This window comes from Hibiscus syriacus, unplaced genomic scaffold (genome assembly GCF_006381635.1).
Source record: "Hibiscus syriacus cultivar Baekdansim isolate YM2019G1 unplaced genomic scaffold, ASM638163v2 tig00110482_pilon, whole genome shotgun sequence".
In the NCBI taxonomy this organism is placed as follows: domain Eukaryota; kingdom Viridiplantae; phylum Streptophyta; class Magnoliopsida; order Malvales; family Malvaceae; genus Hibiscus; species Hibiscus syriacus.
This window is the reverse complement of record NW_024062758.1, coordinates 1482222-1554310: the sequence shown is the minus strand read 5'-3', so window position 1 is coordinate 1554310 and position 72089 is coordinate 1482222. Positions and strand designations below refer to the sequence as shown.

Sequence of the window (72089 nt, the reverse complement as noted above, 5' to 3'; positions counted from 1 at the left end):
AAAATTGAAAGAAGTTGCACATCAATTTAGAGTGGTTCGACTTTCTCAACCAAAGTCTACGTCCACTACCTTAGCTATCCACACTAAGGATTTTCCAACAAATTCACTAATTTGTTCTTTCTTTTGAGGCCAAAGAGACAACCTTACAACTCCCTCAAGAATATACCCCAATTCTTGAGAACACTCTTTCTCAAAGAGAAAATTACAAATTCGCAAACTTAATGAAAAACCTCACAAGGCAAATGTGTTTGCACAATTCTAGAACAAGATAAGAATACTCAAAGATAATTACAATCGAGCACAAATTGTGTTCTTGAAAGCAAAATGAATATTGAAAGGAAATTTGGCTTGAATTGCACAAACTTGATGTTTGATGCTTTCTCTCTTGTTTCTCTATGATTTCTTCTTTCTTGTTATTGATCAATGACTTCATAACTTGTTTAAATACTCCTTCAAATGATTCTGAACGTTGGGGATGGTTAGTGGAGTCAATATAGCCGTTTAAGTGTGAAAATAATTAATAAAATCAGTTGGGAGCGTTTGTGCATCGATGCATACCCATGGTGCATCGGTTAAATTCAAATATTTTGACCGTTGAACCCTTAGTGCATCGGTGCACTAAGAGTGCATCGATGCATGAAATGAATTCGATGTTTCAAAATAGCCAGAGTGCATCGATGCATCAAATGCATCAATGCATGGTATGTGCATCGATGCATAAAATGAATTCGATGTTCAATTTATTCCATGGTGCATAGATGCATGGATTGGTGCATCGGTGCATCACTTTGAAAAATTGATTTTAGGCTTGATTTTGGTTCAAATTTGTTGAAAATATTTTGATATTTCGATATAACAAATTAAGTTAAATGAATTTTAAGATTTTCCAAAAAGATTTTCTAAGTATATTCGATATAATTATTCGAATATCAAAATATTACTCCAAATCTTTCAAATGTTATTTTTAATCCTTACTCAAGTGTAAAATTAATTTTTAATCTTAAAATAATTTCAAAACGATTTTACAAAATATTTCGAACCATCTCAAAGCCAAAAATTCCAGATTGCTCAGAGGGAACCGATTCCCCCTGAATGGTTTGGCTCCGAGAATTCCAGTTTGCTCGGAGGGAACCGATTCCCCCTAGGGGGTACCGATTCCCCCCTGTGTAACGGTCGAAATATTTGAATTTTACACTTAGGGAACCAATTCCCCCCACGCTCCAAACTGTTTTATTAATTTATTTCACACTAAAACGGCTATATTATCTTCATTAATGATCCCCAACGTTCAGAAGTGATTCAAGGTGTATTTAAGCAAGCTTAGAAGCCATTGATCAAGAACAAGAAACATCAAGCAACTAGAATCAAGAGAGAATCAAAGAGAGAGCATCAAACCTCAAGTTTGAGCATTTCAAGCCTATTTTTCATTCAATATTCATTTTGCTTTCAAGAACACTTATTGTGCTCAATTGTATTCATTTTTTAGTGTTCTTTTCTTTGTTCTAGAATTGTGCAAACAATCTACCTTATGAGGATTTCCTTGTAAGTTTGCAAAATTTGTATTGTTCTCTTTGGGAGAGAGTGTTCTCAAGAATTTGGGGTATAATTCTTGAGGGTTTGTAAGGTTACTCTTTGTCCTCAAAAGAAAGACAAATTAGTGAATTTGTGGAAAATCCTTAGTGTGGATAGCTAAGGTAGTGGACGTAGACTTTGGTTGAGAAAGTCGAACCACTCAAAATCGTTGTGCAATTATTTTCAATTTTCTGCAAAAGCTTCCACCAAAATTTTTATTGCCAATTCACCCCCTCTTGGCTGATTCCGTCAATCGATTAACTCAACAATTGGCATAAGAGCCTAACTCATTTGAAGGTTTAATCGCCTCTTGAGTCGATTCGGGAAGAGTTACATCGATAATCAAAGTCATCAATGGCCTCTACTTCAAACTTCGACTTCGGTCTCGATTTGATGCCCGTCAACAAGCCTCCTTTCTTCAATGGAGCTAATTATGCCTATTGGAAAAATAGGATGATGTACATCATTCAAGCAAGTGACATGGGAGCATGGAATATCGTAGAAGAATGATACTTCAAGCCTCTCACTCATCCAAGATTATGGAGTGAAGGAGAGACAAAAATATTCCAGCTCAACTTCAAAGCCATCCATATCATATTTTGTGCTCTTGGACCAGATGAATACGGAAGATTTTCATCTTGTACAACCGCCAAAGAAATATTGGACAAACTTCAAGTAACTCATGAAGGTACCGATGAGGTAAAGAAATATAAAATTAGTATTTTAACGCATAGCTATAAAAATTTCATGATGAAACCAAATGAAGATATCAAAGCTATGACGGATAGATTTTCAACGATTGTAAATGGTCTCAAATCATATGGAGAGATCATTTCAAATGAAAAGCTTGTGAGGAAGTTAGTCTACTCTCTCCTAAAATCGTGGCAATCAAAGAAGACAGCAATCATCGAGTCTAAGGATCTAACATCCTTAACTCTTGAAGAGCTAATCGGTTCACTCCTCACTCATGAAATGATGCTTGAAGATGAGGTGGACCTTGATAAGATTGAAGAGACACCAAAGGAGAAGGAGAAGAAGAAAAACATTAGAGTTGCTCTCAAATCCACAAAAAATAAGAGTGATTCGGATGAAGATGACGAGGAAATGGCATTGTTTGCCAAACGGTTCAGAAAAATGATGACACCTTACCAAGGAAGAAAATTCAAACGAAACGAAGTCCTCAAAAATGAACCAAAAGAGAAGGACCCGATCATTTGCTATGAATGCAAAAAGCCGGGGCATGTCAAATATGATTGCCTACAATTGAAGAGAAATGGTCAATCAAAGAATAAGCACAAGGCTCATGTGGCTACATGGAGCGATGTAGAAGGTTCCGATGAAGAGGAACAAGAAGTAGCAAACTTGTGCTTAATGGCATTCGGGGAAGATTCTAAGGTAACCTCTAACTCATATGATTTTGATGATTTATCCTATGATGAGCTATTAGAGGAATATAATGGGTTGGCTTTGGATTATGAGAAATTGTTTTTAAAATATAAAAATGATGTTTCAAAATTGAAAAATGAAAATAAACTCATATCCAAAACCAACAACGATCTTGAAAGTAAAATCAAAGATTTGCAAATCAAACTAGAATAGTTTGAAAAGAAAAATTTAGATTTGCAAAATTAATTTCAAAGGTCAATTATGAGAAAATTGATGATCTTAAAGTTTCTTTTGATAAAGTTGGAACAAAATGTTTTGAAAGTGGAGAAAATTCAAAATCCAACTTTGTTAGAAAAAGTTTTAAAAACTACAATCATAGAGGTCCCCAAAGAACCTCTAATGGAAAATCGTTAAAAGTATATGGGTTCCTAAGGAGCTCATTACTACTAAAGATAAGGATATCCTACACAAATGGATACCTAAGGGGACTAGGATTTTGGAAACTAATGAATATGGACCCAAAAGAATTTGGGTACCAAAAATTAGAAATTAATCTATGTTTGTAGGAAAAGGAGCATTGCTACAAGGTACGGGAAAAAAATCCAAATTCATGATACCTTGATAGTGGATGCTCAAGACACATGACCGGAGACAAAAACCGATTCATTGAGCTTAATGCCAAAAATGGAGGAGAAGTGACTTTTGGTGATGATTTAAAAGGTCACATTGAAGGTATTGGTACTATTGGTAATACCTCTTCCATACAAATTAAGAATGTTTTATATGTGAATGGATTAAAGCAATCTATGAGTATTAGTCTTTTGTGATAAGGGATTCAATGTCATGTTTGATATTAATAGTTGTAAAGTCATTGACATTGCATCTAATCGGATTATGCTTGTTGGTCATAGAATAGGAAACATATACATGGTGCATTTAGATTCTATTGATATGACTAATTTGTGCCTATTTACTAAGGATGAACATGATAGTTGGTTATGGCATAGGAGACTAGGACATGCTAGTATGAGTGTTTTGCAACGGCTAATTCAAGGTGATTTAGTTCGAGAGTTGCCTAAGCTTAAATTTGATAATGATAAAATCTATGATGCTTGTGCTAAAGGAAAACAAAAGCGAGTTTCTTTTAAATCTATTAATGACGTATCAACTAGTATAGTATTACAATTGATCCATATAGATCTTTTTGGGCCAACTAGGACTATTAGCTTGGGTGGAAAACAATATGCATTTGTCTTGGTAGATGACTATTCTAGATATACTTGGGTTCTATTCTTAAGTACTAAAGATGATGCATTAGAAAAATTCATCACATTTTCAAAAGTAATCTAAAACGATAAAGGTTACTCTATAACTAGTGTTAAGAGTGATCATGGCACTGAATTTGAAAATCTTGGATTTACTGAGTTTTGTAATTCTAATGGTATTAGTCACAATTTTTCAGCACCTATAACCCCTCAACAAAATAGAGTTGTTGAGAGGAAAAATTGAACTTTAGAAGAAATTGCTAGAACCATGCTTTGTGAAAATAATTTGCCAAAATATTTTTGGGCGGAAGCCACAAATACCGCTTGTTATGTTGTAAATCGAGTAATGATTAGGCCTATTTTAAAGAAAACTCCATATGAAATTTTCAAAAATAAAAAGCCTAACATTAGCTATTTTCATCATTTTGGATGTAAATGTTTTATTTTAAACAACGGTAAAGAAAACCTTGGCAAATTTGATGCTAAAAGTGATGAAGAAATTTTTCTAGGTTATTCCTTAAATTCTAAAGCTTATCGAGTATTTAATAAAAGAACTTTAGTTGTAGAAGAGTCTATACATGTTGTTTTCGATGATAATCCCCTTCCGAGGAAGGATTCTTGTGTGAATGATGATGTATGTATTATAAATACAAATGAAGTTAGACATGACGTTGAAGAACCATCATCAAAGGAAGAAACAAAAGATGAGGTAACTCATGATCCTCTTGAGAATCCAACCATTGAAGAAAGGGAAGTATCTTATCCAAGAGAGTACAACTATGTCAAGGATGGTGAGATTATAGGTGATCCATCCAAAGGGGTAACAACTCGATCTTCTCTTAGAAATATTTGTAATTATGTTGCATTTATTTCATGCATAGAGCCTAAGAATATTAAAGAAGCATTAAAAGATGAACATTAGATTATGGCTATGCAAGAAGAATTAAATCAATTTGAGAGAAGTAAAGTATGGACATTAGTTGAAAGGCCTAGTAATAAATCTACTGTAGGTACTAGATGGGTATTTAGGAATAAGCTTGATGAGAGTGGTAATATAGTGAGAAACAAGGCTAGACTTGTTGCTCAAGGGTATACTCAAGAAGAGGGCATAGACTATGATGAAACATACGCTCCCGTAGCTAGGATGGAAGCAATTAGAATGTTACTAGCATTTGCATGTTTTCATGAATTTAAATTATATTAAATGGATGTTAAAAGTGCATTTTTAAATGGTTTTATAAAAAGAAGAAGTGTATGTGGAACAACCTCCAGGTTTTGAAGATTCAAAATTTTCGGATCATGTTCTTAAATTGACAAAAGCACTTTATGGTTTAAAACAAGCTCCAAGAGCTTGGTATGAAAGATTGTCAATTTTTTTAATTGAAAAAGGTTTTTCAAAAGGGAAGGTTGGCACTACATTGTTTTTAAAGCATAAAGGTAAAGATTTATTAGTAGTTCAAATTTATGTTGATGATATAATATTTGGTTCTACTAATGATGTTCTTTGCCAAGAATTTTCCAAGCTAATGCAAAGTGAATTCGAAATAAGCATGATAGGGGAGCTCTCATTTTTTCTTGGGACTCCAAATCAAGCAAAGAAAAGATGGCATATTTATCAATCAAGCTAAGTACGTCAAAGATATGCTCAAGAAGTTTGGACTGGAAAATGGCAAACCTCATGACACTCCAATGAGCTCTTCAACAAAGCTTGACTTAGATGAAGGAGGTAAATGTGTAGATGTTAAATTATATAGGTCAATGATTGGATCTCTACTTTATCTAACTGCAAGTAGACCGGACATTATGTTTAGTGTTTGCTTATGTGCTAGATTTCAATCATGCCCTAAGGAATCACATTTACTAGCTGTTAAGAGAATATTTAGATACCTTAAGAACACTCATAGTTTAGGACTTTGGTATCCTAGAGACTCTAGCTTTAGCTTGCATGCTTTTTCTGATGTGGATTATGGAGGATGCAAATTAGATAGGAAAAGCACCTCTGGTACTTGCCAATTCCTTGGAAATATGATGATTTCTTGGTTTTCAAAGAAACAAAATTGTGTTGCATTATCTACCACTGAAGTCGAATACATTTCAGCTAGTAGTTGTTGTGCACAAGTTTTATGGATGAAACAACAACTTTTTGATTATGGAATTGAAGTTGGTACCATTCCTATCAAGTGTGACAATACTAGTTCTATTTGTCTCACTAAAAATCCCATCCAACATTCTAGAACTAAGCACATTGAAATAAGACATCACTTCATTAGAGACCATGTCACTAAGGAAGATATAGTTCTAGAATTTGTTGATACTTTGCACCAATTAGCGGATATCTTTACAAAACCTTTAGACAAGGAAAGATTTTGGACACTTAGGAGAGAATTAGGTTTAACCAACCTATCTTCACTTAATGTTTAAAATAATTTTAGTACTTTTAAGACTAAATGAAAAATGCTAATTTTTAATTGCATTCATTGCTATTAGTTAGGGGGAGTTTATGATTCTTGATGAAAAATTAATTTTATGTTCAATATCGTTTAAAGAATAATTTGATTGTTTGAACATGATTAATTTTCAATATATGAGTTGCCAATACCACTAGAGAAAATTAATTTAGCATTTTGTGTGTTTAAAATTGGATTTTAGCATTTTGGTGCAGAGGGAATCGATACCCCCATGAGGGAACCGATTCCCCCTTTAAAGGGGAACCGATTCCCCCTAGGGGAATCGATACCCCCTGGGGTTTTGGATTTATCGGGCAGAACCTCACATTTTTGCTCAAACCCTCTTTTTCTTCTTCCTTCCGCCGTTTCTCCTCTCTAAACTCTCATATCTCCATTTTTGCCTCAAATCATCGGTTTTAATCGGAATTCACTTCAAACATCATCTTCTAAACTTGCTATCATCATTAAAATCGTGCAAACTTCATCTAATCTCACTCAAATCTGAAATCCTTCAAGGTATTTTTCCAAAACTTCTATTTTATCAATTTATGAACATAGAACTAGTTTTAATTAGTTCTAGGTTGAACTTTAGATCGGGCAATGATTGTTTAGTGATTAGAAACTAGGTATTACAACTAATTTCATCAAAAACACAAGAATTTTTCAAAAATTTTGAAATTTTCGAAATATAAAAAAAATGTTTTTCAAATTATTGTGTTTTGATTGAATTATGTTGTTGTTATGAAAACTATACATATATTGTTTCTCAAAATCGTATTTTTCAAAAGTTTTCAAAAAAACTTTTCCCATTAGGATTGATTTAGAGAACCTTGAAATATTGAGGACTTAATTGAGTTTTGGGATTGATTGAATTGTATACATGTGTTTTCTAAATTGCATGTTATCCATTCTATTCTGATTTCCTAAACCATGTCCAATCCTAAACGTGCTAGGTCATCATCTAGTCGCTCACACCGTCAACCAAATCCACCTCCAAATCCTCCTCCTATTCCTGAAAATCCAATTCCTAATCCTAATTCCATTGATCCTAATTTTTCTATTCAAAACTCGTGCTTCAATCATCCTGGTCCTAGAAATCATCGTTTTTGGTATTATCAATATTTCGACTCTTACAAAATTAGAGAAGAACGTATTCCTTCTCGTCAAGCTTGTTAGATATTAATTTTAAATATCTTCTTCTTTTACAAGAGTGGAAATTTGACAAACTCTTTGAACTTGAACCCATTGTCTACCATCAACTTGTTCGTATTTTCTATTCTAATGCCGTTTGTGTTAAAAACCGAACTGAAACTGAAACCATAGGAATTCGTTCCTACCTCCTATGACAATTCTTATATATTGACTCGGCTTACATAGCCAATGCATTCGGATTAGATAATGGTGATATTTTAAATGAAAAACAAATCTTAGGATCTCGTTATAAAAGAAGGGATAGTGCAAGTGTCTTAGACCTTCATGAACGTTTTCTTCATCTAATAATTTCTTGGTGGTTTCGACCATCCAGAGGTCGTTATTCTACTCTTAGAGCCTTGGATCTTTGGTGGTTACATTGTTTCGAAAACAATATTAAAATAAACCTACCTCAGATCATTTTTGCTGAAATTGTTGAAACCGTAAATCTTGTTCCTAACAAGAAACTCTGTTCATCTCTAGTTTACGGTTGCATTTTGAGTAATCTATTTTCTAAAGCCGGGCTTAGAGTAGGTCTAGATGCCTCCTTTCCTCTAAAGAAACAAATTAATCTTCTTTCTTTAACAAGAGCGGGATGGATAAAGGATAAGGAAACCGGTGAATGGGCTCGATCGTCTGAAAATACTCCGGGAGCTAGTTCTTCACGAGCTCAACCAGAAGCTGATGACGATACAAGAGCGGGATGGATAAAGGATAAGGAAACCGGTGAATGGGCTCGATCGTCTGAAAATACTCCGGGAGCTAGTTCTTCACGAGCTCAACCAGAAGCTGATGACGATCCCGAGCTTCAACAATTAATGTGAGACATCGATGAAGCCGAAGATGAGCCTGATCAGCCCGAGGAGCAAGCACAACAAATGCATCAAATGGCTCCATATTTTTTCAATCCTTTATGGAGACATTCGATTTCCGATATGCGATCATGGATTCACGCTTTACTTCTATAGAGTCTCATTTATCCACAATGGGAGCTCAATAATTAGAAATTCTTCGGGAGATGCGTGCAAACAATGAAGCAACCAACGCGCGTATTAATGAACTCACTCACAAAATGGCCGCTATGCGAGCTCGTTTTCCTCCTCCCAATCCAGATGTTTGATTCTGTGCTTAGCTTTAAAAACTTTGAACTAAAAGATTATTGTTTTAGCATTTTGATTATTTTGGAATGTTTGAATTTGTGGATTGATTGATTTTGAATTTGTTTGGATTTATGGATGGCGAGAACTTATATATTTGGTGTGGTTAAATTTATTCATTATTGCATTATTTACATCATTTTAGCAATATGACCAATTTTGCCATGTCACATTAAATATGAATATTGATTATGAAACTAATGGCTAACGTTTCTCTTGATTGTGATCTTAGCAGCTTAAACTATATAATCAATTGGCTAAATGATTTCAAAACTTTGTTTAAAATTCTTTACAAATGTCTTTTTGATTTAACAAAAAGGGGGAGAAGTATTAAAGTTTTAAAGAGGAGTAAGTGTTAAAGTAAGGGGGAGTAATTTTCAAAAACGTCAGTTTTTTATTTCAAAATCTTAAAATTACTAAAATGTTTTGTTATATCAAAAAGAGGGAGATTGTTGAAAACATTTTAATATTTCGATATAACAAATTAAGTTAAATGAATTTTAAGATTTTCCAAAAAGTTTTTTTAAGTATATTCGATATAATTATTCGAATATCAAAATATTACTCCAAATCTTTCAAATGTTATTTTTAATCCTTACTCAAGTGTAAAATTAAGTTTTAATCTTAAAAATAATTTCAAAACGATTTTACAAAATATTTTGAACCATCTCAAAGCCAAAAATTCCAGATTGCTCAGAGGGAACCGATTCCCCCTGAATGGTTTGGCTCCGAGAATTCCAGTATGCTCAGAGGGAACCGATTCCCCCCTAGGGGGTACCGATTCCCCCTGTGTAACGGTCGAAATATTTGACTTTTACACTTAGGGAACCGATTCCCCATAGGGGGTACCGATTCCCCCCACGCTCCAAACTGTTTTATTAATTGATTTCACACTAAAACGGCTATATTATCTTTATTAATGATCCCCAACATTCAGAAGTGATTCAAGGTGTATTTAAGCAAGCTTAGAAGCCATTGATTAAGAACAAGAAACATCAAGCAACTAGAATCAAGAGAGAAAGAAAGAATCAAAGTTCAGCATTTCAAGCCTATTTTTCATTCAATATTCATTTTGCTTTCAAGAACACTTATTGTGCTCAATTGTATTTATTTTTTAGTGTTCTTTTCTTTGTTCTAGAATTGTGCAAACAATATACCTTGTGAGGATTTCCTTGTAAGTTTGCAAAATTTGTATTGTTCTCTTTGGGAGAGAGTGTTCTCAAGAATTTGGGTGAGGTTACTTTTTTTGTCCTCAAAAGAAAGATAAATTAGTGGATTTGTGGAAAATCCTTAGTGTGGATAGCTAAGGTAGTGGACGTAGACTTTGGTTGAGAAAGTCGAACCACTCTAAATCGTTGTGCAATTATTTTCAATTTTCTGCAAAAGCTTCCACCAAAATTTTATTGCCAATTCACCCCCTCTTGGCCGATTCCTTCAATCGATTAACTCAACAAAAATACTTTGTGAAAATTGTTTCAAAAATATATTAAGTATAAAACACAATTTTACACATTTAGTAAGGTTTTAAATTGATCTTGAAAGACTTGGAGTAATATTTTGATATTCGATTAATTAAATCGAATATACTTAGAAAATCTTTTGTAAAATCTTAAAATTCATTTATATTTAGTTTGTTATATCGAAACATCAAAAATGTTTTCAACATGATACAAGTACGAAAATTAAAATTCGGAAGGAAGAGATACGTAATTCACCTTGGGATCCTTGAATAACAACAAATCGATAGTACAATCACGAACAATTCAAATCCTTAGCCTCCATGAAAATGTCTTGGTCTCTACTTAATTAACTCGGTTGAGAGCAATTTCTTTTCTCAAAACTGTTTTGAGAAATTTCGTAGACTAACCGACTGTTAGACTGTCATATTCTATTTATAACGTGTCACACTAACCCTTAGGTTTTATTCTGAATTTAATAAAAGAAATATAATTATCATTCTTTTAATATAAATTCATCATTTTTTTGTATAATTAAAATTACACGCATATATATCAAATATATATATTAATATTAATTATACATTTTATTCATGTACAATAAAATTGTACATTTGTAACTCATTTATAAATTGTTCATTTCAACCCTGGGTGTGACCCTGCAGGTTCCTATAACATTAGTAGTAATTATTAGAACCATTCTAATATTACAAACAATGAGTGACATCTAGCAATAAATCATTGTCACCTAAGTTACAAGAAGTCATGATTTGACATAACATCTTCGTGACTAACTCTTTTTATGTATTATATCCTTTTTTCTTTTATATAGAATAGGCACTAGTCCTAGAATAGTCACACTTGTATAGCCCATCTATTATTTCTTGATATATAGAGTAGACTATAACGAATGAATAATTTGTGATATCTCATATTAACTTATTCGGTGTTACTTGTGGAGTATGATACATGTGTAATTAGGGGCATGCAGGTCACATTTATTTTTATACTGAGTCTGAAACTTTTTATGATATGATGTATGAATGAATTTTATTTTTGATATGTGGACGATTTTCTGAACTTGTGTTTATTTATAAATTGTGTTACGGTTTTATATGGTTTAGAGAAAAAAAAAATTCTCGGTATTTTTACTCTGGGTTGCTCTGATGGCCCTAAATATAACACCTCAGATCAAATCAGGTCAGAATCAAAGATCTCATGATTTAGAGTCACTTGGTAGGCCTGGTTCTCGATAGGGTGCTGCAGAAATGAGCTTTTACAAGTGACTGAAACCTCCATGCTCTGATCTCCTCCACGATGACGGTGGAGCTTGCACCATGACCGTCGGTGGACTTGGAAAGTTGAGTGGATATCACTAGTTTCAGCAATGTTGAATACCTCCGGCTCATTGGTGATGAAATATCAAAAACCCGTGGAGAACCCATATTTTATCGACGAGCAATTGATGACCTTTTCACAGTTAACAGTTTTGATTCTCAACAAGTTATTGACAAAATTTTGATCAGAATACGATGACGAACCCTTCGATAGTGGCAGTGTCGATCATTGTTGGTCGAACGACGATTGTTTTAGGGTGGACGACAATTAAGGATAGCTTGGAAAATTAGGGGTTTTGGTTTAATGCACATAGGGGAAATCTTATTTTTTGGGATTTATGATATCTTCTATATAGATTTAAAATATAGATTTATTCATTAAATAACCAACAGTGGCCTAGCCTAGATGGTAGGAGTATGGGTGGCTGTTGGGATCACCAGTACACCCCATGGCGCAATGGAAAAATTATTAGACTATCTTACCAGTGATCCAAGTACGAAAATTCAAATTCGGAAGGAATAGATACGTAATTCACCTTGGGTTCCTTGAATAACAACAAATTGAACAATACAATCACGAACGGTTCAAATCCTTAGCCTCCACGAAAACTTCTCGGCCTCTACTCAATTCACTCGGTTGAGAGCAATTTCTTTTCTCAAAATTGTTTTGAGAAATTTTTTCCAAGAAGACTAACCGGCTGCTAGACCGTCATTTTCTATTTATAACGTGTCGAACTAACCCTTAGGGATTTATTCTGAATTTAATAAAAATAATAATTATCATTCTTTTAATATAAATTCAACATTTTTTTGTATAATTAAAATTACACGCATGTATAACAAATATATATATATATTAATGTTAATTATACATTTTATTCATGTACAATAAAATTATACATGTGTAATTCATTTATAAACTGCTCATTTCAACCCTAGGTGTGACCCTGTAGGTTCTTATAACATTATTATTAATTATTAGAACCATTATAATATTACAAACAATGAGTGACATCTAGCAATATATCATTGTCACCTAAGTTACAAGAAGTCATGATTCAACATAACATCTTCGTGACTAACTCTTTTTATGTATTATATCCTTTTGTCTTTTATATACATAACATTTTTTAATGAATGTAGAAAGGACAAATCCTATCTTGATCATTCACACATCACTACATATATCGTGATATGTTCAATATCAGTCTTTATAGTGCAACCAATTATGAAACATGTTTAACTGTATCAAAACATACAACAATATATGTTGAGATAGTAGTGATCTCAAGTCTGAGGATCATACATATAGTCATCACCATGAGCAGTGTTGTGACTGTCACATAATAATCCAAGACATGTGTTCATAGTGGGTCAATCCAATATGTCGTTCTCTAACAACATATTGATGCATCGATTTTGACATCTCTATGTCATTGACAACTCATTATCATGAATCAACGTGTTAGCCTTAAACATATTATCATTGTACATGCCCATAATATTACTCGACTAAGGACTTTTCAATAATAATCATTTAAGAGTCAAAGGAAAATGGGTAAACTAAGGTCTAAGGTCCCGAATTGTCCAGGAACTTAAAACCTAACATATTATTTCAAACTCTCACAAGTTGGTCCCTACTTTTCTTTCAATTGACTTTCGTATTTTTAATCCTCTAAATAAAATTTTAGGGTGTTACACGATATGAAATAGTCAATCAGTAGATTAAATATCAGTAGTTAAAAATTTTATGTTAATTTGTCTATCTTTGAAAATTTAATTAAATTATATTTATTTAAATAAAAATTAATGTATACTTAAAAATTAAAAATAATGTATAAGGATCTAAACATACGTGAATTAGTAAAATATTGATAAATTTAGATAAAAATTAAAATTATATTTATGTGATATTATTAATTATGTATAGTTTGTGCAATCCATGTATGTAACACAAAATAAAAGAGTGCCACATATAAATGTGTGAAAATTTATACTAATATTAATTATTATATAAATTATAAGTATCTTAAAAGGTTAAGCAATGTTTAAAGTCTTAGTACTCTCTACACAGTGGCAGATCCAAAAATTTATAAATGAGGGTTCAAAATTTTAATTTTCTTTCCGGGGTGCAAATTTTTTTATTTTTTCTATTTTTCTTTAACATATTATATTAAATTTCACTTTTTTTCCTAAATAATAGGGATGCACTTGACCCTTAGGGGGCTTAGTGCATCCGCCCCTATCTCTACATATTAGGATTTTTGACCTTCTACTTTTATTTTGAGGAATTTAATTTCTATTTTTTTACTTAAAAATTTTAAATCTTAAAAAAATGATTAAATTCTTTAAAATAAAATTTTGAGTTTAAATGTATAAAGAATACAATAGCTCATAGCATATTTTAGCGTATCTTAGAAAATGTCCAAAACCTTCTGCATTTTGTCGTTTTCTTGAAAACTATAGTAATAGTCCAGTTTCGGTGTCGTAAAAGAAGGGTAAAAATCTTGTTCCGGGGGGGGGGTTTCAGCTATACCATGTCGGTGTCCTAAAAGCCAAGTCAGTGAGGTAGAATGTGTCAATAATAGGGTACAAGTAGAATGGTAGTAATTACGGTAATTAAGTAAATCTCATTTATTTTGCTACATGAATCGTCTTTCCAAGCATCTTCTCACCATTAATGGTTTTGTCCCAAATATCCCACAATAAATGCCTTCTCTTATTGTTGCTCTTTTCAAACTCTGTAAATTTGGTGTACATGTGGTTTTGCTAAACAAATGAATCATAACCTGTTATATAAATATATATGTACAAGTGATTTTTGTCTTGGTTGCAGTACTTTTCTTAGTTTTCTATCACGCTTTGCAGCTGGTCCAGACAGACAACATACAGATTTATGTACACAGTACACGTGTGTACATACAGAGATGTTCATGTGCTCCTCTCTCATAGCCACTTCGAAGACATAAATATTCCTCACACGTGTGAAGATTTTCTGAATATAGGGAAGACCTAGTTTGCACTTTGCAACTGTATCTTTTAGGGGATATGGCAGGAATAAATCCATAAATAATATTTAAGAATAAAACAAAATCCAAATGTTTTACTTTTCTGAGAGTAAGGAAAAATAGTAAAATCTGAGATGTTAAAAAAAAGATAAGGAGAAGATGGAAGCTATTACGAAATGATCATTACAAATGTAGATCCAAGCTAACATGATCATTAACGTTAGGTTTCGATTCATAAACGTACCGACGACTCTGGGAACTCGAATACCGACGACTCTGGGAACTCGAACCATTGACCACCACCTGCGATGGCTGCTTCAACTCATCGCCAGCGAAAAATGGCAGAGGATGGGTCGATGAACGGGCACAATTGAAATTACACGCGCCACTTTGAACTGTAGAAGCCGGGATTCTCCATAACCCCAGTGGGGTGCCATTGATGAGCTGTGGCTGAGAAAACGAACTGTGGTTCTCATAAAACCTACCGTTGCTGCTATTAACACTACTGTTAATGCTATTGTTCCACGAAGGGTAAGCCGCCATTGAAGGCGATGGAGCTGAGGCTAGCTTATAGTTGAAGAACCCATAAATATTATGAGCATGATCGTGAGATGAAGAACTGCGTTGCAGGGTTAGATGATATCGTTTCGCGTGTTGGCGTTCCCTTCTGTGAGCGTTTTGGTGACCGCCTAATGCTTGGGAAGTGGGGAAGTTTCTGCAACAATAGTGACACTCAAATCTTCTGCTGATACTATTGTTATTATCTTCATTCTCGTTTTCCTTGGTCTTGTCTTTGTTGTTATGAGCTGAGTCTGGCTCTGAATCGGTGACGGTGGCCGAGTCAACACAGTCGCGGCCTCCGAATTCCTTGCCGAACAAACGGATACCCTTTTCTTTAATGGGGGAAGGGCGGATGAAGGGAATCTGAGAGAAGGATTCCACGTTCATGAAATCGTGTGTTTCCTTCTCATTATTCTTCTCCATGAAAGTTTTTTTTTTTTTGAAGAGAATCCGAAATGGGAAGAAAAGAAATAAAAGGAAAGGGAGAGAAATGAAAGTAGCTAAGAGGGGAGGAGGTGGGGCCTATAAAAGAAGGGATTCATCGATGGAGGAATGAAGCAGTCATGGCCATGAAGACGACGGCGATTTTCCAAAAAAATCACCCTTACCTACTAATTTTCCTTGTCAGATACCGTTCAGACTATATTTCTCAATCTAACACCCTTTGCAATAAGGCTCACTCCAAGGACGCGTCTTATGTTGATCTGGCACCACGTGAGGTAAGGCACGCCCCTAAAGCTCGTCTTACTAAACGTGTAAAAAATTCGGGTATTAATTTTGTAAATATTTTTAAAATGATGTCTAATATGTAATTAATTTCTTTTAGGGTGATATTTATGTAAAAACGTTAACTTTATTTATTTTATTTTTTGTATGTGAAAAAAACTTTCTACATTAAAATCTTTAAATATTCTTTTACAAATTATTTTATAACTCGATAAATTTTAATTTTTGTATGAAATTAAATAATACGTATAATCTAATATAGAAAATCTTTGAGGATAAATATTTTAAAATATGAATAATTTTATAAAGGTTTTATAACTATTATTTTTTTTAAATGATGATGATAATAAATATTTTATAATTTAAAAAATTATAAATTTTATATATTTTTAAAAAAAAGTGACTTTATATTCTTTTTGTATTAAATTTTATTCACTTTTAATTCTTTTTTTATTACATTTTTATACTTTTAATTACAATTGATATATTAAATGAATTATTATTTATTTTTTTAAAAATCAATAAAAATGTAATAAAAAAGAATTAAAAGTGAATAAAATTCAATAAAAAAGAATATAAAGCTAAAAAAATATCACCTCTTTATTTAAAATATTCTTTCTAATATTCATTTTAAAAAATATTAAATTCTAATTTTATTAAAAATGAATAAACATTATTAATTTTAAAAGTTTATTTTTATATTTTTATATTTTTAAACAATTAACTTTAGAAGTCAATTGTTTTTCAAAAATATATAAAATTTATAATTCTTTTAAATTATAAAATATTTATTATCACCGTCATCATTTTGAAAAAGAAATACTAGTTATAAAACTTTTATAAAATTTTTCATATTTTAAAATACTTACCCTCAAAGTTTTACTATACTAGATTATATGTATTGTGTAATTTAATGCAAAAATCTTACAAATCATATATCAAATGAATTATTATTCACTTTTTTAAAAAATCAATAAAAAAATTAAAAAAAATTAAAAATGAATAAAATTCAATACAAAAATAATATAAATTCAAATTTTTTCAAAAATATATAAAATTTATAATTTTTTAAATTATAAAATATTTATCATCATCATCATTTTGAAAAGAAATACTAGTTATAAAACTTTTATAAAATTACTCATATTTTAAAATACTTACCCTCAAAGTTTTCCTATGCTAGATTATACATATCGTGTAATTTCATGTAAAAATTAAAATTTGTCGAGTTATAAAATAATTTGTAAAAGAATATTTAAAGATTTTAACGTCGAAAGTTTTTTTTTCACACAAAAAAATAAATAAATAAAGTTGACGTTTTTATGCAAATATCACCATATAAGAAATTAATTACATATTAGACATTATTTTAAAAATATTTACCAAATTAACACCTGAGTATTTTACACGTTTAGCAAGACGAGCTTCAAGGACGCGTCTTACTGCAAAATGTGTTAATCGAAAAATATAGTCCGAACGGTGCTATAATCGAATTTAATTACATAAATTCAAAAAGAATAATATTTTTGACTCCTATCTCATGCGAAAGTTACTTTTATTGTATAAAATATTAGAAATATTAAATATTTTATAAGATTTCAAATAGAATCATTATGCATTTCAAAAAGTTATCCCCATCAATGCCGGAATAAAAATATTATTTATCTAGCAGTCTTATTATTTTCATGAATAGTATGGATGTTTACGTATCCTTATATTGAATATTACCAGGTCTTTTTCCCCCTGTTCTTAATGATTAAGCAATAAGCAAAAAGAATTAATATTTGTATAATTAGTTAGATATCATGTGATCTGGGCATGGAGGCAAGCACACAATACAACAATCTCTCTCAAGGACCAGAGGGGTTTATATGAGTTAGTGTAGCTTCTTTATAGAGGTTGGCTGTTGTATTTCTGCTGTCGTGGTCCTCCATTAGTAAAAATAACAATTTACACCATTTATTGAACAAATACACCTATTATCTATTCATTCTCTTTACTTAAACTAATAGTTTTGATATGTTGTAATATCTAAACTTTTAAGTTTTTTAAAATCATATTTAATGTTAAGTTTTTATTTTATTTTAATACCCGTTGTTAGAAACTTAACGGAATTGATACAACTTGACATTTTTTGGGTAAATTACATCATTCATCCTTTAACTATCTTCTTACTCCTATTTTAATCATTGAAATTTTATTTTTTAGTTTAATTACTTCACTTTCATATTACTCCTAATTTAATCACTCTAATTCAAATTTAACTTTTTATATTTTAATTATATGGTAACAAAATAATAAAAGATATAATTCCATAAAATATTAGTAATAAAATAATAATAAAATATCATGTCATAAAATATTATTAATGATATAAATTAGAGTGATTAAAACATGAGCAATTAGAAAATTGAGAACTTAAATTGAAAATCTTTGAACTTCAATGACCAAAATAGGAGTGAAAAGATAATTAATGGATGCATGATGTAATTTACCCATAAAAATTATCACATGCAAAAGTTTCGTTGAATTTTGAACGATGATATAATAAAATGAAAAAAAAAACAAAATATTAAATATAATTTTAAAAAAATAAAAATTTAAATAATAAAACAGATCAAGTGATTATTTATATAATAAATACATAATTTACCCAAACATATATATCTATCACGTGTGGGTTTGTTTGGCTTTAGGATTTAGCTTTTCTATATACGGAGAGAGAGGGAGAGAGAGGGGGGAGAGAGAGAGAGAGAGGGGGGGGGGGGGGGAGAGGGGGAGAGAGAGAGAGAGGGGGGGAGGGAGGGGGGAGAGAGAGAGAGAGAGGGGGGGGAGGGAGGGGGGAGAGAGAGAGAGAGGGGGGGAGGGAGGGAGGGAGGGGGAGAGAGAGAGCGGGAGGGAGAGAGAGAGAGAGAGAGAGAGAGAGAGAGAGAGAGAGAGAGAGAGATGTTTGGTGCGTGCTGCTGGGTATTTCAATTATTCTCAAGTGCATGCCCTCATCATAATTCTTCCTTCCTACCACCTTTCGTTGCCACATTTAGCTATACATCGTTTTTAAAATGTAATTTAAATCAAGAACCCCTTCATTCATGCAAACACCTTCTTTGCCATTAAAGTCGTAGTCGCAGAGCTTGTGGTTTGGAGGGGGACCCTTCACATTGCTGGTTGGTTGTTTCCGGGAAGGAACTATGTCCTGTGTGGGAGGTGTCTCCACCCAAATATTTTCATCGATCTTTCTATTTTTAGTCTTCATTAATTCTAAATTAATATGCTATTGAAAAATTAATACTTATCAAGTTACTCGTGAATTGTTTATATACCAACATTCATTTTTACTCGTTTTTTAAGTTAAATATATAAATATAAATATAAATATAAATATAAATGAAGTTTATTTATTTATTAATCAAACGGATTTAAATAAATGTTTGTTTAGCTTGTTTATTAGTTTATCATTTTATGTTTTTATAAAAGACACTTAAAGATATAGGTGTTATGTTTAGGGACGGATGCACCAAGCCGCTATAGGGTTCAAATGCATTTCTATTATTTTGAAAAATTAGTTAAATTTAATTTAATGTGTTAAGAAAAAAAATTGCATACCTATTATTTTTAAAGAAAATAAATTAAAATTTTGGATCATATTCTTAAATTTTTGGATTCGTCACTAGTTGTGTTATTTATAATATATTATTAACATTTACATTTTATTATTTTATTACCTAAAAATATTAAATATGTTCATTTACGATCTATTTGTTTATTGTTTGACTTATAGGTAGGAGCGATAATGGTTCTATCAACTTTTATGATCCAATTACATTTTAGGCGACTGATAATTTTGAGACCATTATAATTAAGTCTTCAACATTTCTAAAATTTCTTAGTATAATTATTTTTTAGGATATTGTCAGTTTTAAAATTAATGAAATTAAACATTGACTCCAATTTTATCTGATTTAATTATTTTAAGACATATGAATTTTAAATTTAATGAAATTAAACCCCTCGTCTCTTAATTTTTATGGTTTAATTATTTTAAAGATCTTATTTATTTTAAAGTTAAGCAATTTGTCTCATCATGCTTCAATCTTGACTTCATCATTCATCATGAACATATTTAATTATATGTTTACGAATATATTCGTAGAAATATTTTCTTAATGATTACAAACATGTTCACTTAGTGTTCGTGAACTTGCTAACGAATATGTTCATAGATATTGAATGAACAAGTTCCCAAAGATTAAATGAACGGACACACATAATTTTAAATAAATGAGCACAAACATAATTTTAAAATTCTTAATAAAAAAATCAAACACAAATAGGTTTAAAATTTAACAAACTAAAATAATCAAAGATTTGTTCTTTCAAACTCTATTTATTTACAGTCTTAAGTGCACTCCATTTATATTTAAGGGAACATCTTCATGGTCCCAAAAAATATCACTTAGTTAAAATTTGAATTAACTATTAGAAAACCCTTATCATTTTATTAATGGAATGTTTTATTAACCAAAAGAAATGATCATCCAGTTTAGTTGGTAGAGCACAAGGTTTTTAATCTTGAGGTCGTGGGATCGAGTCCCATGGAGGGCATTTCATAATTTGGAGGTCCCCTACGAAAGCTGCTCTCAACATAATATTGGGAGCAACCTACTATCTTACCTCCCCTTATCCCATTACATATGGGAACAAGGGACAACCATTTTATTAACCAAAAAACCCCATTTTTTTATTTATACTTAATTTGGCCCTTTTAAATAAAATATTTATTTATGTTAAGAGATTACTTAGCAATAAATTAAAGATTAGAGACTTATTTGGACGCAAGTTAAAGATCAAGAACTTACTTGATGCAAACTGAAGTTATTTTTAATAAGAAAGGAAAACAACTGGCTATTACAAAGCTGTGTTATGAGCAACATCTCTATCCATTTATTCCTGCAATTCTACTGGAGCTTCCACATATATTTTAAAATCATCATAACTGTCCCAGGCCATGCTAGCCAATCCATCATCAACACAATTCCCCTCCCTGGGAACATAGCAAAAACGGAGACACCATCCCCGTTGAAACATGGCCTACATGTACGACACCATCGCTGACATATTATGTACCCCTGGCTCCCGACGAAGGACAGCAACCGCTTCCATGTTATCGGTTTCTACTACAAGTTTGTGAATATTCTTTTCCCAAGCCAATTGAAGTCCGATGTAAATGACATATAATTCAGCATCTAGCATCGTACAAAACCCAATACACTTCGAAAACCCTGCAATCCAAGTGCCGAGATGGTTACAAATAACCCCTCCACATGCTGCCCATCCCGTTGAACTCCGCCTCGCCCCATCTGAATTCAATTTGAACTAACTTTCAGGCGGTGCACTCCATCGTATAGTCCTGTCCACCCTGGGAATACAATTAAACACCCTAATTCGATCCGACCCAAAGTCCGAATGATTAGAATGTCACACGGAACCACCTAAGTGGCTAACATTTTTTTTTAAACATTTGACCAAATTAACAATTATACATAATATAAAGTACCCATTATATAATACATTTATGAAATAAAAGTATTTATAAATACGGTAAGCTCCCAACATCTGTCCCCAAAAACACACAAGTATGAAACAGAGTTTACGACTAAACAATAAGAAAGGTCTATGACAGTACATGCCCACAAAATACTCGAGACGTACTCTGATGGAAGATCAAGTCTGGAAATCTTGAATTAACGGCGTGCTCCTCGAGCTGGCACGTAAGGACTTGCACACAAAAAGACATTCCATATGATGAGCTCACAAACTCAATGACACACAAATAACCCTACTATACTACATGCATTCAATATAAAAGTATGTTGCAAGTATGGTCATGAACAATTGTATACACTACTACGACAATCAAGTAAGCATCATGGTGTAGCTCGGGGTCACTTAGCATCATGGAACTCACACCCATGTTTGCTTACTAAGGAACCTTAGGCGAGACTTGAGTCACACAACATCAGCGTCTCCCTGAACCTCGAACAACATATGGGTCGCATAGCATCGGAACTCACTCGGCTAGTCTACTCCTCTATAGTACTCGAGATATGGTCAGGTCACTTAGTATCGACACTCCATCCAACTAGCAATTTAAAGTGCACAACAATGATTTGGATATATCCAGATAATCCCCAATCTATCACACAATCTCCATACAAGTGACTCGGGCGTCCTTGTAGTTCTCAAGCATCATACAAAGACATAAGTCTTATGGGATCTTACTTTATTAAGATATTATGTTATCACACAATTAATTAAGGTGTTCTACTTGTGATTTTATTAGAAGGTTTCCCGCACTAAACCCCTTAGTTCCGCCCCTCTAGTCTCAGCCAGGCTTATGGCCTAAATAGTCACGATGGTACTGATACTCCTCTTTGGGTATTGATACTCCCCTCTTGTAGTATCAATACTTCCCCGAGTATTGGTACCAAATACATTCAATCTTTTGGAAACTATCTCAGTATCATACTCTCCTGAGAGTATCGATACTCTCCCACTTGGGTATCAGTACTCCCTTGAGTATCAATACCAAAAAATTTTTGATGTTTTGAAAAATACTTCGGTATTGATACCCCTTTAGGAAGTATCAATACTCTACCCTCGGTATCAATACTCATGTGAGTACTGATACCAATATTATTTTCGATGTTTCTGATCAAGACCTCGAGTATCGATACTAGGCCCCGAGTATCGATACCACCCGAGCAATATCAATACTCTTTGATGGGGGTATTGATACTCTCCTCATAAACCCTTTTGAATTTTGCTTTTACACGATCGGTAGTATCGATACTGTTATTACAGTATCAGTATCATCTGCCTAGAAAACCCTGTTTCACTTGTCTAAAACTCTATAATTCATTCCTAAAGTGTCCCTAAGGCCCCTAAATAGTGTTTAAAGACTATTTAGTACTTAAGGAATATGAAAGGTCATTACTTTTTGCATGAATAACATCAATTCTCGTTTTCATGTTTAAAACCCCCAAGTGCACACAAATGGCTCATAAACATGCATGAAAACTTCATATGCTAATCTACAAGCAGTAATGAAAGGCTAGAAGTATTGTTACCTTTCACTTAGAGGCTGAAGAAATAACCCAAGGCTCAATCAAGCACCTCTTTCCCTTTGTTTTTACTTTTGGAGCCTTCACCAACTTCTCTCACTAGAATAAACAATGGAATGAGTTACTTAAGGAATATGAAAGGTCATTACTTTTTGCATGAATAACATCAATTCTCGTTTTCATGTTTAAAACCCCCAAGTGCACACAAATGGCTCATAAACATGCATGAAAACTTCATATGCTAATCTACAAGCAGTAATGAAAGGTTAGAAGTATTGTTACCTTTCACTTAGAGGCTGAAGAAATAACCCAAGGCTCAATCAAGCACCTCTTTCCCTTTATTTTTACTTTTGGAGCCTTCACCAACTTCTCTCACTAGAATAAACAATGGAATGAGTTACTAACTCATTTAAAGGCTTAGGGAGGTTATAAATATGTTTCCTAACTCCTAAAAACGAATTAGGAACACTAAGGAACCCTACAATCCAAAACCCCTCTTAAACCCCCACTCATGGTTTTCCATGGCTAAAGTCACATTCCTTTAGATGTTTTCTCAACTTGATATTGATTTAACCCTTTGGTTAGTGGATCCGCGATCTATACTTTGATCTTACAAAATCAATATAGATAACTCTATTTGAGATCAATTGTCTAATGGTATTATGTCAACGACACGTATGACTCAATTTTCCAATACATAAAATTTTGTACTTTAACAATTGTTACTTGGTTGTCACAATATATTCATAGTGTGGGCATATGTTTTGGTCATTCTAAAATATCATCATGAAAGTTCTAAAGTCATTATGCTTCTTCTCCAGATTTGTCTAGAGCTACAAACTTAGATTTCATTGTGGATTAAACAAAATGGTATGAAGTTTGAAAGATGTAAAAAGATGGTGGAATGGAGAAAAAAGTAAAAAAATGAATTAGAAGAGAAATTAAACTAGTATAATATTTAAATGTTGATGATTAATTTTTTTGAATTAAGATTATACTATAATAATTTAATAATATATAAAATATTTATAATTAATTTATAATTATATAAATATTATTAATTATTACATCATTTATTTCTTAACATTAAAAGATAAATCTATTATTTTTATCAAGTCAAATGGTTATTTTATAAGATAATATAAAAAGGTTTCTTATAATTGGGGGAGTATCTATATAGTTTACCCAGAAATCTTGGGCGGTTGCTTCCCGTACGACGACGTAGTACCTCCCCTAATTTTGCGAGATGAAGATTGAAGACCGTTAGGTGTAGTTGAAGAAGTAAACTCGCCTCGTAGATTAAAAACCAACTCTTTAGATTCGGTACACCAAAAAAAAAAAAAAGAGCGGAATTTTGTTCTTTGGATCCGGCGTAATAGAAATGTTGAATTGCTCAGGTAATCAATCTCTTGGATTTGATTTTTATTTTTCAAACTCCTTGTTGTCAATTTAATTGAAAACCCTAATTTTATCAATCAACGAACATTTGTCACTCGATCAATCTTTCCAATTTTTGAAAATTATGATGTGTGGCCTTTTTTTTCCAGAGCTGTGGATATGAAAGAAAAGAAAACACTCTCTCCACTAAGGCGCATTTTAGCTAATTGTACTGCACAGGTTTGTAGATAAGTCCTTAAATTGCTCTGCCGACTTAGTGTTATTACATTTAATTTTGGATTTTTTTTAGCAGTTAGCATTACGATTTAAGTTTATGTATAATGAGTAGTTGAAGCTTAAACTTGAAAACAAACAGAGGCATAATAGCTGAAAGATATTTTTGCTTGAACCTGCTGTTGAAATCTCTTTTCACTTTGCTCATTGTTTAGACTGAAATGTTGTATTAGCAGGCAAAAGAATACGGGGCCTGTGTTGCAGCTAAAATTCCGGAAGTTGAACGTGATATGTGTTTGAAAGAATTTCTTGCACTGAAGACTTGCATGCAGAATACGGTATCTATAGTCTATGATTGCTTAGAAACATTTTTTTATATATTAAAAGAAAGAAGTATACTGTGGTCAGGGATTTAAATAGCGTTCGCGGTCACGTTTTCGGTTGCGTCGCATTTATCACGGTTGCGGATATAATGGATGCTATTGCGGATATCACGATCGTGATTTTTTTTTCAAAGGAGCTGATTTTTTTAATAAAAAACCTGTTTTTTTAAAAAATTAAAATAATGGAATAATAGCGGAATAGCGGTCCGCTATTGCCCGCGACCCGTTAAATTGCGGCCGCGATCCGCCACTATTGGTGAGATCCTGCTTCACACCGTTATTTTCCGCGATAGCGGTTTTGGACACCGCATCGACCGCGATATAACGGCCGTGATACCTCTATTCGGCCGCTATTTGAATCCCTGACTGTGGTAGATAATTGAGTTGCAAGTAACTTCTTCCTTCTTGGAAAAAGTTTGCTGACGTGTTTTTATTAAGTGTGCTAACATTATAGTTTTATACTATTTTTGGTTTTTAGCTCCAGGGAAAGGTGTAACATTTTGAGCTTTGGGATTGAAAGTTGCATGATAAGTTAAATCCGATGAACTTTTCTGTTTATTCTTTGATGCTAGTCTTTAATCTCCGATTCATTCTTTTTTTTACTCTTACTACCTTTTGTGCATTTTATGTGTTATTGTTCTCTAGAAATTTGAGTTTTGAGGTTGAAAATACAACATAACCTTTGAAGAATGACTGGGAAAGCTTCAAGTATGCAAGCCAGTGTTGGTGGTTTAGGTTCTGGTGCTGTGTCACATGTTTTCATACAATATCCCCCTCTTCATTGCAACTTTCCTGGGTCAAGGGGTTTCTATTATGATGATGGAAATAAATTGCTCATCTCTCCTACATATGACCAGGTCTAATAGTTCTGAAGTTAAATAGTGTGGTAGATTTTTTTTGATATTGCTGTTCCATATTTTACATTGCTTTCTGCACAGGTCTTTTCATGGAAAACTGCTCCATTTTCTCCAAATACTGCCCCTAACATTGATTCAATAACCGAAGGGCCTATTTGCTCCATCCGATTTTCTCTAGACGAAAAACTTATAGCAGTCCAACGGTCCAACACTTCTATACAATTTTTGCATAGAGAAACAGGGGAAGCTTTCACTCACAGGTGCAACTCCCAGTCAGAGAGTATACTGGGGTTTTTCTGGACAGATTGTCCATCATGTGATATTGTAGTTGTAAAGACCAGGTAGGGAGAAGCTTCCTTTACTTGCACATTGGATAACGATTTTTTCATTTTGAATATTTTAAACTAATATTTTATGTAAGAATTCAGCTTCAATTCAGATATGATTTTTCTGAAAAAGAATATAATTTCATGTAATAGGAATGTTTCTTTGAAGCTGAATGCTTAGTTTACTCTAACTTTATAGCAATGATACTCTTTCAGGTCATGCAACCAGGTGCAGAAGCTTTAGAACTTTTGTTTCAGTCATGGAACCATGGATTTTCTTTTGCTATTGATGCATGGAACTTTGCTGTCTTTGTTGCATGACCAAAAAAATAAGTGATGAGTATGAAAAGAGAGAGGAAAATGATTATTATTTCAGAAAATATTTGTTGTTAGAAAATTTACCAGTACCTCGAATGAAAAGTTTGAAAGTTATTTTTGGGGAGATACTGCTCTAGCATGGATCCAGATTAAGCAGCATTTCCCATGGCTAAACTAAATCAACAATCTTCCTTATATTTTATACACTTAAATTTCATTTAGCAACTTAACTGGATTGTGCATCCTAACATCAAGTCAACCATCTAGACATGCAGTTACAATTGTCCATGTTGTTGAAAATAATCATCCTTATTTTTGCTTTTTGAGTTACGTTGCATATTCTTATTTATATTTCCCCTTACCATGTTTCTACTTTTATCGGCAGCAAAGGTTTAATGTACTATATTTACTGGAATGGAATTTAATTGCAGTGGGTTGGACTTGTTTGCTTATGATCATCCTTCGAAGTCACTTGCCTTAGTTGAGACAAAGAAAATGGCTGTTAGTTGGTATGTCTATACGCACGAGAGCAGATTGGTACTTCTTGCTTCAGGAATGCAGTGCAAGTCTTTCCATGGATTTCAGGTATGGCTATGAGCTTCACTAACTCAATTTCTAGAATACTCTTAGATCTGCTCAACTTTGGCTGGATAATGCTTGCTCCATGCAAGAAAATAAACTTTGAAATTGATCTTGATGGTAAATGTGAGAAAATGGTAAAAAAAAAACAGAAATTACTCAACTAATAAGTGCACATGACTGTAGTATTCACGTGCCCGACTCCCTTCTGATAGGGAGCCTTTAATGATCAGTACAGATAGATTATGATCCTTTTTACCCCTAATTCCAATTATTTGACAAGTTGCTCTCTCTTATCTTCAGCTTTCATCTGCTGGGATTATTCGATTACCAAAGTTTGAGATGGTAATGGCTAAACCTGAAGTTAACAGTAAGCCTGTCCTTGCTTCTGAAGATGTTTATATCGTCACTGTGTATGGTTCTTTTACCTGTTTTTGCTGGTACACTATGCTTCTTGCTAAATCATATATATGTTTATTATATATGCTTTTTATACTTTTGACAGCTATGGGAGAATATACTGCTTGCAAGTTGATAGAGTTTCAATGGTACTGCATTCATATAGATTTTATAGTGATGCTATTATCCAACAGGTAAGTTTTACTCAAAACTCTTTCTAGTTCCTTTCTGGTACAAGATTCATTCAATTGGTTTTGTGTTGGAATCATAACCTTACTCATTCCATTTGCAGGGCTCATTACCAATTTATTCGAGCAAGGTTGCTGTGAGTGTGGTTGATAATGTGCTACTTGTGCACCATGTAGATGCGAAGGTTGTTATAATCTATGACATATTTTCAGATTCTCGGGCTCCCATATCTGCTCCACTTCCAGTACTGTTCAGGTGCTTTCCAAGATCCTATAATTTTACATCTCAACCCGGCACCAAAGAAAGTGAAAGTTTAGAGGCCTCTGATTCAAATGATAACGAAGCAATTATTTATGGAGATGGCTGGACCTTTTTGGTTCCCGACCTTATTTGTGATATTGCAAATAACTGTTTATGGAAGATCCACTTGGACTTGGAGGTAAGTCTTGTTAGTCATACTTTTTTAATTTGTTGTAGTTAATTCTCGTAATTGTTGTCCCCTTTATCTCCTTGTAGGCAATTTCTGCTAGTTCCTCAGAAGTTCCATCAGTATTAGAATTCTTGCAAAGACGGAAATTGGAAGCCAACAAGGTCAATTCTCAACCGACTTTCTTTCACTTTCCACAATGAAGGGTGGTATAATCATTGACTAGTGTTAATATAAACTGTTCCGATATTTCAGGCTAAACAACTATGTTTGGCAATTACACAAACAATGATTCTAGAATGTAGACCTATCACCATGGTTGCCAAGGCAATGGATGTTTTAGTCACCTCATATGCCCTCTCTCTGAAAAATGGCAGTTATTTCAAGGGAATAAAGACTGAGAGGACCTCCTCGAGTGTGTCAAATGTGAGTGGCTCAGTGCAAATCATAGATGTAAACACTGGCAGAGTCAACAGTGTATCTGTCAGTAGGCCTTCAAATTATTCATCTTCAGAGACAGAGGACAGTTCCAGCTTTGAACCATCAAAAATCAGCTCAAATGATACTCAATTTGATGGTGGAAAAGTGGATACGGGTCCTGAGAGTTCTACCACTCGTAATCCGTTAAATGCTAGTGTTTCTGAACAGCAGGAGTCTCAGCTCACTTCACCTGCAATTTCACCTGATGAGATGTACAGATTTGTCTTTGCTCCTATCGAAGAAGAGATAATTGGAGAGCCTTCTTATCTAGTTTCCATTATTCTAGAACTTTTTCGAAGGTATGGTAATCATTTGAAGTGGGTTAGGACTCTTGTGTGTAACAATTCTAAAGGATTCGTAAAATGGACTTTAATCTTCTTAAGAGCTACTATAGTCATATTCTGGATATATAAACAAGCCTCCCTGTTGTGGATAAACTTGTTGTCTAATCATGTTTTCTTAACCATTTATGTGGTCAATAGAAACATAGATTATTCAATAAATCATGTCCTGGTTACTGTGAGGAAGTCCTTGGCCTACCCTTCAACTGAGCAGCAGATTTTATGTGGCCTTATCTAAAGCCTTTAGAACTTAGAAGTGTATAATATATGTGTGTACATATATGCATCAAATAAACTCTAACAAGATATAGCTACCCTTCCTTTTTAGAGCAGTTATAATGATGCTTTGGGGGAAAAGGAAAAAAATATATAACCGTGTCAAGAGCAGGTAGAAGAATAGTAAATGCATGGTCTCAAATACACAAACTAAGCTAAACCCTTGCTTATTGACCTACATGGTTATGGTATTCGTATGAAAAGGAGGTGGTTTGGTTTGTACTTTTTTATGTGAAATCTTGCGTGTTTGCATTCTGCAGTGCCAATTTGGAAAAGGTCAAAATGCATCCAAATCTGTTCGTGTTAACTATTCAACTATTGGCCCGCAGCGGGGCAACATGCAGAACTTGGTTTGTTTGTCATAAACAAGGTTTACAAGTCTCCTTTTACCTTCGCAATAAGTGTTCCTAGGAAAAGAATGAAAGTATTGATGTTTGAATATAGATTGCAATTTTTTAAGAGTTCAATTTCTTCTGTTTCAGATTATTGAGCCCTCGAAAGAAGTTGCTTTACAGTTGCTAGAATCTGGTCGTCAGAATTTCCAAATTAGGAAACTGGGTTTAGATATGCTGAGACAGCTTTCTTTACATCAGGATTATGTATTGTTACTGGTGCAAGATGGATATTATCTTGAAGCTTTACGTTATGCACGGAAGCATAAGGTAATCGTTCATTAGATGACTGTATCCGAAAATAATTTGGTTAGTTGTTTATGCAAAATGCCAATTTTATGAATCTAGAACTGGGGGTTCTTCATCAGGCCATAGTTATTAAAGTTCTCCAAGATATTTTAGGCTTTCATGACCTGGACAAGCAACCTTGTCTGGTTTCACCAAAATGTTGGTAAATTCGCTTTATGTTTGGTGGTTTTTTTCAGATTTTCCATGCTGTAACTATGCATATTTCTTAACATTAGGTTGTTACCTAATTCTTTACTTGTTTGAAATTGCTGGAAAGATATAGCCATTTGATGGCATTTCCTTGAAATACCCATGTCCTGATTTGACCCTCTAAGGATCCTCCAAATGCATGGAAAACTTAGAAAATCTAACATACCCGTGTTCAGCGCATATGCACATCTAAAGCTCGCACTTGAATCCGAGTATCATAGGGCATTTCATCAAATCATAGTTTAAATTGTTTCAGGTGACTAGCATTCAGCCCTCGTTATTTCTGGAAGCAGCATTTACCTCCAATGACCCCCAACATCTGGCCGCGGTCTTGAGATTCTTTTCAGATTTCATTCCTGGATTCCGCAGCACTTCGGATTTCTTTATGTACTACGGCATTCTGAATGAGATGAACTCTTCTTCAGTCATTGCATGAGAGATGACAAGAGAGTAATTGACAGTCATAATTACAGGTATGCAGTTTGCAGTTTTAAATTATTTTATCACCCTCTAAAGAAAACCATGACACTCGTATGAAATGCAGAACATAAAAAACGAATAGTTGGAAGTAGATTCATGGCAATGGCAAAAGGAAGGGCAAAATAAGTATCATACTTTTCTTCTTTATTTTAATATCTCCATTCATTGTTTTTTTTTTAAATGATAAGCTTCCATAAATTATTAGATTTCTTTTATTTTGTTAACTGTAATAAGTATTGTTAAATGTATGAAAATCTGTTGCTGTTTCATGGGAATTTATTAGAAAAAATGTATGAAAATTCAAGGATGATGCATGATGATGAAGGGGAGCGGTCTGAATTTTCATCATTACAAATGGTTAAATTTTGATTTTCATCTCTATACTATACTCAATTATGGGATTTAGTCCCTGCATTTTGGCTTGGCATGATCCGACATTCCTATCATTATTGTAATTGTTGTTTTCTAGTTCATACCGCCGACACTGTTAAGAATTTTGTTGGTCGATTGGTGTGAATTTTTTTTTTTAGAAAAGAAAATTCTCAAAATTACTTGTGATTGAAAAGGTGAAATTACGAAACCATAAATTTCCATCAAGTTGTTTAAATAATTTAAACTCAAACCTTGTGATTTTGGATTTTATTTTTATGATTCCATATCATTGATTAATGGAATTGTTTTACCCCACTAGTCACTTAAACTAAAGCAGAATATTACTAGTACTGGACCAACTCAATTAGCTAAAAATTAAATCTCTAAATTGTGGATACGGGCAGAAAATCTTATTTTTTTAGGCTTAAAAGTAAAAATAAGTACTTAAATTTTACTCGTTTTTTATTTTAGGTACTTAATTTTTTTTTATCAAATTAGGTATTTAAATTATTGTATTTAATTATTTTAAGTTCTAATATTTTTTTTCAATTAAAAAATAATTTTTGAATAATAAAATGTTGACATGACACGTGAAACTGAGTATATTTTATCAAAAAATATTTTAGAGGGTTAAAGAAAAAATGAAACATAATTTAGGAATTTATTTTAACTAATATAGTTTAGATACTCAAAGTAACTACATATAATAGTTTAATGACTTATTTTGACAAAAAATAATTAATTACTTAAGAAAATGATATAATATAAGTAACTTTGTTTTAGTTTAAGGTGGCGTTTGGTTCGCTGGAATGTTTATGAGGGAATTGGAATCTGTGAAGGAATTGAAATCTGTAGGAATTGGAATCCAATTCCATATTTTGTTTAGTTGGCAGGAAATGGAATTCGAATCCAATTCCATATTCTGTTTGGTTCGCAGACATGTCAGATGAATTTGATTTCAGTAATGTAAAATGACAGAATTGCCCTTCTTGTTTTTTTGCTTTATTTTAGTTTATTTTACAACTTACATGTAGTAATATATTATAAAAAAATAAAAAATATTAAAATTTCATTTTATTGATTGATTATTCATTTCAATAAATTATAAAAATCATGCTAATAAACATTATAAGTTAAAATCATCGCAATCAAAATATGTTAATAAGTTACCAAAAGATAGAACAATATTTCGATACATTTCAATCGGAGTATGTTAATTAGTTACCAAAAAATATACCAAAAACTATTTTTATTCAATATATGAATTAGAAACTCGACCCGACACGACTCAAAATAATAACAAATTATTTTTATTCAATAAAATATTGACTTAATTGAAAAAATTATATATAGGGGTATTATTGTAATTCCTAATATATAAGGTAAAATTATATATTTTTTTGGGGTCGGTCCTGTTTTTTTCACCCTAAACTCGAACCCGACCTGACCCGAATATCACACTTAAAAAAACTCTACTCGACTCGACCCGAATATCACACTTAAAAAACCTGACCCGACCCGAACAAAAGAAAGTTTCATCCGACCCAACCCGAATATATGAATTAGAAATCCGACCCGACCCAAAATAATAAAAAATTATTTTTATTTAATAAAAACAGTGACTTAATCCGACCCGACTCGAATTATATATATTTTCGGGTCAGTCCAGTTTTTTTCACCCTAAACCCGAACCCGACCCGAATATCACACTTAAAAAACCCGACCCGACTCGACCCGAATATCACACTTAAAAAACCCGACCCGAACAAAATAAAATTTCATCCGACCCGACCCGAATATGTGAATTAGAAATCCGACCCGACCCGACCCGAAATAATAAAAAATTATTTTTATTTAATAAAAACAGTTACTTAATCCGACCCGACCCGAATTATATATATTTTCAGGTCGGTCCGGTTTTTTTCACCCTAAACCCGAACCGACCCGACCCGAATATATGAATTAGAAATCCGGCCTGACCCGAAATAATAAAAAATTATTTTTATTTAATAAAAACAGTGACTTAATCCGACCCGAATTATATATATTTTTAGGTCGGTCCGGTTTTTTACCCTAAACCCGAACCCGAACCGACCAAAATAAAGTTTCACCCGACCCGACCCGACCTGAATATATGAATTAGAAACCCGACCCGACCCAATTTTTTACCCTAACCCGAACCCGAACCGACCAAAATAAAGTTTCACCCGACCCGACCCGACCTGAATATATGAATTAGAAACCCGACCCGACCCAAAATAATAAAAAAAATATTTTTATTCAATATATGAATAAGTTACCAAATGATTGATGAGGGTAGTATGGTCAAATTTCAATTCCCCCAACAAGGGAATTCAATTCCCTTGAAAAAACTTGAACCAAACATGGAAAAATGGTGGAATTGGATTTCAATTCCCACCAATTCCAAGGGATTCCATCCAACCAAACGCCACCTAAATTTTTTTTTATTAAAAAACTTTCACTCAATGCCACTTAATTATGAATTTAATAAAGGCAAGTGGTAAAAAACATCAACATGTTATTCAATTAAAATCTTGTTACAAATACATTATTATATCATTAAAATTGAAATATATATCTAATTTAATTTAATATAATAATTTCTAATCTCGAGAATTTATGCACTTAGTTAAATTTTTCATAATTCAAAACAACATAATGAATTGAATATTTAAAATTTAAAATTTTTATTAACTTAGTATTTTTCTCTTACGAAATTGTAAAACCAAGTTTGGTCACCGTATCAAAGTAATAATCAAATAAGTGCATTATGTCATAAAGTAATAATGAATTATTGTTAAAATGTTATTATATAAAAATATAGGATAAATTATGTGTCTAGTATCTAAATTATGAGTTTTGATCCGTTTTAACACCTAAACTTTCAATTTTTCAAAACCATACTTAACATTTTATTTTGTTTCATTTTAATACCAAGTGCAAATATTCTGTTAAGTTTTTATCGACTACATACTAAAATGAAAGAAAAATGAAATGTTAGGTATGATAAAGGAATTATTGTACCAGATCATCACATTGTCTTGTCTAATATTTAATGATATAGAAACTTACGAACCAAGCAACCTCAATAGTAAAGGAATTATTGTTATTCTTTGAGGTGTCAGGGTGTGAACGATTTAATATCATATAATTGAGAGTTATATTTAAACATATATTACCTTGTACTTACTCAAATAAATAAATAAAATATAGAGACATATTTATAATTTAAAAAATGACATTTATTGAAAAAAATCCATACTTAAGCGACCTTGAATGTAGTTTACCCTTAGGAAAAGGATAAGTGGATCAAATGAGAGAGCATTGGAACCCAAAAAGCCGAAACTGAAAACAAGATGGGCTTCCCATTTAGCGCCGACTCCACTCCTTATATTCTCCTCAACCTGTAAACCGCTGGTACTGCTGTGCTCATGCCTCTAGGAAGTTGCTTTGCCTGGTTAGTTTGCTTCTCTTTTATCTTTTCCTTCGCATTTCCCTTCAAAATTTATCAACCATTACAAAATATTTCAAACTTTTCGAAACATTGACATAAAAATAGTTCAGGGTCCTCTGCAAATAACGCTTGTTTTTTCTACAGAAACTTGTATGGATATCATTATTTCATTGAACATTCATAAGAATTACGGGTACCCAGATTTATACAAGTTCAGGGCATAATTGTTTATGCTGAATTATGGGTACCCAGATTTTTTCTGCTTGGATATTATTATTTCATTGAACATTCATAAGAATTACGAGTTTTCGTTTACACTTATTTCTTAGCTATATGATTATGCATTTGGCTTTCCAGTTTTCATTGTAAATCTTCATCTTTTGTAGATTTTGAGTAATTCATATCATATTTGTATCTTATACTTCTGAGTCTATGGTTAAAGCATAAAACATTTACATTTTACTGTTGTTGATGGCAGGAGGGTAGCGTAGTAGGGAATGCTTGATCTTCTTAAAATATACTGAAAATTAGTAAATGATATAATGAACAATAAACTCATACATCTTAAGGTGTATTCTAAAATTGCTTGAATTTGCTCGATTTTGACCGAAATTATCACCATTTTTTAACACACTAGTTTCAATGGGGTCGCTTCAGGTACCTTCCTCTTTATTCCTTCCATCAATTTCTCATAGGTCCTTTCCTAAACTTCAGTCTCGACCTCGACATATTAGTCCTCACTTCTCTCATCGTGATCGATACCTGTTTACCTTTCTTGTCAGCCCATTTTTTCTCATAAGTCACTACTATACAATCACCAGCCATTAGCTGGAGCTGCAAATGCTTCGAGTGAGGGGGTGGTGTCAATTATCAATATTGAAGATTTCAATGAAAAAGATTGGTCATTTCTTGATTCAGATGAGTTAAATTCTGATCAAGCTAAACAGAATATCGAACGCATCACATCCACTGGAAATATATCGGACACTTCTAGGGTTCTAGTTTCGGTCGGTTCGGAAGGATTTGTGGATTATCTAGTTGAATCTTCACCTACCCAATTGTTGCTTGTAGTCCATGATTCTATATTTGTGTTAGCCATGATTAAAGAAAAATATGATGAGGTTAACTGTTGGCAAGGGGAATTGATTTATGTGCCTGAGAAATGGTCGCCATTGGATGTTGTATTTCTTTATTTCCTGCCTGCTGTGCCTTTCGAACTCGATCAGATCTTTGCAGCAATGGCTAAACGTTGTTCATCAGGTAATCCATTTCGATCCACATTTAATTTCTAGCATTTAATCCTTGAAGAGTTTTTACTTTGATCATATACTGTTTGTGCTATAACTATTATATTTTCATGGTTAGAAGGCAATAGCTGTCCGATCTAATAATAGAATGTTGGGTTTGAACTGTTAGTTTTAGTGATCAGAGTTCAGTCATTAACTTGGCAATTGAACTTTTTTTCTTTGTCTACATTAGTCCTTGAACTTGACAAATTTTCCCAACTTTGTCCTTGAAATTGAATTTTTAGTCCCTTTGATGTTATGACACAATTTTAGTGTGTGTCATCACCAAAAAAAAGAGAGATATATTTTTAAAATTTTCAGTTAAAAACGTGGTACAATCTCGTGGTGCCATATCATCGAAAGGACTAAAGATACAAGTGCAAGGACTAAATTAGAAAAGTTCAGTTCCAAGACTGGCCCAAATTTTCTTTTATAAAAAATGCCTCTACAAGGTCGTGCAATTAGAACTCAGAAGTCGACACTTTCGAGATGTTTTGCCATTCGTAAGAATTATCCTAGAACTCTTCAAATACATGGAAAAACAAAATTTAACATGCTGATGCTAGACGTGTATTGGTATCCAAAACCGTTTAAGCCATTGAGTTCATTTGTTGCTTCCTCTGCAATATGAGATTCTGACTGTGGCTTTTGTATAGGTGCAAGAGTGGTGATTAGCTATCCCCTAGGAAGGGAAAAGCTAGAGCAGCAACGGAAACAGTTCCCTGACCTTATAATCGGAAACTTGCCGGAGAAAAAGCCGTTACAGAAAGTTGCAGCTGATCATTCCTTTGAGATTACTGAATTTATAGATGACCCTGGATTTTATCTTGCTGTTTTGAAATTTTCCGAACAGTTAACTTTTTTCTTTTTGGATTTGTGCCTAGAACTATGGTCTTCATTGTTGAATCAAATCTTTGGGGTTTTACAGATTGTGGTTCCCAGGTGAAATTTGAACTCCTCCCCCCCCCCCCCCCAAATGAAAAGAACTTGGTGAAGAAGATCCCATTTTTGTAAACTGTTTCTTCTCCTAGATTGACTGGCTAGTTTTTTATTCATTTACATTTTTAAATTTACCTTTTCACCTCCTAAACATTTAACTAAATTGTACTATTTAAGAGGATATTAGATGTCTAAGCCTATTCGAATCGACAATCTCCACGAGTCTGCAACAATATTGAAGTCAATTGAATTAAAAACCCAATTGGTTAGTTTCTAGATACAACTCTATTTTGTTTCAGATCCAGGTTTAACTGTTTTAGAGGGGTACAATTTGACTTTAGTGGTTAGAACTCAGTACAGTAGATGAATACATGAGTTGATTTGAATTTAGTAAAGAAAAGGTTGAGTTTGACTTGGAATTCGAGGCTCAAAGCTTATTTTGTGCACGAGTGAGCTTCATTTTTAAAGCTTGGTCTTGATTAGATTCAATTAAACTCATTTATTATAACAAATGAGTTGGATTTTTAACTTAAAATTTGATTATTATACTTGAGTTCAAATTATTTCATTCTTTATTAAATATAATAAATCATAAAATTAGATGGGGTTCAATCTATTCGAATGATCATAAGCGTTAAGATGCAAATAACTTCGGTTTGAGCTTGTTCGTACAAATTAAGTTTGATTTTCTTTTGAATAATATAGAGATTATAAGGTATTATCTATTTAGAATTTTTTATCTACATCTACATCCGCATTCGCATACCCTGCAGACAGTAGCTCGAACCCATAGAAAGGAAAACCACAAACAAACTAAAAATAAGATGGGAATCTGAAACAATTTAGAAATGAGAAGAAAATCCAAATGAATTCGGAGAAAGCAAAAGCTTCATTAATGAAAACAATAATACATAAAGCCTCAAACCACCATTTTCATCCTCTACAATATAAAAAGAGTGCAAAACAATGAGAAATTTTGGGTAGCAATCCACTGAAGAAAAACTATAAACTAAAATTGGATTTCCTTTCACCGTAAAAGATTTTTGTATGCTGAATTACAAACGTCCATATTCTGTGAAATAAAGGCAGGGACTGAAATACCAATCAGTCGCCTTTACCTAACTAATTATATTAGAACGAAAACCTTAATTATGCCGTTACTCGCTGCAAACAAACTGCATGTAGTCTCCTTTATATTGCAAGCATGATCATTTTCAACCTGAGATGCTGAAAATTGAGATGAAAGTTCTCCAGCAATCTCGTCTTTCAGAGGGGTGGGATTAGATTTGCATGCTGTTGAAAGAGCCACCGGCATACCGAAATGGAACAAGGAAAAGTTAGTGTCATCCCTGTGTGATTTGGAAGAGACATCGTTTCGACTACCTTCTCCATTTGCTGCTTGTTCTATTGTATGCAACCTGCCAGGAGTAACCTGTTGAAAGTATTGTTAAAAATGGTTTTTAAGTTTGGCAATCAACTTTTAAAAATTGGTTTTCAAGTTTGGCAACCAACTTTTAAAAATTGGTTTTCAAAGTTTGATAAATGTTTCTTTGAAAATTGTTTTCAAAGTTTGGTAAATGTTTCTTTGAAAAATAGTTTTTCAAAGTTTGGTAGATGTTTGTTGAAATATTGTAATGGGATAATCATAATTAGTCACTAGACTTTAGGGTATTTACATGATTAAGTCCTTAAGTTTCAACTATAAATTCTCTAGCTCATTTAGCTTCAAAACCATCCCAAATCCCAAAAATCATTTCTTTCTCCCAATACTAGAGAGTTTTCTTGTGAGTAGTGAGTTTTTGTAAACACCTGTAAATTTTCTCTCTTAGTAAAAGATCTGCAGCAGTCTGGAGACGTAAGCAAATTGGCTGAACTCCGTTATCAATTTCAGGTATTATTTTTCCGCTTTTATTTCGCATTCTCACTAATCTGGTTATCGAGAAATTACTCGTACTCGGTTTATTTCCTAACAACTGGTAATCAGAGCTTTTGGTTGTGAATTTTGTCAATTTTTGCGAGGTTACTATTTATCACTATTCACGTAAATAGTGAATTTCGTGAATAGTAAAAAATTTGTTGGCGATACGAGTTTGTCGACGGAGGTGTTATAATACACGGTGGTTCGCACAAATTGTCAGAAATGATCCAAACGAAACCAGATTCGAGTGGGAGCGATGGCTGCAGACGAAGGGAAGGTGAAAATTGAAAAGTTCGATGGTGCGGACTTTGGCTTTTGGAAGATGCAGATTGAAGATTTTCTGTACCAGAAAAATCTATATCAACCTCTCTCAGGAAAACAACCAGAGGGCATGAAGAATGAAGACTGGGCTCTTCTCGACAGACAAGCCCTCAGAGTTATCCGACTGACGTTGTCCCGAAATGTTGCTTTTAACATAGCAAAGGAAAAGACCACGGCGGGTCTTATGGCGACTCTCTCCAGTATGTATGAGAAGCCATCGACCTCAAACAAAGTTCATTTGATGAGGCGATTATTCAATTTGCGGATGGCGGAAGGGGCATCAGTGGCTCAACACCTAAATGAACTCAATACAATCACAACCCAGTTGAGTTCAGTGGAAATTGAATTCGATGATGAAGTTCGAGCTTTAATTCTCTTATCATCTCTACCAGGCAGTTGGAATGCTACTGTTACAGTAGTCAGCAGCTCGTCGGGAAACAGTAAATTAAAATTCGACGATGTTCGGGATCTGGTATTTAGTGAAGAAATTCGACGAAGAGAATCGGGTGAAGCATCAACCTCCTCAGTCTTACACACGGAGTCTAGAGGGAGAACTTCAGAAAGAAATTCAAACCGAGGTAGATCGAAATCCAGAACGGGAAAATCAAGAATGAGAAAGAAATATTTTACCTGTTATAACTGCGGCAAGAAGGGTCATTTTAAAAGAGATTGTCGAGCACCAAAAAAAATATCGGCGCACAGGATTCTGCCAACGTGATAGAGGAGACAGGTGATGCTATGATTCTAAGCGTCAACAGTCCGATTGAATCATGGATCTTGGATTCAGGGGCATCTTTCCACTCCACCCCATGTCGAGAAATCATGGAGAACTATGTCAGTGGTGATTTTGGGAAGGTTCATCTAGCCGATGATGAAACCTTGAAGATCGTCGAAAAAGGAGACATCCGATTAAAGTTGCCAAACCAGACCACCTGGACGTTGAAAGGAGTGAGACATATTCCTGGCCTCAAAAGAAATTTAATTTCTGTAGGACAACTTGATGCTGAAGGATTTAGCACAACTTTTTCAGGCTGTGAATGGAAGATTACCAAAGGAGCACTTGACATTGCTCGTGGTAAGAAAACTGGTACTCTCTATATAACCTCAAATTTAGAGAATATCATTGCAGTAGCAGATGCTGATGGAAAATCAAACCTATGGCACCAAAGGCTTGGCCATATGAGCGAGAAATGGATGAAGACACTTTTGTCAAAGGGGAAGTTGTTGGATCTAAAGAATGTAGATGTCGGACTATGCGAGGATTGCATCTTTGGCAAACAAAAGAAAGTCAGCTTTGCAAAGATTGGTAAGACACCCAAGGCTGAAAAGCTAGAGTTGGTTCATACTGATGTATGGTGACCATCTCTTGCAGACTCATTATATTATATCACCTTCATCGATGATTCTACAAGTAAGGTGTGGGTTTATTTTCTGAAGAAGAAATCAGAAGTCTTTGATACCTTCAAAAAATGGAAGGTCGTGGTAGAAAATGAGGCTGGTTTGAAAGTCAAGCGGTTGAGGTCTGACAATGGAGGAGAGTACAAAAATAGAAGATTCCGAGATTTCTGCGCAAACAATGGGATCAAGATGGAGAAAACAGTTCCCATGACACCGCAACATAATGGCGTAGCAGAGCGCATGAACAGAACTCTGAATGAACGTGCCAGAAGCATGAGGATACATGCCAGATTGCCCAAATTTCTATGGACTGAAGCTATCAACACTGCAGTTTACTTGATCAACCGTGGGCCCTCAGTTCCTTTGGATAGCAGAATACCAGAGGAAGTTTGGAGCAAGAAAGAAATAAACCTTTCACACATAAGAGTGTTTGGTTGTATTTCTTATGTACACATAGAATCTGCTGAAAGAAGTAAACTTGATGCTAAGTCCAACAAATGTGCCTTTGTTGGTTATGACGGTGATGAGTTCGGTTACCGGTTTTGGGACTACGAAAATCGGAAGATCATTAGAAGCAGAGATGTCATTTTCAATGAGAATGTGATGTACAAAGACATGTCAACCATAGAATCAAGTAGCTCCAATACCAAAGCTGAAACAAAGGAATTTGTTGAGTTCGAGGAGATTTCTGGAAATGATGTTCAGATCAGTCCTGAAGCAGTTCAAGAAGAACCAGTCACACCAAAACTAAGACGCTCCTCCAGAATTCCTAAACCAACCCAACGATATTATCCTTCTTTGCACTACTTGTTGCTGACTGACAATGGTGAACCAGAGTGCTATGATGAAGCAATGCAAGTGGAGGATTCAGTCAAGTGGAAGTCTTCTATGAAAGATGAGATGGACTCGCTTATATCAAATCAAACGTGAGAATTAGCTGAATTACCACCAGGCAAGAAAGCGCTCCACAACAAGTGGATTTATAGGATCAAAGAAGAGCATGATGGGAGCAAACGCTATAAAGCAAGATTGGTTGTCAAAGGTTTTCAACAAAAAGAAGGTATTGACTACAATGAAATTTTCTCTCCAGTCGTAAAACTGTCCACAATCAGACTGGTGTTGAAAATTGTAGCTGCAGAGAATTTACATCTTGAGCAGTTAGATGTAAAGATAGCTTTCCTTCATGGTGATTTGGAGGAAGAAATCTATATGAGGCAGCCAGAAGGCTTCATAGAGGTAGGCAAGAAAAACCTGGTATGCAGGTTGAAGAAGAGCTTGTATGGTTTAAAACAAGCTCCTAGACAATGGTACAAGAAGTTCGATAGCTTCATGAGTAGTAGTGGTTTTACCAGATGCCAAGCATATCATTGCTGCTACATCAAGAGGTTCGACAATAGCTTCATTATTTTATTGTTGTACGTTGATGACATGCTCGTTACAGGCTCAGACATGCAAGAGATTATAAACTTGAAACAAAAATTGTCGAAACAGTTTGCTATGAAGGATATGGGCGCTGCAAAGCAGCTTCTTGGGATGAGGATTAAGAGAGACACAAAGTCGGGGACTTTGATGTTATCACAGGCTAAGTACATCAATAAAGTACTCTCCAGGTTCAACATGCAAGATGCTAAACCAGTAAGTACACCTTTAGGTGTTCATTTTAGACTCTCCAAAGAACAGTCACCAAAGACGGAGGAAGAACGTGCACACATGGTGAAGGTGTCGTATGCCTCAGCAATTGGAAGTCTAATGTATGTCATGGTTTGTACCAGACCAGATATTGCTCATGCAGTGGGAGCTGTTAGCAGGTACATGAATAATCCAGGCAAGGTACACTGGGAAGCAGTCAAATGGATCCTCAGATATCTGCGCGGTACTACAAACAAAGCACTTTGTTTCAAAGGTGGAGATACGATACTGACAGGCTATGTAGATGCTGACTTAGCTGGAAATGTTGACATCAGAAGGAGCACTACAGGGTATGTCTATACTCTAGGAGGTACTGCAGTGAGTTGAGTTTCTCAACTACAGAAGATAGTTGCTCTCTCCACAACTGAAGCAGAATATGTCGCTGTTACAGAAGCCAGCAAGGAGATGGTTTGGCTCCAAAGTTTCTTAGAAGAGTTAGGCAAGAAACAAGAAAACAATGTCTTGTATTGTGATAGTCAAAGTGTTATCCATCTAGCAAAGAATCCATCTTTTCATTCCAGAACGAAGCACATACAATTGCGATATCATTTTATCCGGTCTCTTCTGGAAGATGGGATTTTGAAACTTGAAAAGATTAGTGGAGCTCAAAATCCGGCAGACATGTTGACAAAGACGGTAACCACGGACAAACTGAAGTTGTGTTCAGCTTCAATTGGCATGCTAGACTAACAAGACCAGAAATGCTACTGCATTGATCGAGGTGTGAAGACATATTAAAATCAGTCTTCAAGTGGGAGATTGTTGAAAGTATTGTTAAAAATGGTTTTCAAGTTTGGCAACCAACTTTGAAAATTTGGTTTTCAAAGTTTGGTAAATGTTTCTTTGAAAATGGTTTTCAAAGTTAGGTAAATGTTTCTTTGAAAAATAGTTTTTCAAAGTTTGGTAGATGTTTGTTGAAATATTATAATGGGATAATCATAATTAGTCGCTAGACTTTAGGGTATTTACATGATTAAGTCCTTAAGTTTCAACTATAAATTCTCTATCTCATTTAGCTTCAAAACCATCCCAAATCCCAAAAATCATTTATTTCTCCCAATACTAAATAGTTTTCTTGTGAGTAGTGAGTGTTTTGTAAACACCTGTAAATTTTCTCTCTTAGTAAAAGATCTGCAGCAGTCCGGAGACGTAAGCAAATTGGCTGAACTCCGTTATCAATTTCGGGTATTATTTTTCCGCTTTTATTTTATATTCTCACTAATCTGGTTATAGGAAAATTACTCGTACTCGGTTTATTTCCTAACATAACCCTCCTGTTATTGACTCCGGTGAAAGCTTCTTTTGTTGTAACAGACTTGAGAACCTGAATATGGTCCTCGGCATACAAGCCATTGGCCTTTGAAACTGGCTGATACACTGGAACCGACTAGGATTAAGCAAGGGGTTACCAAAATGCTGCAGGGTGCCATACGACATGCATAAACCTGAGTTCCCATTTACCATAGCCAATAGGGTCAGTATAAATGTAAGGGTTCGGAGGAGGAAATGACATTAATCCATTAGCAGGTGTAGCTGACCAAGGAACAGGATTATTATGGTAGTAACTCATGGTTGAAGGAGCTTGATATACCGGAAACTGTACAGGTTGGTTACGAACTGATGGAAACATGCCTTGATGTTGAGAACCCATAATGGCAGTTGATTTTTCATTATCAGGAATTTCAACGGTTGTCGGTGGATTTCCGGGAACCTTGTTCCCTCCACCATCTGGTGACTGTGCAAACGATGCCTGGCTTTCCAAAGCAACCCCTATATTGACATCCTTTTATCAATTCCTTTCACTTGACACTTGGTGAAACCATTTTGAATGCAAACTTAAGAACCTCTACCATTAGGTGAGTGTCCAAACAATGGCTGGCTTTCCAAAGCAACCCCTCCATTTGCATGCTGTATGCTATCAATCCCTTTGACCTGATGCTCAGAGAAACCATTTTGAATGGAGATTGAAGTATCTTTCCCGTCTGATTGTTGACTGACCTCTTCAGAATCTGATGATGGGATTCTAAATTCCCATAATTAGAAGAGGAGGTATTGCTGTCTCCTTCGCTAAGGCATGAAGAGCGGTTATCAGAACTAGAAGTGCTACTCATCGTAGAATGAGAAATTCCATTCAAGATAGGGTTTCTATAAGCACAAACTCCAACTTCCTTGGATGTTGCATCCAGCGAAGAGCATTTATCCCTGAGTTTCAACATGACAGTCCTCATCTGTTGCAAGAGTGCTTGATTTGTTAACTTTGCTATGCACGTGATTAATTTCACCCAAATTTAAACATGCTTCGCTTGAGCATGTCTCACCAGGTGACTTAACAAAGTTATGATCAGCTCCAGCTCCTTCATTGTAACTAGATGACCTTAGAGTAATATCCGTATCTGAGTTGCTCCGTGGGTAATTTCTCTGGGCTTCTGCTGGCTCCCAAACTTTCTTGGAAAGAAGTGAATCTTGTCCAGAAAGGTTGTTTCTTGCAATAATTTTATTTTTTAGTCTTCCACTTTCTTCGCGTATGTACTCTTGTTGATTATACTTGTTACCACGATAGACTTGCTTGGACTCATCCAATGCAGATTTTGACTTGCTTACGGACTTCATTTCTCGGCCTTCTCTAGTAGCAGAAACATATGGCTCAATCTTGGGTGTTGAGAAAGACAAAACCCTCTAGAATAAAATAAATATTTTTTATTTAGAGAAAGTATCACCTAATCTCATATTGATGGAAATTGATAGATTTTATATAAATCTCATTTGGTATATTATTATTATTATTATCAATTTGATAATTTTAATATGATTAAATTTGAGAGAAATGAAAGTAATTAATATACTAGTGACATTTAAATTTCAACAGAGAATAATTCTTTTTAATTACAAAATAGAGCCCATCGTGTGTAAAAACCGGAAAAGACAATAAGCAAAAGTAGCATGAAAAAAAAAACCAAAACAAAGATTGAAAACTTAGCAGATGAACAAATAACATCAGTTTAATGCACTTCAGGCTCCCCAAAAAATTACATTGCAATCGGTTTTAAGATGATACCACTGAATCTCCAAGAAACGGTATCATCTTCTCCAGTCAAAGTAAAACCCTTGCAGGGAAATATATTTGATCATATTACAAAACATGAAGAAAAGAGCTACTACTACACAAGCCTTTTCTACTGTTTATTACATGGGAAATAACACACACACACACATATATATATATATACATTATGATGGTGGAGGAGGTTCTGCTCCTGCTGGTCTTGCATTTAGAAGAGGCTGAAGAGCTTTGACAACGATTGTCATGTTTGGCCGAAAATCTCCCTCGTACTGGACACACAGTGCTGCAACCGCTGCTAGCTGATGTAATAGCCAAATACAAAACCCCCCAACATGTAAGCATATATCATGGTTGGAAATTAGTGTTTATTATTTATTTATTTATTTTAATTAGATACGCGAGAGAAATACAACCTTGGCGATTGCCTTTGGTGGGTAGTCATTGTTTAGCTTGGGATCCACACATTGTTTGACCTTGTCTTCACTCAATCTTGGAGTTGCCTGAAAAATGAGTTAGATACGCCTTTTAAAGGGACGCAAACTTATGTATGTATTTAAAGGGGAAAATAAGATATACCCAAGTAACTAGACTTTGTTGTCCTTTGGGCATTGTATGATCTACTGGTTTTCTCCCTGTCAAGAGCTCAAGAAGAACAACTCCAAAACTGTATACATCACTTTTCTGTGTTATTTGACCTGTCATAGCATACCTAGAAACGAAACAAAGTTAAAAAAAATTTGACCAAACTCTGTGTTAATTATGTTGAAAAAATGAAAGACATACTCTGGGGCGTGGTAGCCAAAGGTACCTAAGACTCTAGTAGAATGGAGTCGAGCTGCGGTGTCGGAAGATTGATTCGTTAAGTTGAAATCGGCAATTTTGGCCACGAAATCATCGAAAAGGAGCACATTGCTCGATCGCACATCACGATGGACGATCGATGGCTGAACCTTCTCATGCAAATACTCCAGTCCTTTTGCAGCACCGAATGCAATCTTTACCCTTTCGTTCCATGTTAGAGCTGGTCCCGGTTCAGCCCCTTGTACTCCTTTCCTCCCTAATAAATCAAACATAATAAAAATGAATCCTTCTTCTTCAGATGAATGGTGAAACTGAGAATTTAAATTTTACCATGCAATACATCATGTAAAGATCCCTTTGTTGCATGCTGATATACCAAGATTCTGTTGTTATCCTCCAAACAGTACCTCAACATCTCCACGAAATGATCATGTTTAAGCCTAGAAACTATTGATAACTGATAAAAAAAAAATCATAGATTTAAGCGTCAACGAAATATTTGAAGCTGTTTAATTTTTTTTTATAAAAAAAGTCCCGACTAAACCTGTGCTTCGAAGTCAGAATCGGGTTCAGGAGAAGAACCAGTGTCGAGTTTCTTAATAGCTGCAGGCTGACCATCACTTAAAACTCCATAAAAAACTCGGCCATAAGAACCCTCTCCGATCAAAGATTGTTGCCCAAAGTTATCAGTCATCCGGTTTAACTCTTCTAATGGAATGGCTGGTATTTCAATCGGTAGAACTTGTTCAGAACCTGCCCCACTTTTTGTCGTCGGGCCACCCCTTGGCTCTCCTCTTCCTCTTCCACTCGCTGTAAAAATAAAATTAATAAGGACCAAAACCGTAATTTAACCAAAATATAACATTGGGGGCATGCAGGGAGCAATCACCGGCACCACCGTATTGACTAGGCGGAGCTTGATATTGGTTCGGTGGTGGACGGTCGAGCTCCTCCTCCGCACCTCCGCAGCAAGACATAGCTTAGGATGTTAAATTGTTAGCTTTTTTCATGCAGATAACTCTTTTAGATTGAATTCAACGCTGCATGGAAAATTAAAATCATTAGAATCCCAACATTTATAATCTAATCAAAGCATGAGAAACATACCTGGAAAGCTATGATCGAAAAATAAAATGGAAATGGTAATAATAATAATAATCTATGAAAAGCTGAATAGAGAGGGTGGGGGAGGGTAGAGGCTGATGACAGAGAAGAAACGAAACAAATGTAAGGGGGGAAAAAGAAAAGAGAGAGAATTCTTGCAAGGTTGTTTCGTTCTTCTTTTAGGTTAATGCTCCCCCTTTGCTGTTTTTTGGAACACACACGCTTGTTTGTTCATTGTTTTGCGACGAACTCGGCTCTCTTTATACTTTAACCGTTCATCTTTAAACTAACCTAATTCTACGTGGGTTCACGTTTGCATGTCTCTTATTTCAATTCCAATTTTTTCCCCTATTTTTCGTATTTTCTATTTGTAGTCGGCTTTTATCCTAACTTCACAATAAAACTAAAAAGAGAAAAAACTGAAGACTAGGTTTAAATAAATTTTATCATCGTAAAATGAATCTCGTATTGGTTAAATTAATATGTTGAATCAATTGTCAATAACATGTCTAAATGAGAAAAATTGCTAGTAACATGATCAACCCATCTGTGATGACTGTTTCGATGCTAGGAATCAAGAGGTTATGAGCATAATATATAAGTTAGAACAAATTATTAGTAATCTACCCAGAAAATCTGTTTTGACAGCAAGTTTTAAAAATTATTGGAAAAATTGTAATCAGATAAACGCTTACTATGATAATGTCCTTAATTAACGATATGAATGCTGTAATTATATGTTTTATTAAGAATGTCTGAATGATATTGTTACTATTAGTTATTATTTTTGCTGCATTCATATTTAATTATTATTAGACACGAAGCTCACTTAATTGTTTATAAAAATGTAATTTATTGGTATAACTTGGGTCTGCCACACAACTTTTATACCTATTTTAAAATAATCCCTATATGTGTAAACATTTTTCATTAGTTATTATTGAAACATCATATCCGGTGATAAATCTATTATTGGTATGATTATTTTTTGCATGTTTGCAATGTGATCCCTAATTGTTTGGATTGGCTGATAAAACTTGTAGAAGATTAAATTTAGTCCAATTTTGCTTCGATATCAGAGTGCAAAGTCTCCTGTCTGAGCGAACTTCCAGGTCGAGTAGGGACGTTACATTTTTTTCTCGGAAAATTTGCAGGAAAAATCAAGCTGGGTTTGCAAAATAGATGGCAAAAGCCTTTCAAGGATTCAGCAGGAACTCTGCATACAGGGTGCATTGAACTTTAAGCAACCAAATTGCGTCAAATAAACTATGATTTCCTACACTAAGCAAAAGAAAGCCCTAATCGAGGGAGAAAACCGAAAGCTTCATCTGTTTGCAAACGAGACTGGGAAATTTTCGAAAACTGTAGATATAACCTGAATTCTACACGGTTTTCCATCTCATTCTTCTTTCCATATGCGGCCAGTTACCCTCAACTTCAGCTCTTGCCTATCGCCACCAGAGAAAAAGAGAGCTAGATTCCTTTGGATAATAAGTCCATCCTGACTGTCGTGAACTTTCCGATGACTGTCCCGGATGCTCCTGGGAATCCCCTTCCATATTAGCTTATGACCATTGGCACCAACTTCCAAACAATAAATGAACATTTTTGCTTCATTATCGTCACCCATAAAACGTAAAAGGGCCATATATACATGTGCCATCCCGATCTGGAAAGCCTCGAAATGCAAGAAGAATTGTTTTCCGAAACAATTAAACACCTGCACACCATGTTAACATTAAAAAAGTAGAACCAGGATTCACAGAAATTCAGGGTTTAATTTGATATTAAGAACAGTAGATGAACACATTATGACAGATTGCATTGAAAGTTAAAGAGTATGTATAGGAATCGTTTCCAAATCATAAGATTTGCAGTTTGAGAGTAGCATTAACTATAACTTCAATAACCCTAATGTTTATCGCAATTCACAAATAACTATTCCGGGAGCAGCATAGGAACATTGATTGTCATGTATTGTAGGCTGTAGCATAAACTTACAGCAAGCATCCATGTTGCATTATCAACCTCATGTGGTTTCAATTTCACGTATCGATGGTTGAAGGTACACCCATCATGCATGTCGACCTTGTGATCATCCTTGAGATGCGCAACGAGGGTTGGGATGTGACCTATGCATAGGGGCAATGGTAGGGACGAAACCGACAGTGCTGCTCATGCTTAAGCTTGCCGTAATAGGGGAAAATATCATGGCAACCAAGGCTCTGTTATTTACAAGGGAGTTCCAAGGATTCCGCAAATTTCTCCAAAGCTAAACACCTTATATTTCCAATATCATAGTGTCATGACGGACAACAATTGTGCACTCTAATCTTGAGTTCAAACACAAAGTGTGTCCATTTGGGCACTGAAAAAGAAGATTGAACACAAACCTTATAAAATTCAGTAACAGAATATTCTTTTACAAATTTAATGTTAAGAACAAATTTTCTTTACCATAGTCAAAATCCGCATAAAAACTAACGATACTTCACTAAAGACCAAACGAGCCTATGTTTCGACAAAGTTACAAAACATTCACAATTCCTCCCAAACCAATTTACAAGCACAATGATTACATTCCCATCTCCACTCTAACAGTATGTCCATAAACCGTTCTTGTGCTTGACTCTGTACACTTCATGATTACATAACTGAAAAACCTAATCTAATAGGACATAATAGCCAGCTCTTTGCCGCCATTTTCACTCTGGCATACATATCATCACTTATTACCATAGAAGCATATGAAAGCAAAAAACTAATAGGAAAAAGAATGAAAAAAGGTAAAAGAAAATACTATGAGAAAAAAAAACTGGTGAATCGGAGGGTACATCATTTTTTGCATAAAGGACACTCAAGGAGCTCATAAACACCATTGTTTGAATGAACTCCATGTTTGCCAACGAAACCAACAGATCTTTTTGTTGTTGTAGGATTACTCTCGGGTTTTGTTATACCAACATCATAGTCTGCAACAGTGGGAAGAGATTCAATAACTTCTTTGCAAGCACTGCCACCAGGAGCCATTGCTACTCCAAATATATTCACCTATTTTCGAAACACCTCACTCTCTATTCCCCTGTAATAAAGGATATAAACTAGATGTCACCCATAAGAAAGATACTCGAACAAAACATGCCAAAGCGAACATCCAGAAAAAATAAGACAAGCAGAACATAATATGAGAACTCTTTGAAAGCTCTTATAACAAAATACGCTATATAATCAATCAAAATAGAACCCAGGTTACTACAAGCTACCTTTCTTGATAACATGATCATCTAAGAAAGCAACATTCCTAGTTTTTTTTTAATGAAAAGTCTTTCAATTTCAATCAAACATAAAATTGAATCATGCAGAAACAAGAAATATCTCAGGATTGATGAAACAAATAACCACAAAAAAGCAACCAAAATACGAGACGAGAACAGAATAAAAAACAAAACTTCATCCCAACTTACAAGCAAATCCACCGTTATTCAATTGGATTTTACCCTACAAAAACCCAGAAAATGAGGGGAAACATGAAAGAAGACAAGCCCCTCCGGCCCTTTCCAAATTCCAACAATGCTCCCTCTTTTTCGATGCAACGTCGAAACTTGCCCATTTGGATTAATGAAGGCACAACAACAACGAGGCAAAACAACAGCCAAAGCAGTCGCACTTGGAGGGGGCCTTAAGGGTAGTAAGGTATGTCAAGAAGGAACTTGGTCTTGGAATATTGTTGAAGGATTCTGGTGATAATCAAATAAAAACATATTGTGATGCTGATTGGGCAGGATGTCCGATGGCAATGAAGTATATTACTAGGTTTTGTATAAAGCTTGAGGATTCTTTAGTCTTATGAAAATCGAAGAAGCAATGTACTGTATCTATGTCTTCTGCTGAAGCAAAATACCGAAGGATGGCAACAACAATAGCTGAGATCACATGGTTGATAGGCTTATTAACTGAAATTGGTGTAGAAACTGTGAAACCAGTAAAATTGTACTGTGAGAGCAAAACAGCATTACAGATAGCAACGAGAAATAGATTGCCATTCTATTAGGGAGAAGATAAAAAAAGGGGTCATCGAAGCTGAGCATGTGTCAACAGGACGAAAGGGCTAGTAGTGCAGCAACATAGTTATTTACTATCTAAGTTGGGTTAAAAATATTGTTTAGGGCAACCTATGTCAAATACCACTCATCTTTATGTTCGAGATCGAAAATGTCACTGACGTTTCAATTTTACCAATTTTAGCACGGACGTTTATGTTTTACTTCAATTTTGCCACTCCGCTGTTAATCCGTTAACGACACGATGACATGGTATGGATGGTCGTGACGACGATGACATGGATGACTTTTTTAAAGTTATTTAATCCACGTAACATTTGTATTACCTGAGAAAAGTTATGCTTTTGACTCTATAAAGTGGTTTAATGAGATATCATGATTTCAACTGGGAAGTAAGGAGCACAAAAAGAAGGATCCGCCCAAGAAAATGGCAATAGCTCTCATTCTTGCTTGCTCTTCCTTGGCTGCAATTATCTCTTCGTTGTTTTGTTTATGGGTTTATTACAGTAAGAATTCACGCAAATCCACCAGAAATGATGGGAAGAGCTCATGTATATTCTTTTCACCCCATACTGTTTCAGTTTTTCTTCATAGTTCTGAGACTTTGAGAGTTAGGGTTTAGAATTGATGCTTTTTTTCCCTATGTTTCCCCTTCTTTCTGTGGTTTTGGATTTGAAGATGCTGAAAAAGGGGTTGGACTGACACCATTTTTTGGTAAATTCAAGCCTACAATGATAGTTTCTAAGGAAAATAATGCATCATTCATGGATTATAAGGTGGTTGAAAAATCTACAGACAAGTTTCATCAAGGTAATATTCTGGGTGAGGATGGATTTGGGTGTTTTTACAAGGCTCAATTCGATGATGGTTCTTTTGCTACTGTTAAGAAGTTGGACCGTAAAAATCAGGATGCAGAAAAAGAATTTCATGTATTATTAAAAAAATTATCAGCCCTTTTATGTGTTTTCGAAGATTTCATATTCATTTTTTATGTTGAGTTATATTGTATGGAATTGCAGAATGAGGTGGATTTGCTACGTAAATTTAAGCATCCCAACATAATATCATTGTTGGTTTTTAGCAGTGAAAGTGAATCAAGGTTTATTGTTTATGAATTAATGCAGAATAGTTCCTTGGAAACTCAGATACATGGTAAGCACTCTCTCTCCCTCTTCGACTCTCATGAACAACTTAAGAACTCACCAATATAAAAGGATATATGTTAATTATTGTTTCTGGAAAATTTTAAATTACATCTCAGGACTTTCTCAGGGGTCTTCATTAACATGGGATAGAATGATGAAAATTGCTTTGGATACAACAAGGTAAGGCTTTATTTTCATTTTTACTTATTCCTCTTGGTTAATGACGATGGTTTTAAAAAATAACACTTGTTGACCAAAGGATTGGAGTATCTGCATGAACATTGCAACCCACTAGTCATCCATAGAGATCTGAAATCATCAAATATTATTTTGGATTGAAACTTCAACGCGAAGGTAATGATTATGTTGCTTTCCATTTTGGTCTTGTATTATCTATTGGAGCTCACTTTCTTTCCATTTCGTCTCGATACAGCTCTCGGATTTCGGTCTTGTAGTAACTGATGCAGCCCATAACAAAAATAATCTGAAGCTTTCGGGTACTTTAGGTTATGTTGCCCCATAATACCTTTTAGATGGTATATAAGCTAAATCTGAATTATATGGCATGTTGTGCAAATTATCTGAAAGTGTTATCTGGTGTTTTTTGTAGGTAAATTAATAGATAAGAGCGATGTGTATGCATTTGGTGTTGTGCTGCTGGAACTTCTATTGGGAAGAAAGCCTATGGAAAAACTGGCACCAGCTCAGTGCCAATCTATTGTCACAAGGGTACGTATGCCTTGCTCTTACGATGATTCACTTAAAAAAATGAAGGGTTGTTTGTAAATCTGATGCCATATCCATTATTGAACACATGTCATGCCTCAGCTTACTGACAGATCTAAACTCCCAGACATCGTGGATCCTGTAATACGAAATACAATGGATCTAAAACACTTGTATCAGGTTGGTAAGCTATTGTCTTTGTTTATAAAATTGACAGCTACGTCACACAAGTCTGACTGGTTATGGTTAGGTAGGAATGAGTGAGCTTAGAACCCATTTATTCCTTTCACTTAGGAATGTTTTTAATATTTTCATATTAAAACTTTTATAGAAAACATAACAGAAGAATATAATGTAGTTCAATGGTTAAGCATTCCCTTTAATTTCAAGAGGTTTGGGGTTTAAGTCCCTATAGTTGAATAATATTTCAATAGTTTTTTCAAGCAAAACGCCGTCATTTTGTCTTTATTGAGCATCAAAATAGTTGTGTTGAAACAACGTCGTTTTGGTAAGCCGTCCACGTCATCACCGTCATGGCCCATAAATGCCATGTCACTGTGTTGTTAATGGATTAACGGCGGAGTGGTAAAATTGAAGTGAAACATAAACGTCCGTGCTAAAATTGGTAAAATTGAAACGTCAGTGACATTTTCGATCCCGAACATAAAGATAAATGGTATTTGACATAGATTACCCTATTTTTTACCCACCAACTCAAGGGAGACTGTTGAGTTGTAAACTAGTTAGTTAGTTAGTTGCAAGTCTGTTACAATCTATTAGCTAATTAGCTTAGTTTACATGTCATGTATAAATACTTTCTATAATGTTTTGTGAATACATAAGAGAAATGAATAATTTTTTTACATATTTTGTATGCTTTACTCATGTTTAACATATTGTTACGTCAATACTATAGAAATAAATTTAATGTGATCATTTAACTAATTTTTTTCGTCATTTGACTGTTACGGTGTTAACGTGATAGTTCACAATGTTGATGTAACAGTCCACAGTGATTGATAACGTAACGGATAATATGACAGATGGGTCAAATTGGTAACTCAAACATAATAAATGAAGTGTCACATCAATATCATGAATCGTCATATCAATATCGTGAATTATCAAACTAAAATCATAACAATTAAACGATGAAAATCATTAATTAAATGATCACATTAAATTTATTTTATGTGTTTAAAGCTCATATTAAAAAAAATACAATAATCATATTAAATTTTTTTTAAGGTTATAATTACCTCTGATGTATTTTTGGAAAGAAAAAAAGGACGAACTTTATCTAAAAGTTAATCTTGAAAACACTATTGTAAAAAAATATTATTAAAAAATCTCCTCCGATCCCATAACTCGATTTAAAGGTTTTTTTGACCCTCCATATATACACTCTTTATTCTTAAACTACTTTTTATTACCTTTGCTTTAACTTAAAAGAAGTTACTAAATTTTATTTAAAAGATTATAATAATATTATAATTGAAGAGAACGATGTTCTCTCTAAAGAGAGTTAGTAAAATGTATATTGTCGATAATTAAGAAATATTCTAAATAAATATTATTTTATAATAATCTTAAGATTATTAAAAAGACTATAATAATAATATATGCTTTTATATTTTTAATAAAGTTTTAGATTAAATTTAAAAGTTTTGAATCAATTAGAATAGATACTACTCTATATTTATGTTAACTTAATAAACAATTCTTGAACTCGATAATTAATAGTATTAATCAAATTATCAATAATAAGTTGGTTTACTAAAATGTGATATAAGATTCATTAAAAAATTCAAGGGTTCGAATATTGACAATTTCGATTAGAGCAAATTGATTGAGAGGATTGTCCCTAGATTAGGTATATGCAAAACTCGATCTAGAGTAATTAATTAATATATTAAATACCAATAAATAATTTTTAAAATAACATTAATTTAATTAAAAATAAATTCTGATTTTTAATAAATGTATGAATAAAAATATTTTTAAATTTTAATTCTTTTATATATATACTATATATTTTAAAATTTTATTTTAAACTATTACATCATTAAAAAAAACTAACGCATATCACATGTTGAATAATCGATTAAAATTTAGCAATTAATATATATTATTTTAAATTTATAGAGTTGAGATTGTGTTAGAGGATAGTTAATACTAATTTATTTTTCAACATTTATAATAATTCTCAATAGGATTTAAGAAATAAATATGAAAATGGGTGTATTTCTCGAAAAATCACCGGTGATCGGTATATTTACTGATCTAACACCGGTCATATTATATTTCCCGATCTAACACCCGTAGCAGTAAAGCGCGCCCCCTGAACCGCGCTATATGCTGATTTGGCGTCACGTGGGGTATAGCGCGCCCCCTGCACCGCGCTATACGCAGACATGGGTTACACGTGTGTATAGCGCGCCCCCTAATCCGCGCTATACGCCACGTAGGGGTATAGCGCGGATCAGGGGGCGCGCTATACGCCACGTAGGGGTGAATTATATTTAACGCGGTCCCTGGTCCGCGCTATATATTTTATCTGAATAATTACATATAGCGCGGTGCATGTACCGCGCCTTATATGATTATAAATACACTCCTCCGCCAGTTAAATTTCTCACATATCCTCGCATCTCTCCTCTCAACTTATAAATTAATACAATAATTCCGTCAACGAGTAATAATTCTGGCAATCTTCTCATATTTGATTTAGAAGTTCGTGCGATTTTTCGTTATAAGGTAATTTTGTTATAATTTTTTAATTATACTTATTATTTATTATCATTATTTGAAAAATATTATACTAATTATTTTCAATTAATTTTTATGTTTTTAAAATTGAAAAGCGGGAGCATACGTCGAAATAGTTTTGCGGTGCATGTAATAATATAAAATTATATTATTTAAATTATTTACGTTGATGTGTAAAAAATTTATTGTGTTATATTTTCGTTCATTTATAATTTATTTAATCAGGTTTGTTTCAGTTATTTTTTTTTTGCAGATATAATATTGCTGTACTTTTAAACTCAAAGAATGACGCGACTTTCAGCTATTGTTTATTATGATGGTGAAATTCGAGAAGATGAAACTGGCGTTGGTTTCGTATCAAATGAGCATGTTAAAATATCATTCAAGAGAAACATAACTCTTGAGGAGCTGATAACGAAGATTTCGAGGAAGATTCATGTTGGAAGTAGTAGAAGAATGTCGTAGTTGCAGTACAGATTTTCAACATCATTGTTGCCATTAACTTATACAACGTTCGAACTTTCGAACAATGATGATGTTCAAATGATGGTTGAAGCTCAAAGTAATTATTCAGACGCCTCTATTGAGATGTACGCACATTTTGTTCAAGTGCGTACTGTTCGGGGTCAATCATTAAGCTCCCACTATGGGCTGGCTGAATAAGTTGATCAAGTTGACAGCCCGACTATAGTAATGTGTAATGATTTTAATGCCATAATGGGGAGATATTCATCTACAACTCCTTGCGATATGTACTGAGGTGGGTCTACGAACAATCCGTATGGCAACACCGCATCCAGTTCAAGGGGAAGACATTCATCTGCAAATTTCTTTGACCTTAATATGGAGATGTCATCGACGCAACAATCTGTGCAGTTTCCATTTGACACGATGGCTTCAAGCTCCAGGGGGAGGCATTCAATTGCGAACTTTTTCGATCTCAATGTCAATATGCCTTTTAGTTCAAGGGGAAGACATGCAAGTAGTAGGTTCTTCGACCTAAATGTGGAGCGCATGGAGGAACCATCATCTCCACCAGAAGAACCGCTTCGTGAGCCTGGTGCGGATGGTGCTGAGACCGGACTATTCATTCACCCAGAATCACCGCAATTCAACTCCGATGATGATGATGTAGATGAAGTTCCAGGAAATGTGACATAAACTGACCCTCCTGCACACATGTATAAAGCTGATTATGGTGCAATGTACGGGCCAGAATTTGCGGATATGCCTAATCTCGGTGACTATGGATATTACTCATCAATAAATAATGGTGAGCTATCTTTGGGCATAGAGTTTTCAAGCAAAGAAGAAGCGATGATGGCTATAAAAAATTATAATATCTGTAATTCTGTTCAATCCAGAGTCAACTGATCGACGACCGAAAAATATGTATGCTACTGTGCCCGACGCGAAAACGGATGCAATTGGATGGTTCGCGTATCGAAAATGAAGAGGAAAAACAACATTTGGGAACTAACAGTATACAATAGTCCTCACACATGTTGTGCTAAAGGGGTCAACCAAGATCATCCCAACTTGGACTCTGAAATGATATGCCAAGCCATCATGCCTATGGTAAAAATAAGCTCTCATATAGCTGTTGCAGTGTTGATTTCAGCTATACAATCGCAGTATGGGTACACTATCTCCTATAAAAAAGTTTGGTTAGCAAAACAAAATGCCATTGTTAAACTTCATGGCGAATGGGATGCATCTTACAACGAACTTCCAGGTTGGTTTAGGCTGGTGCGGACGTTGAATCCTGGGATAATTGTGGACTTCAAAACCTCCTATGCATACCATAATGATCGAGTTCTTCGCGATCAAAGCCAATTCTACCGGGTTTTTTGGAGTTACCCACAGTGCGTTAATGCTGCCAAATACTGCAAGCCTGTGGTCCAAATCGACGGGACTTTTTTTTATGGAAAATACAAGCAAGTTTTATTATTGGCAGTTGTCCAAGATGGCAATTGCAACATTCTTCCAGTTGCTTTTGCTCTTGTCGAATGAGAAAATAAAGATTCTTGGGCTTTTTTCCTCCAAAATTTACGTGCACATGTTATCACGAGGGAAAACATCTGTGTCATTTCAGATCGCGGAGCTGGGATTAAAGCAGCAATGGAGTCTTTGGGTCCAATGTGGTAACCACCCTTTGTCTAACATAGGTATTGTCTCCAACACATTGCTGCGAACTATCATGGAAGGTACAAGAAGAATGATTAGCGCCAATTAATTGTGCGCATGGGTAAGTGAAAGCAAGTTAGTAAGTTATACATTTTTTGATCATTTTAATTTTGCAAAGAAAGCAAGTTAGTAAGTTATACATTTTTTGATCAGGTTACGAACAACTTCCTCGAACGTTTGAATCAATGCTTCAAGATTTGCGGTGAAGAACGAGGAAGGATACGATTACATCAGCCTCATCGATAAAGAAATATGGACGAACGCATATGATGGTGGATATCAATATAGACACATGACGACCAACTTGGCTGAGGTAATCAATTCAACCTTAAAGGGTGCACGTCACTTACCTGTAGCGGCTTTGGTAAAAACTACATATTTTTGTTTGGGGGCATTTTTTGCAAAGCTCGGGAGACAAGCTCAAACCTGGATGCAAGGCGGTCATGTCTATCACCCTAGATTAGTTGCAGATCTATAGAAAAAAATTGTTGCATCAAACGGAATGTATGTAACAAGCTTCTCTAGAAGGCATGGAATGTTTCGTGTCACAGAGTTGTCGCGACCTCTTCAAGGGATTGAAGCTGTGTCGTTAAGAGTAAATCTAAGAGACAGAACGTGCAACTGCGGGTTTTTTCAAGATCTGAAGTATCTATGCTCTCATGTGATAGCAGCTTGCTCGCATATACGTCAAGACTATCGCCATTTTGTGGATCCCGTATACCTACTATCTGAAGTTTTTAAGGTATACGAATTTGAGTTTCCCCCCATAGGTAATGACAAAGACCCTGATGAGGTTCAAGATTGGCTTCCGATTGTACCAAATTCGAGTTTATTGAGGGAGAGTGGTCATCCAAAATCCAATCAAATTCATTGCGATATGGATATTCGAGAAAGATTTAGACAAGACAGAAGATGTGGGCATTATAGAAACCCAGGACACACTAGAAAAACATGTCCACTTCTGTTGTCATCAAGTAACAATTGATGAGGAAATGATGTATTTGTTTATCAAATAATAATTCTTGTATTTTAATTTGCATTTACTTCAAGTTAATGTCATTCGATAATCTCTGATGAAGATTAAAAAAACGAACACAATCATTAAATTTTATCAAACTAATAACAATTTGGTATTTAAATACAACAAACTTACAATAAGAATTAAATGGTAAATGATAACCAAATTACAATAACTGATATTAAATGGTAATAAACAAAATTAACTGAAATATATTAAAAAATCCAACAAATTTAACAAAATAAAGTAAGTATTAAATGAGAAATAATAAAAAATTACAATTAAACAAAATAAAGTAAATACAAATATAAAAAAAATCTATCGATGCATGAGTCGTGAATGTGTTCCGCAGGGCGGTGGCTGTCGGTATCGAGGAGGATTTCTTCATATCACTGGTTCTGACTCCTCGCTGTCATCATCGTCGTCGTCGTCGTTGTCGTCCTGAGCAGGTACATTAGGTTGATGAGGAGCTGATGACGATGAAGCACCTCCATAAAATAAGGACACTGGAGGTGTATGGCTGACTATCCCACCAGCCTGTGAAAACTGGGAAAAATGGGAAAACTCAGACATCGCTGAGTGTGAAAACTGTACAGGAGGTGTTTGTGCTGCAGCCATGGGTGATCAGGCTGAACCCGCCAAATATCTAACATATGAACCCCAAGTCAGATCTGCAAACATAGACCCATAATAGCCTCCAAGAGGGATCATCTGTGACGGTGGCGGTGGCGGGGTCATAAAATCAGGTGAAGGCGGCGGCGACATCTGGTAATGGAAAGGCGATGACAGCATCATATATGGTTGCGGCATCATAAATGGCTGCGGTGGCTACTGTGAAGGTCCTGCTAGTGTAGCTGAGAATGAACCGGAAGCACCTGCTCTCCGTCCACGAGTTGGGGGACGATGGTGCTGTGTCGGTGAACGTCTCTGTCGACGTCGTGGAAAAGTCTACCCTCGTGCATCCTCGGGAAGTAGAAACGATTTCTCGTTACTATTGAACCACTCATAATAATCCTCAGCATACATCAAGAAGTCAGTAAAAATGGGCTCTCTACGTGGAAGGCGCCGATGTCGATCCTCCCACAACACGACCCACTCATGATGCCTCACCAGCCAATCTGTATCTGTCTTGCCGCTTCTATCTAAGCTATGCAACTCGTCCATATTGCGAGGTGCTTTCGGAATTGGTTGAAAACAACCAAATTGCCGGAGCACGCGATCAGTGGAGTGTCACTCGACGATCGCATAACATATCAGAGGGATCATCGCCATCCAAACATTTGATGGACCCCTCAACTCAGGTGGGATCACCGCCCTCACATCATCAGTAGAATATGGCACACATTCAAACTAAAACAAATAATATATAATTTTTATCAAAATAATAATCTAATTATATAACTATAATCTAAAATTGATTTTTAAACATTAAAATTCATACCTGTGTGTCAGCCTTCTGATCGATTAACACCCTAATTTTTTCTAAATCATCAGGTAGCTCCTGATGATTTTTCCTATCAGTAGACCACCTATTCAAGGAAAAAAATTTATTATACGCTGTATAAAATTATTAATATACAAAATCAGTTTTATAATTACCTCAAAAGTAGTGGAAATACGAATGGGTTCTTCACAACGGGACATAAAAAGGGCAATCGATACCATGCCCAAGACTGCAACAGTAGGAGACATCCGATAGCATTACGCCTGTAGTCAGTGGCTCCACACATCTCTCTGTACAACAAAGCCAAAACTGTCGAGCCCTAACTGAATGATCCGGCGAGACAAAAGTCGCTAAGATGTCGCAACCACATGCAGTGAACTAGGTTGCGCGATTTGTCCGACATCAGCAACTCTCCTATCAACTGCAATATGTATGTCCGTGCATACATCTTAACATCATCCTCAGAGGCATCTGAGCTCAACTCCCAAAAATTGGCATCTAACCAATTTAACGGTATCCTACCTCCGATAAAACTTTATGGGACACGTCCTAGATTATCCCGACACAAAGTAGTCCAAGAACCAGAAGCTATCCCTGATATCACATCTCCATCCACCGGAAGCCCCAGGTGCATAGCAACATCCTCAAGCGTGATCGTGCACTCTCCGCACGGAAGATGGAATGTGTGGGTCTCCGGCCTCCACCGCTCTACTAAGGCAGAAATAAGGTCTGATTCTATCTTACAGTGACCCTGATATCTACCTATGTAACCAAATCCAACCTCTACTAAATACGGCAAGACACGGCTAGGTATCACTAACTTAAGATTCATAATAAAAGGATCTAATACAACGTTCTTCTCTTAAAAATAAATAATTATTAAAATTAATTCTTAATCTAATAATCATGCATTAAATAAATCAATTAATTATTACTAATAATTTAAATTAAATTAAAACGTTAAAATGTTACCGTATCATCAAAGTGTCTAGATATATGATTTTCATCCAAGCGAAGTAGACTGCCTTCCGTTATATATCTGCAAAAGAATTATATTAGTAAAATATTAAATAAAGTAAAATAATTAAATAAATTAAATACATAATATTAAAAATATTATAAAATATACCTTAAACAGATAGAGAATTTGAGAGAATCTGGTGTGATGAAAGTGATTGAGGAAGGGATATTTATAGGGAGGATTGGGGTGTGAACGGGTGAGTAATTAAAGGTATAGCGCAGCCTTTGATCCGCGCTATACCCCTACGTGGCGTATAGCGCGGATCAGGGGCCGCACTATACCCACGTGTAACTCATGTCAGCGTATAGCGCGAGGCAGGGGGCGCGCTTTACTGCTATGGGTGTTAGTTCAGGAAATATAATCTGACCGGTGTTAAATCGATACATATACCGATCACAAATGATTTTTTTTAAGAAAAAACGTCATGAAAATGTTTACCATATTTATTTTTCAACAATTTAAAATATTTGTATAAATTGAGAAGGAAAGTAAAATCTGAAAAATGCAAGTTAACAAGAAAACTGATCCTTTATCTTTAAAATATTTTATTCCTTCCTTATCTTCCTTTGGTTTTCCCGTACAAGTCTAATAAACGATCTCCTACTGTTCAATTTTCCCTCTCCCCAAGCACCATTCTCTCTCCCATTTTCTTTATCTGCAAACTTCCATTCTATATCCGAGTTTTACAACGAGACTCAAAAAAAGGAGTGAAGGCTTTCCTCTTCCATGGTGGAAATCGCAAAGCTCATGTCTATCAATGGGGCAAACATTAAAACAGAGTTTAAGAGTCTGTTTTCAATCATTAAAACGAGAAGAACGGTTGCTTTCTTCTTGTTTGCCTTCGTCGGTTTCACTGTTTTCTTAGCTTTTAGCCCTTCTTCGAACTCTTCTTCTCCTTGGTTTTCGAATTCCGGTGACTCTTATAGATCCCAATTTCCTTCCCTTTTTGATTACTTTTTTCCCAACACTCCATCTTCTTCGTTTGATAACACGTCACAGCAGATACCCGAAACCCGTTCTCCCAGTTCGAATAACACCCATAATTCGTTCTCCCATGCAAATCTTACTAGTACAAGCAATCAGGGTCAAAAGGAAGAAATTCGCGAGGGTAATCGAACTACAATCGTCACTGAGAACGGGGCCGGTTTAGCTAATCAGAGCGAAAATTCCCCGGCGAAATCCGATTCTTACGACAAGATAAGTTCGGAAAACACGAGTTTTCAGCCTCCTAACACGAATACAAACAACACCCAGACTCCATTCCCGCCTACTTCAAGCAATCAGGGTGAAATGGAACAGGTTTCGAAGGCTAATCGGAGCACAGCCATCACTGAAAACTCCACCGTTGTAGCAAATCAGAGCACGATTTCTAGTTCGAGGGCGTCGTCTAATAAAGGGACTGATAATTGGGTCGAGTCATTGATGAATTGCGATTTGTTCGACGGCAAATGGGTGAAGGATAAATCGTATCCGCTCTATAAACCCGGGTCTTGTTCCTTTGTGGATCATCAGTTTAGTTGTTTTGCCAATGGAAGGCGTGATGAAGGTTATCTGAAATGGAAATGGAAGCCTAAAGGGTGCACTTTGCCAAGGTACACAAGTTTTTCATAGTTCTTCTTCACTAATTGATCGACCAAGTAAGGAATATACCTTTTCAGCACATTTGAGTGGATATCATTAGTTAAAAGTCAATCATATTTAGCAAATTTATATTCATGTTTCCATCTTTGAATTAATCATGTAAAGAAAGAATAATTTCATTTATCCATAATCTACACTGTTGACTATTAATTTTAGTTTGGTTGTCATTAAATTGTATGAAAAAAACATTTGGTCAAATTATAAATAATCTTTTAATCAGCCACCCATACGGATTTTTTATTAAAAAAAGTCAAAATCACAAAGCTAAACCTTTTCTTCAAATGATCAGGGATAGAGTAGACTTCCGAGGATCATCTCTGGAAATTTAAATTAATTTTTCTCTTAGAATTTTAAAGATTTATCTCTAATATACAAATAATTATTTTTAAAAGTTAACATGGAAGTCAGAGAGACAATGATTTTTGTTTATCGTTGATGAAGCTAAGAGTATTGATAAGTTTTGTTTTTGAAGAATGAACGGTGGGCACATGCTGGAGATTTTGCGGGCGAAACGAGTGGTTTTTGTTGGCGACTCCTTAAACAGAAACATGTGGGAATCTCTCCTTTGCATCCTACGAGGCGTTGTAAAGAATCCAAAGAATATTTTCGAAGCTCATGGAAGACATTATTTTCGAGGGGAGCCTTCCTACTGTGTCATCTTCAGTGTAGGTTTTATTCATGGTTTATGATAGACATCTGCTAATCTTCGTTCCACATTGTATCTTTGATGAAATTTACGATGATGATGAATAGGATTATAACTGTACTATCGAGTTCTTTGTGTCGCCGTTCTTGGTCCGAGAATGGCAAATGCCAGATGGACATGGAACCAAGAAGGAGACGCTCCGGCTCGATCTCGTCGGAAGATCATCCGATAGATATAAATCTGCAGATATACTCGTATTCAACACCGGGCATTGGTGGACTCATGAGAAAACTTCTAAAGGGTCGGTTTATTTTATTTTATTTTAATTTTTTATATTCCTTTTGTTGCGAATTTCGATGATTATTTTTGGTGTCAAATTGTGTATTGTAGGAAAGATTATTATCAAGAAGGTGATCATGTTTACGATGAATTGAACGTTCTTGAGGCGTTTCGAAAAGCTTTGACGACGTGGGCTAAGTGGGTGGATGCCAATGTGGATCCTTTGAAGACCATGGTGTTCTTCAGGGGATACTCTGCTGTTCATTTCAGGTAAAGGGGAATAAAACTGACATTGGTTTTTCATTGCACATTTCTCCTTCACTTAGGGGTGAACATAGTTTGAACCTTGATGTCCAGTGGGGGGCAGTGGAATTCAGGAGGAGCGTGTGATACCGAGATGGAGCCGATCAGAAACAAAACGCTTCTAAGACCGTATCTACCCAAGATGTTGGTGTTAGAATCGGTGCTGAAAGGGATGAAAACGCATGTCGCATACTTAAACATTACGAGATTGACAGATTTCCGGAAGGACGGTCACCCGTCGATCTACCGGAAACACCGAGGACATCGGATGTCAGACAAGGAAAGAACGGAAAGTATAAAGCACCAAGATTGCAGCCATTGGTGCCTTCCTGGTGTTCCGGATTCATGGAATGAGCTTCTCTATTCTGAGCTCCTCGTAAAGGAAATTAAGATGCGACAACACCAAGGGAAAAACTAAACCATGTTCAACATAAAATTTACATATTAAAGTCACGTATAATCTGTACAGAGTTTCAATTTATTTGGAAATTGTTGACAAATATAATCATAACATTAAACTGGGCAATTTTTTAATTTTATTTTTATCCCTACTCATAAATCACGGACGGGATTTGGATATCGAATATATATATATATATATATATATATATATATATATATATATATATATTTAAAGATATTGTATTTGATCCAACATTTGATAGTTTATAATGCCAATTAAACCACGTTAGAACTTCATGCAACAATTTCAGATTCAGTTACTGTTAATGTGTACGATGGAAATGAACAAGATAATATATGTAATTTTTATAACATTTATATTTAAATCTGTTGATTAGTTTGAATCAATATAAAGTATTATCTGTTCATAAATTCTCAACCGTTTGATAATAAATTCTCATATACCCTCGTATATTTGATGTTGATGCTTGAATTTGAGACCTTAACGATAATCTCTAAATCATGATTATTCTGTTTGTGCTATAATACCTAAATTTAAATACACATAAAACAAATAAATTTTTTATAAATTTTATTATCTACAGTATCAGTTACCATCTTATGTTCCAAAAGTGCAATTGAAAACAGAATAACATAACACAATAAAGGATTTTTCAGTTCTGATAGGGGATGTCCAATAAAACGTCCAATTTTGAAGAATGGGCCTTAATAGGGCAGCTTTGTTTAGATCCCTAAAATGAAGCACCATTGGCCTTTTGACAGGCTATAAGTTTCTTTTATTATTGATCTAGGTTAAATACAATGTAATATATGTTTAAGTCGACAACCTAATTAGCTCAAGGTTGTTGTAAGGTGGGCCTTACAAGTCTCTAGCTACAGTCTTGAGCAACCTAATTAGCTCATAATAAGCTTGCTGTAAGGAGGACCGTATAAGTCTCTAGCTACAGTCCTGAGCAAGGGAGGTGGAGTAGTGAAAAAGGAGTGAAACAGGTAACCACGAGGGAGATCAAGCTTTTCCATACCATCTGCAACCATGTTTTCTTCACGGGGAACCCAGAGGAATTAAGTATACCATCTCCGAGCGTACATGGAATGGATGGCTCGAACGACAGTCAGGGTCGTGTGGCCAGCATTGTGGTCGAGAACCAGCTTAATCGCTTGGTAGCTATCAGACTGAATTTGCATGGCCTCTATTCCAAAGTTCCAAGAAAAATGCAGACCAGTGAGGATGCCCCAAAGCTCAGCAATGGGGGGAGATGAGATGCCAATAAACTTATGGAAGCTTTGGAGCCAAACACCTTCTTTCGTTCGGAGCACTTCACTGACAGTGCCAAGACCAGAGATGGTGTCAATCGACGCGTCAACATTGAGGCATGTTTGAACGTAGACAGGAGGACGCCAAATATGCATCGTTGGTTGACGAAATGCCTGAGTAGCTGGGGATTGGCAGTAGGCTTCGACATGGGTTGCCCAGGAGATGCTACATCGGAGAGTGTCATCGATGGCGAAGCTAGAGTCTTTGAACACAAAGCATATTCTCTTTTTCCAGATCCGCCAAAGAAAAATAGGAGAAAAAACAGCCCAAGAAGAAGCCATACCTAAGTACTTGACTTTGCGCGTTAAGTTTGACGAGATCCAATCCGAGAGAGGAAGCATGAAGAACGATTGAGTAAGGGTGGGGGAAATGACTGAAGCCCACAGGCATCCCTAACCAGAGGGCAATCTCGCAACATATGGAGGCCGATTTCATCATTTGCAGCACAAAAGGGGCATTTTAGAGACGAGGCAAGTCCACGACGGTACCTTTCCAGATTGGTGAGGAGACGACCTTTGAGAGACAACCATAAGAAAACCCTGATTCATTGTGGAACTGGCACCGTCCTAGCATTTTTCCAACTCGAGTCAACGGGGTCTTGTAAGTGCTCAACAATCTCACCGTAAGCAGAGTCAATGTTGAAAAGATGAGAAGGGTGCCATTTCCAAACGCAACAATCTTCATTACTCAGAGAGTCGAGAAAAATGATGCCCAAGATGTGAGGAACAATATTATGAGGGAAAACACGGTGGAGCTTATCGGTATCCCATGACCCAGTTTGGTCAATGAAGTCTAGAAACCTGCTGCTGACGTTGGCATGATTATATGAAAGGTTGTGTAAAGGAACTAGGGAGGGACCCAACAATCGTTCCAAAAGTTGATAGTCATCCCATTGCCCGGAAGTAGTGTTTTGAAAACCGGACCGACCGATTCAACTTATTTAATCGGAAATTGATGTCTAGTCCGATTTAATCTACACTAGTTGAACTGCTATTAGTGAATCGGTCGGAACCGTTGAACCTTTCGAACCGGACCGGCTAAAAACCGGGAAAAAACCGCCAATTTTGTTTTTTTTTTAAATTAAACAAAACGACGTCGTTTGTTAAACGAGCCAAGTCGAACTCGAGTATTGTTGAGCTCGACTCGAACTTGAAAACTTTAAAAGTAAGCTCAACTCGACTCAAACTCACGAGCTAAAAATTATCAAGTTTAACTCGAACTCGAAATATAATATTGAAACTTGAACTCGAAAAGGCTTGAACTAAAAAAAATTAGAAGCTCGATTGAAGCCTAAAATTCGAGCTTGATTGAAGTGAAAGAATAGTTGACTCAATGCTCACCAAAAGGCTCCATGATTTTGATTGCCAAATTACCTCTATTATTTATAGAAGTTATTTGGAATGCTCTTCTATGTTTCTCAGCCATGTGAGATTGTTTTGTTCTCATATTTTTACTCTTTAGACTTTTGGGATGCTCTTCTATGTTTCTTAGCCATGTAGAATTATTTTTTAAAAAAACATTAAACCAAACAATATCATTTTGTTATAATTTTTTTAGCACCAAATTTATTTTTTAATTATAGTTATATAATTATATTTATTATTTAATATGTTTTACCTTAAATATTATGTTGGAGTTAATTTGAATCATTTTGTTTCACTTGATTTTATAGTTTTTAACTTATATATGTTATGACTTCCTTTGAATATGACTTGTGACATAAAAAATTATTTTTATTAAATATTTTTGGTAATTTTATTTAATTTTTTAAATAATTATGACATCGTCCGGTTCTTCCGACCGGTCGACCGGTTGAACCAGTGAACCGGTAGCATGGCCGGTTCGCTAACCGGCCCGGTTCTGAAAACCATGCTTGGCAGCCAACAAAGATTCACGCGAAAGTTATCCCAGGTCTGCGATAAGGCTCGCTAAAGGGGAGAGCAACAAGGTCTAAAGATATAATTCGGGCAAAGATCTCCATGAGATACTTTTGGCGAATCGCACGGATCCATAGGGCATAAGGTCTGGTAATCAAGACATAACCAAGCTTCCACAAGAATGTGGTATTGTGATCATATGAACAGTGAATATGAAGACCACCTCTACTAAGCGGTTGACAGAGGGCATCCTAATTAACAAAAGAGTGTTTCCTGGCCGGAGGGGTTTGTTGCGGAAGACGGCTATCGGATAGAGAAAAATCAGATAGAGCAAAATCGCAACTAATAATTTGAGAAAATAAAAATAAAGATAAAAGAGACACAAAATTTACGTGGCAAACCCCTAAATAATATAGGGTAAAAACTACGGGCAACAGTAGAAGAATTTCACTATGAGAAAATAGGAATTATAATTTCTCTCGATCTACCAAGGAGAAAACAATGATAATTCTCTCTTGATAAAAAGGACAAAACAACTCTCAAGAAAGTCTGTTAATTCTCTAGTATTGGAAGAAAGCTAAAATGCTTTGGGATGGTTTTGAAGCTAAATGAGCTAGGGTATTTATAGTTGAAGCTTAAGAACTAATCTTATAAATATCCTAAAGTACAATGACTAAATTGTGTAATTTACCCTTTAGCAAAATTCAACAAATGATGCTAATTTTCGGTGCCATTAATTTTGCACCGAAAGCACCCATTTGCACCAAAGTGGCCAGCCACTTTTGCTGACTTTTCAACAATCTTCCACTTGAAGATTTGATTGGAACAATCATATATTCACACTATTCTTTCTACCTTGTACCATCATGTTGCTTACGTTTCTGACAGGCCACAAGAGGATCGACACCAAGTAAATTTATCAGCGTTGATCGCTTTCGTCATGAAATCTGCTATGTTGTCTTTGGTATGGATCTTCTGCATATCTACTGTCCCTTCTTCCACCTTTTCACGAATGAAATGGTATTGAACTCGTATGTGTTTTGTCCTTGAATGAAATACTGGATTCCTTGCTAGATGCAAGGCGCTTTGACTATTACAAAACAGAGAGACATACTCTTGATTGTGCCCAAGCTCCTCCAATAGCATCTTCAACCAAATTGCTTCTTTACTGGCTTGTGTAGCTGCTACATATTCTGCTTCTGTTGTGGATGTAGCCACAACTTACTGTAATTTTGAAACCCAGCTTACAGCTCCACCAGTGACTTTGAACACATATCTTGTAGTAGATTTGTTTTTATCCAAATCCCCTGCATAGTCAGACTCTACATACCCATGATTAGTAAATTTGATCATCCGTAACATAATGCAATATTTGAGGTCCCTTTGATGTATATCAGGATCCTCTTTACTGTATTCCAATGCTCTTTGCCTGGATTTGTCATGTACCGACTAACCACTCCCACTGCTTGTGCAATGTCTGGTCTTGTGCATATCATAGTGAACATTAAACTTCCCACTGCTGATGCATACGGTACTCGAGACATCTCTATCCTCTCTTCTTCACTTCTAGGACTCATACTGGAGAATAATTTGAAGTTAATAGGAAGAGGGGTAGAAATTGGCTTACAATCTTGCATGTTGAATCGTGACAAGATCTTCTTCAAGTAATTCTTTTGTGAAAGCCAAATCTTCATATTACTTCTGTCTCGGTGAATTTGCATCCCCATAATCTTGTTTGTTGATCCCAAGTCCTTCATTTCAAATTCCCTAGCCAGTTGTACCTTCAATTCTTCAATATAATCTTTGTTGGGTCCTGCAACCAACATGTCATCCACATACAACAGCAATATAACAAAATCGTTATCACCAGACCTCTTGAAATAAGCACAAGGGTCTGCATTAAGTCTGTTGTATCCAAGGTACATAATGAAGGAATCAAATCTCTTATACCAACACCTCGGCGCCTACTTTAGACCGTACAAAGATTTGTTCAACCTGCAAACCAAGTTCTTCTTTTCGTCTTCTTCAAAACCCTCAGGCTGGAGCATATAAATCTCTTCTTCAAGATTTCCATGAAGAAAAGTTGTTTTAACATCTAGCTGCTCTAGATGTAAGTTTAATGTAGCACACATTGCCAAGACTACTCGAACTATTGTTAGTCGAACCATAAGAGAAAAGATTTCATTGAAATCAATACCTTATTTTTGAGCATATCCTTTGACTACCAGTCTTGCACGATGTCGAAACGATTTTTCTTGAAATGTGAGATTTTGAAAACCACATTAATTCTAAATTATCTCATTTTAATTTAAAAAACAAATGCGATTTAAAAGACCTCTCGTTTCGAAAAATTTTGAATTTCCTTTACGATAAAAAAATACAGTTCAAAGAGTCGCCACCAATCTTTGGTTAGGGTATGATTGGGCACCCAAAATTGTTTGTTATTTTAAATAAAAATTAATTTTATTAAAACAACAAATTAAGGTCTGCGTTACCAAAATCCGAGTTCGGGAGTCGGTTACGTGCAGGGAAGGATTAGCACCCCCATAACGCCCTAAAACGGTACCTAGTCGATTAATTAACGTCTTTGCAATGAACTTTACAAATTCGAATTTATTTTGATTTTTGATCCCATAAAATAAAAATGTAAATTTAAAACATTCAAAAGCACTCAAATAAATTAAATTAAAATTATCGAGTCATTTTAGAAAGATAAAGAATGTTCGATTATTTACAAATATCGAGACCAGATCTTAAAAGATATAACAACCTTTTCTCGATAAATTTAAATAACCGAACATTTCTTTTTCTTCCATTCCCAAATTTTAGGTGAAGAATCGATTTTTAGGTTTCACTTTCGGGATACACTTTTAACTTAAAATGGTCATAAGGGCCCTCTAATCAGTTAAGACAGGTCACTCAAGACAATTTTAAATTAAAAGGGTATTACCCTTAGTCCGATTATGTAATAAGTCGAGTTATGCACGTGAGGGTATCATACAAATTGTGCAAAAAGTGGATGTCATTCCAAAATTAATTATACAAAATTAAAAATATCATACAATGTGACATACAAAAAATTATATACGTATATTTTAATTAAAAATCATAAATTATGCATATTGTCATATTATGTACACATGTGACCTAAATATAAAAAATAAAATCATGACATGCATAAACTACAAATGTTAAAAAGTGTATATATATACATGTTAGAATAATGACTAAATTTAAATAAATATAAAATTCACCATACAAATTAAAACTAAAGTATGGATCTAAATGAAACATGAGCATAAGTGAGGAATCTACACCCAAATAATCTAACAAAATTATAACTAAAACTAAAAACTGGAAAATCACTAAATTAGGACAAACACAAAAGGTTAGTTTTGAAAATAGTCCTAAAGGTGACTAAAATGTAAAACAAGCTTAAACCTATAAGGACCATATACCGAATTTATCCTAAAGTTTGAGTGGCCACAAGTTAATTTACTCAAAAAATAAAGCCTAAATAAACTAAACCTAAACTAAAAAAACCAAATTACGTGGAACATGCGCCCAGCAGCTTCCTCTTCTTTCGTTCCACTTTCCATCTCTCCAAACCCACACAGCGCCGCTCACCGAGCCTCTCTACTCCTCACAGCCATCGCATTGGCCACTGCCTCGGTGGTCATTCTCCACTCGACTGCCACCACTCAAGAAGGGAAATGCCTAAGCTAGCAAACATGAACCGAGACCCTTGATTTCTTATCTGTTTACTCTTCTTCCTCGAACTCGGTCAAGCAAACAGAGCACTCGGTTCCATCGACGATACCATCGCCTTTCGTATACTTGAAAACAGCGATCGAATCAATGACAGACGGCTGTAAATCGACAGTGTTGATGTACCATACGTGATGATCAACGACCACCGGACCATGATCTTCATCGAGGAATTCGTTGTGAGTCTCGATCGTCGACTCACGCTGTGGATTCGATCGTCTAGAAGCACCGGACCACCGTTTATATGAGTGCACTCATTTGGGAATGACTTCTCTGAAACTAGTGCACTCATTTGGGAAATAAAGAATCGAGCCAAAT

At 34.8% G+C, this 72089-nt stretch overlaps 4 protein-coding genes, 1 long non-coding RNA gene and 3 pseudogenes across 5 annotated transcripts; 4 read left to right on the top strand and 4 right to left on the bottom strand.

Moving 5' to 3' along the window:
• Nucleotides 1-14942: 14942 nt before the first annotated feature.
• Nucleotides 14943-15857, bottom strand: LOC120128899 (zinc finger protein 8-like). The gene has a single exon (XM_039146505.1). The coding sequence runs from the start codon at nucleotides 15802-15804 to the stop codon at nucleotides 15004-15006; it is 801 nt and encodes a 266-aa protein (XP_039002436.1). The 5' UTR covers nucleotides 15805-15857; the 3' UTR covers nucleotides 14943-15003.
• Nucleotides 15858-25103: 9246 nt separating this feature from the next.
• LOC120128895 lies at nucleotides 25104-30915 on the top strand (annotated as a pseudogene).
• Nucleotides 30916-35392: 4477 nt separating this feature from the next.
• Nucleotides 35393-36878, top strand: LOC120128638 (the record flags this gene model as incomplete). The annotated part of the gene is made up of 2 exons (XM_039146290.1): nucleotides 35393-35891; nucleotides 36574-36878. Coding segments are annotated over 2 exons (789 nt in total), but the record flags the coding sequence as incomplete, so codon positions are not given.
• A 1172-nt stretch (nucleotides 36879-38050) lies between these two features.
• LOC120128901 lies at nucleotides 38051-43588 on the bottom strand. Its single transcript, XR_005516670.1, has 2 exons — nucleotides 43453-43588; nucleotides 38051-38288 (listed from the first exon to the last, which is right to left on the bottom strand). It is a non-coding gene; the product is annotated as an uncharacterized LOC120128901 (long non-coding RNA).
• A 1787-nt stretch (nucleotides 43589-45375) lies between these two features.
• Nucleotides 45376-47074, bottom strand: LOC120128900 (probable protein kinase At2g41970). The gene is made up of 7 exons (XM_039146506.1): nucleotides 46934-47074; nucleotides 46589-46854; nucleotides 46375-46501; nucleotides 46027-46300; nucleotides 45820-45952; nucleotides 45657-45743; nucleotides 45376-45542 (listed from the first exon to the last, which is right to left on the bottom strand). The coding sequence occupies exons 1-7, from the start codon at nucleotides 47019-47021 to the stop codon at nucleotides 45411-45413; spliced, it is 1107 nt and encodes a 368-aa protein (XP_039002437.1). The 5' UTR covers nucleotides 47022-47074; the 3' UTR covers nucleotides 45376-45410.
• Nucleotides 47075-48319: 1245 nt separating this feature from the next.
• Nucleotides 48320-50294, bottom strand: LOC120128898 (annotated as a pseudogene).
• Nucleotides 50295-50766: 472 nt separating this feature from the next.
• On the top strand, nucleotides 50767-54140 carry LOC120128637 (annotated as a pseudogene).
• A 7939-nt stretch (nucleotides 54141-62079) lies between these two features.
• On the top strand, nucleotides 62080-64866 carry LOC120128896 (protein trichome birefringence-like). The gene is made up of 5 exons (XM_039146504.1): nucleotides 62080-63111; nucleotides 63633-63825; nucleotides 63914-64107; nucleotides 64197-64355; nucleotides 64443-64866. The coding sequence occupies exons 1-5, from the start codon at nucleotides 62246-62248 to the stop codon at nucleotides 64804-64806; spliced, it is 1776 nt and encodes a 591-aa protein (XP_039002435.1). The 5' UTR covers nucleotides 62080-62245; the 3' UTR covers nucleotides 64807-64866.
• The last annotated feature ends 7223 nt before the right edge of the window (nucleotides 64867-72089 follow it).

Coding starts and splice junctions, on each gene's coding strand:
- LOC120128896 (XM_039146504.1), top strand. CDS start 62,246: ATGGTGGAAATCGCAAAGCTCATGTCTATCAATGGGGCAAACATTAAA. Junction 63,112..63,632: donor AAAGGGTGCACTTTGCCAAG/GTACACAAGTTT, acceptor TTGTTTTTGAAG/AATGAACGGTGGGCACATGC. Junction 64,356..64,442: donor TACTCTGCTGTTCATTTCAG/GTAAAGGGGAAT, acceptor CTTGATGTCCAG/TGGGGGGCAGTGGAATTCAG.
- LOC120128900 (XM_039146506.1), bottom strand. CDS start 47,021: ATGTCTTGCTGCGGAGGTGCGGAGGAGGAGCTCGACCGTCCACCACCG. Junction 45,953..46,026: donor TTTGGCTACCACGCCCCAGA/GTATGTCTTTCA, acceptor TTTCGTTTCTAG/GTATGCTATGACAGGTCAAA. Junction 45,543..45,656: donor CACCAAAGGCAATCGCCAAG/GTTGTATTTCTC, acceptor CTATTACATCAG/CTAGCAGCGGTTGCAGCACT.
- LOC120128899 (XM_039146505.1), bottom strand. CDS start 15,804: ATGGAGAAGAATAATGAGAAGGAAACACACGATTTCATGAACGTGGAA.